This window comes from Lepeophtheirus salmonis, chromosome Z, assembly GCF_016086655.4.
Source record: "Lepeophtheirus salmonis chromosome Z, UVic_Lsal_1.4, whole genome shotgun sequence".
Classification (NCBI taxonomy): Eukaryota; Metazoa; Arthropoda; class Copepoda; order Siphonostomatoida; family Caligidae; genus Lepeophtheirus; species Lepeophtheirus salmonis.
Window position 1 is genome coordinate 8,473,725 of NC_092584.1, and position 60,948 is coordinate 8,534,672.

A 60,948-nucleotide genomic window follows, 5' to 3' on the forward strand; every position below is an offset into this window, starting at 1 on the left:
CAATTGGCAACAAGACTCTGTTCCATCCACACTGCAAAGAAAACGTTGACTTGGTTGTCCTCTAACCTACCCGGACCTCTTCCTCATGTAATTCCGTGTTTAGGGTACAGTAGAGCAACATACTAACAGTTCTCTTGCAACACAAATTTGTACTGATGTGAATTCCGGAATCTACCGAAATAAACTCTCATCCGGACTTGCTCCCGTTTCTGAAGTCGAGTCGGGCCCGTTATTTCCGCCTTACAGCCATTTTATTGAATAATAATATTCTTTTTTTATTCATCTTTCATTTGCTAATGGTTTTTATTCAAATTGAATGATTAGTTTAGGAAAAAATGTATACGATAAATGTATCGTAAAACTTCCTCAAACTATTAAAACTCAAAAAAAAATTACGTCAGGTGTCGTGCTCATCTCGAGAATAAAAGTGTTTCTAGGTTGGTCAGATCAAGTGATGCAAGTCATTACATAGATGAACCTTTTTTGTTAAAAGATTTTGCAACTTCTATTTATATATTACTGCTCTTTTTAAAATGATTAAATTTCGAGAGAAAAAAATTGCCGGCACCCTGTTGAGGGGTAGGCAAAGGCCCTAGTTACAGAAAGGCAATTGAAGAATAATACAATGAAGTTATTGACCTTTTGGATAAATACCTTAGTACTACACTATGTTACTGAGTAAACGATAATCATTCATACAATTGTATATATGTGTTACACGTCCGTAATTGTATCTCACAATCTTTCCTTTAAAAAGTGTTAGAAAAATGTCTGTCATCAGGTAGTAATTAGAAGCGTTGTGTCGCTTGTTATTTAGGAGTGAAGCCTATGGTTCTGTTCAGTTCAGTCCGCCCTATTATCATTATTATTCTCGTTGACTTGACTCAATTTTTTTTATCAGTTCTAATACTAACAGTACAAAAGACCGACGGTCTCAAGGATGGGTTCCAAGGGATGATAGGACTGGTAATAAGACTAGACTGGACCAAATAAATGCATATTGACATAACACTAGTAATTAGTAGTGCTCAGACCGAATTTTTATTCCTTTTCCGATTAATTATTAAGTGATTTGATTACCAGACCGATTTGAAAGAGTGAACCCATTTTTTGGTCTCATTCTACGGACCGATCTTATTCCCTACCCCCATTTAGACTTATGAATAGTGATGAAAATCATTTGGGAATGATACAAAAAAAGGGAATCGAAAATGAATTTCTTCTAGACAAAGATTAACTTGAAGGAAGTTTGTTTTTCAACAAGACAACGACACAAAAGATTCATCCAGGCTCTGCAAAAAATTCTTGAGAATGAAATAAGTCTCTCACATCTTATCTATTCTGCAATGGCCGTTACAATCTTCTGATTTGAACCCAATAGAGCTATTGTGAGAAACCCCAGACAGAAAAAGTTTGGGAAAAGTGACTCAGAAGTAAGTGGAACATTTTGAAGAATGCATGGAATGATATCACGCCTTGAAAACCCAACAGCAAGAAGGACAAAAGTATGTACAGCTATTATTGCGGCAAAGTGAGGATTTTTTTATGAAGCTAAAATTTAAGCAAAAAACCTTTGATTTTTTGGAAATAAATGTTTACTATAATACGCATATTGAACCTTAATTTTTCTTTATTTTAATAGCCTAATTATTGTGTTACCTGATGATAAAGTCAAAAGTGAAATTCCTTTTTTTTCCCCCAATCTTTTTGTTGCCAGTGTATATAAATGAGCCATCTTATTATTTTATTTTCATATAAGAAAGTTTGGCTATCATATAGAAATACAAAGCTACACTTTAATAAAATATTACGACGCAATATCTTAATAGAGTACAGAAGGAAATACCATCTTAGATTTTAATATTAGAAAATCCCTAATTCATTTTAAAAATTGGGAAGAAATAATATAACAATGATAGTTTGGGAATACTTAAAAGATAATAAGCAGTTGGTATGATTGACTTATTTGGCTAATTAATAGATGATTTAGCACCTTTTTTCTGTTTCTTTTTGGAGGAAAGGTTGAGTGATACAATAACTGTAACTATTTTTTTCCCCCTCATCCGTATTATGAATATTCATTGGATTAATTAGAATTATCTATTGTTAAGCAATAAACAGTTTGCAACAATTATAATTAGTTAAATGGAATCACTTGACACACCACCTACCTTTTTTCCACTTTTTTTTTTTCTCCATTTCTTTAAAGTGGAAAGGTTGCGAGGTATAATAAAGTAAAGGACGTGAGTAGGTCGTGATGCATGTGGTTGCCATTCTAATATATTTGAAGAAGTTATAAACATAAAATTATAACTTGTGATTCGCATTTTTATGAGCCTCTCGTCCCATCTCAATACTCATATCTCTCATATCCACAACAAAATTTACCTTAACAAATGAAGTACACGAATAATTTTATAGCTTCTAGTGCAACAGCATACCACAGTCTATATATATATGTTTATGTAGACCAATAAAAAAGGATCCTATTCATATGCTATGTAGATATACATAGCGTATTTAAATGGGATCCTTTATTTTACTCCTTGTGACGTCATAATAATAAATAACAAACATAAACATAAAAACTTGACTTAAATAGTCAATTCACGATGGATGGAGATGAAGTAACCTTTATTGGGGTTTTTTTTAATGCTTTTGTGTCTACCCATCTCATCGTGATAAAAGGATCTATAGATCAATGAGGGATTCACAGATGTTGAAATTGCATTAGTATGTGGTTTGACCATAATTTCTGGACATTCAACAGGGGCGTCCGTATGATTATATATATATATATATTTATTTTTTCAAAAATCTCAAATATTAATTTTTTTCAGAAATCGACAACTAGTTGCAAAAAAAAATTGAATTTTTTTTTCAAAATTCCATAAATATTCTCAAAAATTAAAATTTTTTTGGGGAAAAATTTAAGTTCAAATATTTTTTTTTTTTTAAATCAAAACTCCATAGATCATCTCAAAAAAATTTGGTATCACTCGTCTCGTCAAGGCTCATCCAAAAAGCCATGTTCGCCAATCCATGAGTATTTTCTAGTATGAATAATCCGTCTTGTTCACTGATAATTACTGACGGAGAAGTAATTAGTAATAATTCCTTTCGATTCTTTGTCGTTTTTATCTATTTTTGTTTTCTTGTTATACTAATTTTATTAAATATTTAGTCTCTAATTGGAATTTAATACATAGTAAAATTTTGTTAGTGTATGCAAAGAAATTTTTGGCATCTAATTCCATCCTTTTTCCAATTGAAAACAGTAAGTTCATGTGTTTCATAGTAATACACATGACATATATATCGATAAAAGAAATTCAGAAAAAAAAAATTAACCAAAAATAACGAAATTGATTTATACATGTTATATATATATATTAAGGCTGAATATCCAAGGGGCGTCCGCAGGGGTTTGGCTGGAGGTGTTTTACCCCCTCCCCCGCACTGAAATTAAGATTTTTTTTTATTTTTTGCTAGTCTTTTTTTTCATCATTTCGTCAAATTATGGAGTAGGCAAAAAATTTAATATTTGAAATTTTTTTACAAAAATTTTAATATTTTGGAAATAGCTAAGGATTAAAAAAAAAAAATTCCAGAATCTTAATTTTTTGTGAATAGCTAAGGATTTTCGAATTTTAATTTTCTAAAAATTTTAATATTTCAATTTTTTTTTCTAAAATATATTTATATATAAAGGCAGAATCTCCTGTGGCAAAATAGTTTAAGGCAAAATTACCTAGCGCCCAGATTGACGACGTACATTTATGTTTTATTTTATTTTTGCACACCGGTAGGTCATATTTTATGCATGTCTGCTTCTAGATATTTTAAAATAACATAAATCCCTCATCCCTTCCCGACGTTTTAATTGATTTTATGCAAAAACAAAATATTGTAATATGTATGTTTTGTTCATAGCTATTAGTATTACCATTTGAAATGTGCTCTCGGTGATAGATAATTAAATTGCAAATTACTATTTGGATCTAGCACAGCATTTGCACCTTCTACAGTAAATAATAATAGCTCATATCACGATAAGGATCAGGTCTATAATTACACTCCTTATATATTTGCAACTGTATATATGTTTATATATGTAAATAGACTAATTGTGTGACAATTACATATACGAAAAAATGATCTAGAGACATTCTGAGTGTTGATACATGCTCATTAGGGTAGATGGGGAACGTTTGTAACACTTTTTGTCACTTGCTTTATTCCTTGGATTTGATTTGATAAGAAATATGCACGATTATTTAGATCTAATTAAAGGATTTCTTTCCTTTATAAATATTGTTAAAGATTAATTGACGATGATGTCACTGGACGATATCTTTGTTGACGTCATTTTAGAGATAGGACGTGTCCTGAATCTGGATCCAAAGTACCCAGAACTCTATAAGTAAAGTAGTATTATCTAAAAAGATCCGAGATCATAACCGAGTTTGGGTACTTCAACGTTAACAATCTGAAAAAAGATCCAAAGGATTTCACGGATCTTAAAAAACATCAGAAGGATTTCACTGATCTTACAAAACATCTGAAAAAATTTACTTATCTAAAAGAGCTCATAATATTGCTTAATAAAGATTGGATCCGGAGTCTGAAAAGTGCTTCGGTTACTCGAAATTTTACGTATATTAAAAAAGATCCGAAAGATTATGGGGATCTTAAAAACAGGGGCGTTCGTAAGATTATATATTTATTTTTTTGGGGGAGGGGGTTTTATTTTACATAACTAAGCATTCAATCAGTTATGGATAATTTAGCTGATTGTGCTTCTCTGACACGTGGGTATTGTTAAAAAAATCCTAAACATTGTCGTTTCTTTTTATATATTTTATTTCTAATTGAGATACATAGAGTGAGGGTTCCATTAATGGAAATAGTTGACATAGTTAATAGCTCTTCAATCATTTAATTAATATAAATATTAAAGTAAAAATTAGTTCCTTTGCCTTTATGCTTTTTTTCTTCATATTTAATATCTGCAAAGAGTTTGAAATGTTGAAAATCATTGAGAATCTCGTTAATTTCAATTATTCCATTACAAAAAATATTTAAGAGTCAAATCCACCTCAATAAATTATCCAACCTTGTTGTTTTTTTTAAATTTCTCATCTATTACAAAAAAAATCTTAATGGGAAAAATATGTAGGACTCGAATATTTGCACAGCGTTAGATCATTATAACTGTTGATAGTTTCATTTTTAATAGCCATAACTGGCTTTAAACACAGTCGTCGGACATATATTATGTTGTTACATTATTATTGAATAAAAATGGCTTTTATTTACTTGCTAACCAAATAAAAATGGCGTCTTTATTTGTGAACCAATCACATTTGAATCAACATAAAATATTCTCTACAAAACCTTACATATGGTAAAAGGATTCTTATATTAATCTATGAATAAAAAACGCAAAAATACCCACATTTTATAAACGTTTAGGAGTCATTTAAATTCAAGGATCAAATATTTCACTTTTAAAAAATAAAATAAAAATTCTATTTATCACATTTTTCTCCCCTCAAAGTGAGCTCAGCAGGAGATATTCGCTGGATGTATTTAGAAAAAGTAATATTTATTATGAACATACTAAAAAGAGACAGTGGTAGGTATCTTTGTACCGAGTGTCAAGATCTATCAGAGAACGATGTTTGCAAGAGTCAAATAATAGATATACCGCCTTGTGAAAAAGTTTTTGAGACTCAAATGAAGGATTTTGTGTGTTGAACGAAAAGGTTAAGCTTTTGCAAGAATGAAAAGAGTACAAAATTGCACCATGGCCTCCAACATACGCCTAAAGGGGTCAGCACTCTGTGATGAAGGCATTGGACATGGTTATCAACTGCTGTTCCACGGAGGTCTTAAAGTCATTTAAATTTCGTTGAGGAACATCACAGACTCTCTTTTCGACTACCCCAAAAAATGAATAGTTGAGGGAGGAACAGTTTATAAATATATGTGAACTGTTGACCCATTATCCTCTAAGTAAGTTAACCATTTCTTTGCTCTATAGGTCCAGTTGTCCTTACTTGCTGTTAAATACAGTTGCCGATGTCGTTGTACATAAGAGATCTGCTCGCCACATACTTGGACGTGGGCCCATACAGACAGCCTTACCTTTTCTCCTCCATCTGACAACTCTTGATTTTTGAAATTTTTTTAATTATTGTCTATTAACGAGAATAGTCCCTTCTTTTAATAATACAACATTCTATTTTAAAATATTGACCCCAAAATAATCCATATTGATTGAAAGTCAAGTACATTTTTTTTAAATTGCACACTGTTTCATATAATCTACATTAATAAATCAAAGTTTGTCTGTCTGTCTATTTGTGAGAATGTCTAAAAATGCGTCACCAGGTCCAATGTATATAGTGCTCCATGATGTATATCAAAAACATGAACTTAATGAAATATTACATACGTTTATAGCCTATATTGCATCGGACCTGCATATAGGGTATATAGTTCTCCCCCATGTAAATCATATAAATATTTTTAAAATTGTAAATAATAACGTAATTGTATTAATCAAGATTAATAGAAATACAAGGTTAGACCATCATGTAATCGGCCTTGCTAGAATTTTCAATTTGATGTATTGTACCAACTGCTGGGCGTGACAGGCAGATTTTATTAAAACACGCAACCACTCATAGTCTATGTCGTCACTATTGCTAGAATTTTTCAATTGAATGTATCGTATCGACTGCAGGGCAAGAAAAACAGATTTTGACAAAACACGTAGCCACTCATTTACTATGACGTCAATATTAAAAGCGTGGTGGAAGTCAAACATCAGTTGCACATGCGTTATGGTATAACCTTGTATTTCTATTAACCTTGATACTGATGAAATATTGCATGCGTGTGCATGTATAACGAGAACACTATCTAGGTTTTTTTTTATTATTGTTCTCTTAACAATACCATAATACATGTGCATTTTCAGTATATGTTAAGATTTGAATAAAATATAACGCTGCTATGTTGAAATGAATTTTGTTTGTTTTTGTTAGTGAGCCTTCTAAAGGTTAAAGTACATGCAACCCAACATATTTTCATTTTTTCTCAAACTCTACTCTTATTATGATTATTTCATTCTTGAGGAGGGAACGCTTCCTATGAATTGATAAAAGTATTGAGTAGTTCCTTGTGAGGAGGATTTCTTTGGGAGTTAACTTCTATCTTATTACATTTATTTAATTATAAAATATTTAATATAATATTAACCAGCCTAGACAGTAATAACGACTTCAAAGCGGTGATAGAATTTGCTGAAAGTGCTTTTGATGTAGGCCTCTGACACGGCAGCCCACTTCTCATAGACAAGCCTCTAAAAGGCTTCAACATTTGGATGTTCCAACTGGATACAGGTTGCAATTTATGACTTTTGTTGTTCATGCAACATGAGAATAAACTCTAATGTTTTGAGTTTAATGAAAACAAAAAGAGAAAAATTATCATACTTTTGTAGTAAACGGGGAGTTATTGAGTTTTAAAAATTAGCTGAAAACTTTTGATCAACTTAGTATTTCAAATACTTGGAAATGTTTTTGCCTGTAATTTAGACCTCAATGAACCCACTGACATACCCAATAATAGGTTCCAAACGGAGCTTACATACGATGCAGACCCTTCTCACTATGATTTCTTTCACCTCTTCCCACACTGCCATGACCGTTATGGTTTGGGATGATGTGTGCAGCAGGCCTTACTATCAACATACTCCTAGAAAGAGTAGATCAATGAATTGACAATTGGAAAAAAGTGGTGGCCACATGGTCTTAGTTTTAATGAAGCTTTATTGTAAAATTATCTATTTCATTTAGTAAAAAGATCAACTTTGAGCCTCCAAATTCATGAAATAAGTGAAGATGTTCTATTGAGAAAGAGACATAACCACTTAAAAATTCTCCTAAGTGTTTTATGGATTACCCCTTTTACCGGGTGGTCCATTGAGATCTGAACCCTTACTAATTCAATAATTAATTAAGTTTGAGGGATTGAAATTAATTCATATTTCGATATATTAAATCATAAGCAATTAATTACAAAAACAAAACAAACCTTAGCTCTTTAGCTTACGTACTTGTCGAGAACATATCATTTGAACATGATCGGCGAATTTCCATTCGCACATTCCAAGCAGTTGGTCTTCCCCAGGAAACACCGTCGTTGCCGTCAGTAAGTCCGAAACGTTTGTGTGGAAAGGGGGCTCTTTCAAAAAAAAAAAAATGGACCGGAAGAGTTAAAGAAAACATCCCAGGTAATCCCCTCAAGCCCATGAAGCCCCATGCAAGAGATCTTGGGATTCCACACTAGACTGAACAGTGAGCAACCGAAAAATTGGGTGGAAAAAGCCTTGTGAGGGTTGAGAGGCCACTTTGGACACCAGCAATGAAAAAAAAAACCATCTCCTCTGTTACTAGACTCTTTTAATTGGATCTTTTGAACTCTTTTTTTGTGACAATTTTAATACCAAGCCCTCGACTACAACTTTTGGGTGCATATCGAGTTGGATGCCTGCGGTGTCCGTCATCCAAACACAATGAACCAACCCTTAATCAATCTCTACCTATAATAAGTATTAAAGTATTCAGATAACAAAATACCCCTCAAACTGTTATTCACGCAAATTAGAGAGCCTTAACTTAATTGAATTCACTCATAATATGTTAAAGGATGGCTGTCTAACATTATTTAAAAATTGTTTACGACAAGTGATATTTTATGAAGAAAGACAACAGTTATCTGACACCCGGTACGTGTATACTATAGAATAGGATATGATGCGATGAGTATAATATAAAGTGGAATTAGTTAGCAACAAATATACATGAGTATTCCATGTCTTACACAGGAAAATGCATGCATTACAAGAAGATGCTACTGGGAAGAGAGAAAAAAAATGGTTTGAGTAATTTGATATGCAAATCATAATGATAGGAATACGTAATAAAGGATTTCCTCCCTCCATATCTAAGCCAATTTATCTAAGGGGTTTCTTGGTGTTTTTTTTTTTTTTTTTGCAAATACATACAACAATTGATACACTTATCCCATCATCGGTCAGTTATATGTATGTAATTAAGCCAAACTGTGGCCCAAAGATAATGATGATATGCCTACCTACCTATCTTTATTTATCGTGGGATCATAAGAGGGAAAAGTTAAAATAATTATTAAATAAAGAATGGGGACCCAAAAACTTGCAATAGCCTTTAATTATCCTCGTTATTTTATATTACGTCTTTCATTACACAGCCAAACGACAGCTGCAACAATAATAAACCATTATATCACGTTTCTTAGCACGTCGTTACCTTTATTGTATCACGCAGCCTTTCCTCCAAATAGAAACAGAAAAAAGGCCCGATATCATCTGGTAGTTAGCCAAATAAGTCAATCATACCAACTGCTAATTATCTCATAAGTACTCCACGACCATAGATAACTATCACTCTCACATTATTTCTTCACCATGTTCAAAATAAACTATATATGTATATTTCTAAATATTAAAATCTACATAGTATTATATTCGATACTGTTTTAAAGAATTGCTTGGTAATATTCTAAAGATAGTGTAGCTGTAATTTAGTATTTCTATATGATAGCCAAAATTAATTTATATAAATAATAAAATGACAAATTTATATATTAAATAAACGACGAGGGATCAACGAGAAATTGTATTCATGTCCTTTTAGGGGATCGGAGCATAATTATAGAATGCCTTATTAGTTTGTTCATATATCAAAAAAAAAAATTCTGAAATGGTCATGACGTATCAAGCGAGATGAGCGAATCGACAGCTGATAGGGAGGTAACGCCATGTTAGTTTAAAAATGTTAGAGCAATAAAAATAAGATATTCGAGTGCAATCTCCTCCTCTACTCTGGTTTCAGTGCCGAGAATGCTGCAGCCACCGTTAGAATCTTCATCCAGATTACATTCAACATCAAGAACTTAATCCAAGAAGAGCCAAAACTGCTACACAAACTATATGGCTGACTTTCGGGCCTGCCTTTATGTGGCCCTCCTCTAGCTCTGACATTTGCAGTGTGGGGCGTCTTGGAGAAGAATCTCTGACACACATCTTATCCAAATTTGGATTTGATCCGAGCAGCCATTATGACAGAGTTATACGGCATTTCATCGTCAAAAGGTGTCAATCTGTTCACCAGTTTGTTGAGGCTTAGTTAAGGAGAAAATTTAAACATATCACAAATGGGGTTTGAGTCCTCTTGTCCTAATTCCATGAAAATCCCGTTTTTTTGTATTAAGTCATGGAACAGCAAGTTTTGTGTTCCCACTCTCAAAATTGGTCAAAAAGAGGTTTTGTGGAAAAAAGAGTTAAATAAGAAGGTTCCGTCATACTAAAAAGGCTTTCTCTATCCTTGAAAGACTTCTTATATTTTAAAATGTCCTTTAAGGGCAGTGCTTCTCTAATGGGGTTACGAGTACCCCTTGGTGAAACAGGAGGAGGAACTCCATGGGATACTTAAGATTTTGAAATAATATTTTACAAGTGATACATAACTAAGGTGTCTATAGCCCCCCCCACCCCAAAAAATTAAGGAATTTCTGTTTTTTACTTGAATATTTAATGTTTGATTTTTTTTCAAAAAAATTACCTATTTTAAATTTAATGAATTTTCAGTGAATAAATATAGATTTTTAAATTTTTCAACAAAAAGTTTAATATTTGATTTTTGAATTTTTTGTTAAATTTTGATGAGCAGATGTAAATTTATTTTTCAAAAGAAGTTTGAGAATAAATATCAATTTTTTTAAATTTAATTTTTCGTAAATAGCTTAAAATTTTGGAATTTTTTTACCATAAATTTAATTTTTTTAGAATAGGTATGAGTTTTTGAACTTTTTTTGTCAATAACTGTAGATTTTTGTATTTTTAGTTTCAAAAAACTTAATTTTTTATAATAGATATAGATTTTTGAAAAAAAAAATCAAAAACAAATAATATTTTGTGCATAAGTAAGAATTTTTGAAATTTTTTCCTACAAAAATTAATTTTTTTGAGAATAGATCTGGTTTTTTGATTTTAATTTCTTGAATTTTTTTGAAAATTCTAATTTTTGGTTTTTTCTTTAAAGAAACTAAAAACTAACCCCCTTATAATCTAGCGGACCCCTTGTCACTGAACTTAAAAATGATTTGTGCTGGTAAGGGGTACTTATGTTAAAGAAATATTTTAAAATTTGTACATCACTAAAAAAAGGTTGAGAATCCCTGCTCTGGGGGACGTTATTATCACAAATATTCCAGGGTTCTCTAGTCTTGAGCTCTCGTCCCCAACTATTTCTCACGCCTTGTACTTCATCATCAATCCAAAAGTGCATCATATCTGATTTTGAACTAAAACCTTTCTTATGTAAACCCCCATCTCGCCATAAAGGCCTAAAAAACCACAAGTACCCCTTCATGATGTATCTGAATTCAATAAATAGTTTTGTTTTGGTAAATTTTTTGAAAAAAAAAATCAATATTTATAATTCTTCATTTTTAAGCTTTTAATTAAAAACTTGTTATCTTAGTGGAATGACGTCATACTATTTTGTGTTATTGAGTTAAGGCCTTGAATGATATTTATGGTTTATATATCAATGCAATAGATCGGGTTTTTTTGTTTCTTAGTACTTATAGGACATTTTACTAACAGATTGCATACTAAACGGAAAGTGAGCTCATGTTGGAGGCTTTACGAATGGAAAAAAAAAAAAAAAAAAATTAAAAAATTGTAACAAAGCTATTCTAAAACAATATAACAAATAGATCGTCTCAGATATAGTAAAGAGAATATTTGTATCATGTATTTGGTGGATGTTAAATTTTTTTAAAGCCTGTATTTAAAGGCATTGGTGGATTTCGAAATATATACTAGGGGTAAGAGTTTGTAATTTGTTCAAGGGGGCCAATTTGTATTCACTCACATACTAAATATATAATATGTAGGCGTCAGGAAAAAAGGACACTGAAGAAAATATGAATCCACAGGATATAATTTTATTTATTTTATATGCTTTTAATTTTTGTAACTTTTTTTCTTTAAATACAAAAAATTAATTTTTGAAAAAAATTCAAAAACCAACGGTTTTTCACAAAAAATTAAATAGCTAAATTATAATTTAAAGGAATTTTGTAATTTCTTACACTTAGTCACTTTCCCAATTGTTCCTATAAATCAATATACATATTCATATAATAAATCTTGAGGGGATTTGGCTTCCTGCAAACTCCACCTATGAGTAAAGGTTTATATTCATACATAATGTGGTTATTTATGCGTCTCTAAGTTGGCCCGGGATTAATAAACATACAAGGTTATACCATAACGTGTATACGACTCATGTTTGACTTGTAACACACTTTTAATATTGACGTCATAGTAGATGAGGGGTTGGGTGTTTTGTCAACATCTGTTTCTCTTGTCAAGCAGTAGGTACGATACATCAGATTGAATATTATAGCAAGCCCGATTACATGATGGTCTAACCTTGTAATTCCATTAACCTTGAGTTGGCCAACTTTTGGAATGGTAACGTCATGAGAAAACGTTCTATAGAGCGTTTTCATGTGACGTCAACATTGTTGATGTCGGTCATTTTGATGGCCAAAACAACCAGTTTTATAGGATTGAAATCATTTTTTCATTACTATTAAGGAAAATAGTCTGTTCAGTTTAGATGTCAAAATGGTACCAACAAATAAAAAAAACCTTACTTCCTATGTGCTATGAAAATTGCATCCCTCTATTGCCGAGTTTTATTATATTTTAATCGTTAAAAATATGTTATTACATCGTTATACAATCTTATTTCCGTATTGTCAATAGAAAATGAACTATTGCAATAGATAGACTAATTTATTTGTCTTTAATTATCCTACTTTTCTCGCCCCTAAACGATAAATATATAAGTACAAATCTAGCCATTATATAAGAATTTTCCAAAATATGTATTACTTTGATACAATTTAAATGTCAGTGTTTAAATGTAATAGTTTATTTATTGTATAACAATACAACAACCTATTCTCAATAGATATCATGATCTGATATATAATACCAAGTGGTTCATTAAAATCGCAGCACTTTTAATGTTAAACTTGAACAAAATATAATTTATGAATTAACAATAGAAATTCAACAAAATTAATACTTTAAATAGATGTGGGTCTGAGCTCTCTTCATCATTATTGTAGAGCCCTTATGTGGCAGTCATGGCTTCCAGGTGACGGCAGAAGTCCTGGTACCCGCTGCTGCAGATGTAGTCCTCTGTCATGGCATACCAGTGTCGGCAGACAATGTCTTTAAGGGCCTCTGTGTTGGGTTGAAGGTAACTACAGGCCTTCCCCTCAAAAGGTGTAGTCAAGGGTGTCAGTATCAGGTGGACCAAAAGTCTCAAAAAAGAGTTAAAAAGAACTCAAAAGAGTTTTTCAACGAAGGAGATGATGGGTTTCTTTCATTACTGGTGTCATAAGTGGTTTCTCCACCCTCACAAGGTTCTTTCCATCTACTTTTTTATAGCTCTCTGGACAGTCTGTTGTGAAACCCAAAGATATCTTGGCCGGAGCATCATGGGATTGAAGGGACTGGCCTGGACTGTTTTCTTTAACTCCCCCGGGTCCAGTTTGGCTTCTCCCTCTCCTACGTGTCGGACTTGTTGACGGCTTAGACGGTTGGTGTGCGTGAATGGAAATTCGTTGATCAGGTTCAAGGGTTATTTTTCTCGACTTGTACGTGTGACACATTGTACTGGGAAATTGGAATTTATTAAAAAAAAATTTAGAGACTACAACGTCAACTAACTCAAAGTATTTGATGAAATTTAGTCATAAAAATAAAACCGACTTATGTTTTTTTTCGAGCTTGAAAATCCACTCACCGTTTGAGTCAACTCGACACAAAACTAATTGATAGTAGTATAGAAAATGCTACTCGTTTAAGCAATAAATCCATGAATTGATGACGCCAAACTTGCTAGACGTTTAAACGACTAGGTACTATGAATTTTAATGCCATAGCTTCGTTCGTACTTATATTTACAATGTCCCCTTCCTGTCTTTGATCAATTTTATTTGCAATTTTTATATCTTATGTTATTATTCTCCTTATCGTTAAATGATTTGTGAATTTGATCCCCATAAAAACAAGGCCATAATTAAAGTGTGGTAAAGATTTATAGGAGGAAATTAGGTTCTATATGAGTATCAATTATGAACAATTAATATTATAGATAAAAACATGTTCGATACTTAAATGCAAAAAAAAAAAAAATCACAAGGAAGATTCAATTGCAATAATAACTTAACAAAAATTATGACCCTTTTATCGTAACAATAATTTGAATCGAAAAATTTATAGGATTTACAACAAAAAATTAATTATGGATCCCAAATCCTCTCTATAACCTAAAAACATGTTCAACCTATCTGTACACACATAGAGGATCTCAAATTAATTCACGTAACTAAATAATATATATTAGTAAGAAGAATAAAAACTGCTTTTAAAATACGATAAATTATACTTTCTTTTTTATATAAGAAGATATTTGTAATGATTATATTTATGATTCATAAAAAATATTAATTAAAATTTGTTATTTTGTGTACTATGTAGAACGATTTTTTTTTTTTATCTCTTTTTTATACAGAATTTATAATTAATCAGAATTGTATTTTTTTACTATTTCGAGTTAAGGCGCAAGTCCTTCAAGCTGAGTCGTAAGTTTTTTCACTAGGGGCATACCTCAATAATCGGCTCAATAATGTCAATTCTACCGATGCTCGTGCTTACCTATTTTATTTAAATATATTATTCAGAAAAAAAAACAAATATTACTACTTCAAATAGCTAACCAATAAAAGGAATAATATAGACAAACCTAGGTTTAAAACTGAGGCTCCTACCTGTAGGGGCACAGATAGAAATATTTTTTCTTGAATTTATATTTTAACATATGTGAAGTGCTATAATAATAACCTGCATAACAAAATTCAGGTCCATCCAATTGAAAATAAAGTCTATTGAGTAGTATACAAGAGTTTATTTGGCAACATAGAATAAATTGACTCATGAGTACGGAGAGGAACTCACAATATAAATAATTTCCTACTATGATCATCACTAATTATAATCATAATTATGATAGATATTTATGTCTTTTCTCGTCAAGCTTATTCAAATATGAATCGATTAATTTAAAGTAGCATGTCAAATCATTTGATTGTCGGAGCTGGATCTAGAGGTATAGTAGTTTAGTGAGACTTTTAACTCACTAACATAAAACGGATCCACAGTTAAAAGTGTATCCCTCTAATGGTCAGTTGTATTATACATTATAGACAAATATATATTTTTCAAATATGTTATCTCATCGTTGTACAATCATATTTCTGTATTGTAGACAAGAAATTAATCATTATAATGGAAAAAATATGACATTTTTCTCTAATTATCCTACTTTTAACGTACCTTATCCATCTACAAAAATAATGAAATGCACTAATCTAGCCATTGTTATCGATTTTCATTATATATCCCTTTAATTTATGCAATTCAAATATCACTGTTTAACATGAGTGTCAAGCAGGTATTATCCCTTTTTTATTCTTAAAGGAGTTTGATCAAAATGTTTTGAAAATTGTCCATTTTATCTATTAAAATATAGACTCACAAGATGGCGTTGCCTTCAATTATAGGATGATATAATTTGTGACGTCAGTCACAAAGCTCTTTATCGTATTTTATTAATTAATAATTATGATAATAGTTGCAAACAAACAAATGTTTGTTTGTCGAATCGCTTATTCAAGTTTGAATCTTTAAACTTTGTGTAGCGAGAGATATTTCAATTTGAATTCAATCCGAATCTGAAGTATTCGTAATATGATACCTTCAAAAGTCATTACAAGCAGCTTTATGTTTGACAAATTTTCCTATTATCACTTTCCAATGGAACATTGGACTGCAGATAAAAAAAAGTTTGCAGAAATTTGTCTGGAAATTGGTTTACATATACATTTATTTTTGTACTTTCATTACTAATTTTAGTACGAATTTTCGAGGAATTATAACATCATTAATACCTCCTAATCAAAATTAATGAGTGTGTATTTATCTATATTGCATCAATCAGGTTGTTTGCTTGAGTATATATATATTTTTTTTTTTCTCACAAAATACTTGAATTTGTCACACTTCACGTGATTTTACACAAGTGCATGAATATATTATTATTTAAATAGCACGAGTGGGGGTCGAATCAATTTAGAGTAATGAGAATGTTTATTCTCGGGATTTTCCGTGAAAGTCTTCATAAAATAATATTTACTAACTGTTTAGAAAGCTCATGACTACTATATTTTCATACTATATACATTTAAACAACAACTATATCCTAATGAGTCACTATTAATTGATGAGTAATGATGAGTTATGGCTAATTCATATTGGGATAATAGACGATCAGGCCTGAATGAATTATTTTTGAACATATATATAATTTAAAAAACCTCTGTCATTTTCATTGGTAATGATTCGTGAAACAAAGTCCATGAATATATTATGTAAAATCTACATGGACATATTGTAATGTCTTATCAGTCCTAAACAGAGATGGGAACTTGTACTTTAGACAAGTGACTCAACGTGGATATGAGTACATATTTTGATATCATAATCAAAGACTTACGATTTTTTTTTAAACCTTTATTCCTATCATACATGTAATATTTACAATAATAATAATATATATAATGGATATATACATATATATGTACAAAACATAAAAATTACATAATATAGATTTCTAGGAGGGTAATGATCTCCCTTTTGGACCAGTGGTTCACTTGCACAACCCATGGGCTGGCATTTCTTATAAGATATTAAAAGGATAATGGTCGCTATAGGTTTTGATCCCCCTTAGGGATCACCTGCACAACCTTAAATGACCACTCCATATGAAATACCCGAAAACAATCCCTATTCCACATAATTATAAGACCTAAACATAATTATATAGCTTTTCTCTTTGCTGGTGTCCATTTTTGATGGCCGTTCAAGTAATATTGAGTCAAACAATCACTAAACTGTCTTTAAAAAAAACTTTAAAGTACAAAATTTTATCTCTTTAACGCCATCTACCGTAAATCGATCATACTTATACAATTCGAGATACATATTAACAAAGCCATCTAATGGAAAAATAATAGATTTATTTTTACTACCCCTATAATTACAGGGACGCCGTTTGAGAAGATGAAGATCAGAGAAGATCGTGTCTGTAGATGGCAATTTTATTTGTTAAACTGTATGACTAACATTGCAGCCTCCATTGAATTAACTTAATAAATTGAAAGAAAAACAATTAATTATCCCACCGATCTGTTATGTCAAAAAAATAGCGTTTAAATACTTGTTCTTCCTGTTTAGATTGTTCTCAAGGATGATTTTTTCATGTACGTTATTTGAAGCATTTGAATTTTTTTTTTTAATTCATAATAATACATTTTATATAATATGCAGGCGCTATATTATAATGCGTACCTGGATCAAAGACTTCTAAACATTGTAAATGGGATTTTCCCTTCCTCCTTGGCTCGAGCAACCCCATCTAACCCTTTTCTAGTATATGCATAAAATAGATAACAAAAATTGGACGGTACGTAAACCCACGGCTCTGTATAAACTGCAGTACATCCTTCACGCTACGCGGTTCGGTACGGTATTTTGTAAAATGTTTTTTACAATCAAATGACTCTAGTTTTTCAAGTTTTTTTTCGATATTTTAATCTTTAATCATTTATTTTCTTGATATAAAATATACAGGATTATATAATACTATTCTACATGAATTGATGAATATTTTTTTTTCTTTGTAAAAACGAGCTTGTCTACATATTCCGGTAATAAAGAAAACCGAGGAGCAGTCACAATATTGCCAGCTGTGGAACTAATTATTTAGCTTAATACTGATGTACCTGTAGTTGCCAGGTATTAGAAAATTTATTCAAACTATCCCAACATCATACCGCTGGGATTTTTGTCAACTGGGATGCATTTTTACCAATTTGCAAGTCATTATTTATTTTTTCTATAAAATTATCGACACAATAAAATAAGAATTTGACTTTGGTTATACTGAAATTTGAAAAGTGACTCACCATTTCACCCGATTTGGAAAAATCATCAACTAAAGTCAATTCAAACCGAGTCAATAATTGTTCGAGTTAAGACAAAACTTGTCTTTGAAGAACAGTCAATTTTAACAAATAAATGTAACCTGTATTACCCGTTTTTATTATCATTTTTTAGCCAAAAGCTAAGTCTAAATAATAAATTTTCTAAATCAATGGGAAATTTTTCAATTGAAAGTTTTAATTTTTTTTAAATTTGAACTCAACTACACACAATTATCAAAATGTTTTGTTTAACAAAAAAAAGACACTTCGAAATTTATTCAAAATAAGGGTAACGACACAAGGAGAAAGAAATCAACTGTGGGCGATATTGTCTAGGATTTCAAGGAGTTTGATGAGCCAAGAACACCAGCAAGAAAGAATCATAATCGTGTTGAGAGCAAAAAATGCACTCAAACCCTTCTGGAAGCATTAGAGCTAAGGAAATGTGACATCCTAGCTACTCGGGCCTGAACCTCTTGCACTACTATGGTGCGGGGTATCATAGAGAGAGAGTCCCGCACTTTCGGTTCGGCTCATTATCTGCTTCTACTCTGTTCTTCAGATTTTTTGTTGCTTTAATCCATATATAACAATTACAGCAGCGCCCGGGGGATTATATATCTTATTTTTAATTTGTATCAAATATAATTTTTTTAAATAAATTTCAAAAATCTAAAACTATTCACAAAAAAAAAAAAAAAATTCTTTCAAATATAAAAATTTTTGAAAACATTTTCAAAATAATATTCATATATTAAATTTTTTCCAATTTTTTTACAAAAATCCATAGTTGTTGACAAAAAATTTCAACAATCTATAGTTATTTACAGAAAATGAGATTGTTTAGAAAAAAAAATTTAAAATTTAAATTCTTTGGAAAAAAGCCAAAAATTATTCTATTTGGGTTAGGGGGGTTACAACCCACACCCCTATAGCCGCCTCTTGAGTAACATCATTGATTTAGTTTTGATTTTTTTTTGAACCTATATAATTGATGTTGTTGAACTATAAAAAGACTTAAAAGCATTTACTTAATTAATTAGGAAAAAGTTCATAGAAAAAGAAGCAATTAATTTATGTCGTAATTAAATCATCGATTTTCTTAAACACGAATTATACTTAATTATTATTAATTATAGGTTATTAAATTATAGTACGTATGTATGTACTATTTCCCCAAATTCCGTTTGTTTGAACAAGTGTAGAAAGGTATCAACACGAAGGAGAAACGTTCAAATCGATAATAGTAATTAATAGTGTTGGGTTCTGTCTGAGACCGATATAATTGTTAATAATTGTTAGTGAACCGAACTAATTCGGTCTCAAAAAAAAAAAATATCTCGGTCTAGATGGACCCCAAAGAAAAATTCAGTCTCGATTTGTCTTCATTAAAATTCGTTTTAGAACGATTTTATAGTTTAATGTTCGTTACGTTATATGAAGTTAAATTTACTACATAAATTATATTTGTACAACTCATAACTCCAGATAGGGGAGAAACTCGGTTTATAGATTGAGACCGGAAAAAAAATCAGTCTACACATTGAGACCTGAAAAATGGTTCACGATTTCAGAGTGATTAAATTTTGATCTACAGTCAAAGATCCGAGTATAGACCAAAATATCGGTCCAAATTGGTGCTATTTAAATTATGAAGGCATGATCAACACAAATGCAAATGAAAATAGTAAAGACCGATTCTATAGATGAATTGTTGATGACGTCAACTATATTCAATATAATTAATTATAATAATTATAACCCCGTGAGACCGTTCTAGGATTTTATAACTGAAATCTAAGACTATTACCTCCCTATAATTGATTCAAAACTCAAAGGATAATTATTGAATTAACTTGAATACATTACAGTATCAACATAGAAGCATAATTTGTCAAAATTGATATTTAAGACATCAACACAATAGAGCCTTTTTGAAAAACATATTGGACTATGGTGTGTTCCGGTGTGTCATGCATGCATCATATGGTAATAATAATCAATCAATCATTAATTTGATAAATTAAGTCTTTGTTTTTCTTTCAGGGGTTTATCAAGATACTCGAACCTACCTACTTTTATCATATTTTTCGTTTTTTTAATATATATACTTCACACTATCTAAATGGCTTTGAATAAATTGATACGTTTTTTGAAAGACCGTATCATTTGTTAAGTTTATGTCTATTTATAACATAAATGTGTGTCCCAGTTTTTTAGACTAAGTGTATTAAATTGGAAGGTTCTCTAACCCCTGGGTGGTCCATTGAAATATGAATACTTACTGATTAAATAATCATGAAGGTTAAGGGATTGAAATTAATTTATACTCTCATATATTAAAGCTTAAATTGTTAATTACAAATCAAAACAAACCTGAGCTCTTTAGCTTACGTACAAGTAGAGAAGATGGTACTTGAAAGTGATCCACCAATGTCATTTTGCACTCTCCTTTTGCCCAGCCTTTTGGCCCCCTACAACACTAGGACTCCATGACAGAAGACTACATCTGCAAGGGGTGCCAGCCCTTCTGCCACGACTACCCGGAAGCCATAATTGTTCCTAAGGGAGGCTACATTAATGATTAAGAGAGCTCAGAAACACATCTATGTATAGTATTAATTTTGTTGAAATTCAATTTTAATTAATAAATTAAATCTTATTGAACATTAAAATTCTAAGTGTTCAAATGTTATTGAACACCAGGTCTGACGTTACCATTATATCATTCTTCTCCCCCTATCTACTTGTAAATACTAATAGTAGAGGGAGGAGCCCATTCTTGCAGTAGTATTTAATTATGTTTTTACATCGTTATTTTTAACTACGAGACTTTATTATGCAACCAAACAACAGCTTCAAGAAAGATAAACAAGTTTTGTTTTTATCCCATGTCAAAATGTATACGAAATTAAGAAGTCCATATATCCTGATACAGCCAAGAAGAACCCAAACTTATGGAGCAACAATATAGCTTAATTCTGGTCTACATCCGCGTAGCCTTAATCCAGCCCTGGACTGTTGCACCTCTCATCCAAAAATAGAATCGTTCCGAGCAATTATCATCAAAGCGTGGTACGTCATGGACATAGCCTTCATCTTCAAGGGCTGACAAACTATTAGCCAGCGTTTCTAAGTTGTAATAACTTGTGGACTAGGGCAACTTGAATAAAAAACATAGCTCAATATGTTATTTAAGCATATCACAGATTGGTTTTCAGTTTTTTGATTCCAATAAAAATCACTTTTGTTTTGTAATTTAGTCATGCTCCTGCAAGTTTAGGCTCCCAACTCTGTAGTTAGCTCCGTTTTAAGATCACCCTGCATTTACTGTTGGTGACAATCAAAAAATTGACTTTGGCAAATTTAGTGATCTCTTAGACCATTTTTGGGTGTAATACAGGTTATTTTAATTAGAAAAAAATGGGATTATTAGGTCGAAATTATACATTTTGCAGTCTCTTATACCCTGTTTCTAATATTATGCTATGATTTATGAGTGGAAATATGTTTTTTTATATATATTTTTTCAGTGTTTGTTTGGTCAATAGAAAATATTTCCCATCTCATTTTTAGTGTTTTATGAGACCAACTCAATTATTTGCGGTTTCCCTGCTATATCAAGGGATAAAAATAATTAATTTAGCAAAATTTAACCCTACTGTAGTTGATAGTCAGCCAATTACCATATTTTTTTTCAAATTTGACAAATAAAATTTGTTAAAGAAACAAAATATTTTGATTATTTCAAAACTCAGATAGCTAAAAAAAATAACTGAAAAAAAGAAGTTATTTTAGACCAATTTGACAACAAGATTGGAGTCAGACTTTGTAAAAGTCTGATTTTTTATTGCACCCACCAGCTTTTCTGTAGGAGGGGTGGATAAATCCAAAAAGGGAAAAGTTTTGGTGAAGGGAGTATCAACAGTTGGTCCACATGTGTATTTAATACGGCCCACAAAAACTATTTTAAAACAGTAATGAAGTATAAAAAATAATTTATTGAAGGCTTGACTCGAGAATTGTATCAAAGATTTCAAAAAATTCAACAATTGTGACTGTGTATTTCAACTGGTTATGTACCCATTTTCATGCTTGGACAACGGTGTTTGGAATGGCAGGTTCATCTATTTGTAAGAATGGATAATGTTCCTGACCCGTGACTCGTATTTATTGACCTGCAATCAAATAACGAATTGAAGAACGTATTTAAGTCATCATCCTCTACTGAAGAATTCTATATTGAATTGCCATCAGGACTAAGACTTCTATAATAACAAGGTCTTGCTGTTTGTGGAATGAATGGATCAACATGGCTATGTGAGTCTGTTTTCTCTGAGATGAATGTAGAACAAAAAAAATATCGTACTAAACTCTTTCAAAAACATGTAGAATTGTAACAGCCAGTCTGGATGGGAACTTTAAAAAAATGGATAAGAATTAACAAACAAATTAAGGTTATTAAAGTTATAACATATTAGGTTGGAGAAAAAATAATTTTTTAAGTCAAAGTATAAGGTTGATTTGGATGAATTTGTGTCAATTTAGTTTTTAATATTTATTAAAAAATGTAATAAAATAAGATAGTTAGGTTTCGTTAATATATATTACATTTATATTGCGGAGAAGAAAAATAAATTGTTTATATCTTTTAATTTATCAATTATTTTGAATTTGAAGCATCTATATATATGTTCTAAGCCCCTTACATCTCTTTTCATATTGGTATGCATTATTACTTAAAAACTCATGAAGAGTTCAAACTTTTTCCCCGGAATATTATTGGAAATCTATATTCAACGCAATCTAACCAACTTATTGTATGAAATTCCTTAATAAATATTAAAAACTAAATAGACCAAAAATCAATCCAAATCGACCTTTTTTACATGTTTTTTTTTTTTATTAATTTAAAATGTAATATCTATTCTATAACTTCAACTAGGATATAAAGCACTAAAAGTAAAAATTGAAAAAGATATTTGCTTCTAAGTAAGATATTTTACTCAATTTGTTAGTGGTTAGCTACATTTTTTTATTAATTGTAATCAAGATTAATTAATAAATAATTCATTTTTCAAATGTTGAATGTTTGTATGAATTTATTATTTACATTAATTTTCATCTATATAGGTATTGAATGCCAAAATATGGCACTGAATTGTAGTTATAACCTAAAAACGTGAATTTAAAACAAAAACTTTAAAGGCCAAATCTGTAGAAGTTGAAAGTTTAATGGTCATTTTCCTGCTTTACGGCTTGAATAACAATAATAAATGTAGGATTCAGCTTGTGCGCAAAAATGTAGATTCCCTCTTTGGTGAACAACTTCACAGTTTGAAACTGACAATCAAACAGAGGTAGGCAGTATTGGTGTTTAAGAGACAACAAGAAATCATCAAGGCAACTCCAGGAAGCACACATCTTTTATGACGGTCCAGAAGCTTCGGGAGCTCGAATGGGAAGTTCTTATGCACCTTTCCTACAGTCCGGACCTGGCACCTGATGACTACTCCCTGCTTCTGTATGTGACCAACGCCCTTGGGGCTACAAATTTGCACTCAATAGAGTTCTGTCAATTTGTCTGTCTGAGTTTTTTAGCAATAGGAACAAGGGCATTATGACGTTGAATTCTCGTTGCCAACAAGTTATAAAACAAGACCAGGCATACTTGGCTTAAAACAGAAAAGCATAAGGCATTGAAATATAGCGAAAAATACGAAATTACTTTTTCCCCATCCTATTATCTGAATAAAGATATTCAAACGTCAAGGACTTTTATCATGTTTGCATTATTTTCTGTACAATTAAATTTAATCATTCTACTCTTTATAAGTTCTCATTTATAACTTTTAGGATCAAGGATCGGTGGCACAGGGGATGTGACATTCCCATGGATTATTAGAATCGGAAGAAATGTTACGTGAGTCCAAAAGTTTGGACTCCATATTTTTTTTTGTTTTTTCATATCCAAGTTAAAAAATAAAAGAAATTGGGAAACCTTTTGAGATAAAATAAATAAGGTTGTATAAGAAACAAAGAGTCCTCCAATAAAATATTGAGACAGTTTATTAAAAAGGCTCCATTAAAGGTCATTTAAAATATAGAATAAAAATTATTTTCTAATAATAACACAACATCATTCGATGAATATTACCAAAAATTACGAAAGGCCCTATATTATATTTTAGGAAAAATGATTAGTCCCATATTTTATTTTCCAAAAAAAGTCATTGGATATTAGAGCTGAAAAAATTGGATAACAATTGAGAAATTTGAAAAATATTTTTAAAACCCACCCCAACGCCCGAAAAAAAAAAAAGCACACAGTCCTTTCTTGTATCCGGAATATATAGATTTCTTTGCGTGTATGATATCTTCTGACCATTGTGTCAAATTACCAACTTTGTATTAAATCAGGGATGTCCAACCCGTGGCACCAACAAGCCACATTGTTTTCCGCCTAATGTTTAGAGGCAGCCCACTATTCATTCTCACTTCAAGGAGTAGTATATGGGAAAATTGTCACAATATCATCAAAACGCGTAGAACGCCCATAATACGGGCGTTCATTGAAAAATATCTGACGTCATCTCATATTTTCTGAGACTCTAACAGTGTTAGCAGATTTGCTTTTTTAAGCAGTTCGGCCTTGAAAAATTAGACTTGGCCTTTTGTTATATTTGGCCTAAAGTTGAAATAAATTTGTATTGAATAGTTTTGTTTTATATAACCATTTTTCTTGAAATTTAATTTCACAGGTTCTGCGGCCCATTAAAATATTTCAAGTAGCAATGCGGCACATTATATTAAAAGGTTGGTCATCCCTGTATTTAACAGTCTCATAAGTCATATGTACCTATTTTGTACTTTTACGAGTAGCAACATCTAAAAGAAGATTTGAACATAACAAACAAGTAGGAACTTGAATACTCAAGGAGGGCCTTTGATGAGAGATAATAAACAAAGAGCTGAGATGCGTCCTGCTTCAACATAAAAACAATCTTGAACAAAAATCCAGAAAAAGAGAGATATCCCAATATATTTTTTTTACGTCATACATAAGTCGTGTACGTGTATTGATGTCTATAAGAGTTGAAATTTCGTTGGCTTAAAATGCATTATTTACTAACAACATTGGCCATTCGAATTATTAACTATACATTGATACAATCATTTCATTTTGACCCGTTAAAATTACATGTGTATTATTTATTCATGAAGGATAACTAAACTTCCTCTTCTCTCCGGATATTTCCTCTTTTCTAGACCTAAAAAAGGCGTCTGGCAGGGATTCCAAAAATGCCCCGTATTTTGCCTAGTAGCATAAAAAAATATTAATGATTTTCCCGCCTCGTCACATATTTGTATTTCTGGGTATTTCAAATGGCTTCTTAGTAGATAACCTAAATATGGCGTCCCTTTTCTGCCGTTCTTTTACTAAAATTTTAGGTTTTAAAAAAAATAATTTTATAAAAACAATTTACTTACCTAGATATTTTTTCAAATTAACTTTTACTGGTAATAATAAAAATTATTTCTCCAAAACTGTCTTTTTAACAATAAATTATTCCCATATTTAAGCCCATGACGACTTTTAAGAAAATAGTATTTATTTATTTATTTCAACCAGCGGCGATAAAAAAGCCTATAAAGGTCAACTTATTTTATAAAATATAAAAATTATCGTTCTGAATAATAGTGATGCATTTTTAATACAAATATTAAAATATATAATTTTTGCTCAAAATTCGGTGTAGTGTATCATATCTTTAATTGAGCGGCTATGAGACAAAGTGATGAGGGCAAGTCTTTTGATTTTGCATTCGTAGTTCTCGTTATCTCACAATGAAGGAAAAAACGGACAAAATTTGAACAAAAATGATTTTTCTGAAGAAATGTGGATTTTTCAATTTTTCCACAAAATTTAATTTTTTTCATTGATGAAATTTTTTCCAAAAAATTAATTTATTTGTGAATATCTATTTATTTATGGGATTTTTTCAACAAAAAATTTAATAATTAAATTTGTTTTCAGAATATTTTATATTAAAAATTTAATTTCTTTATTTTTTTCTTAAAATATAATATTTCAAATTTTTTTCAAAATATTTACATAATATTTTATATTTAATTTCTGACTTTTTTTTTCACAAATTTTATATTTGAAATTTTTTCAGGAAAGTGTATTTCATTCCATGAAAAATAGATTTATGAAACTTTTTTCAGAAAAAATGATTTTTCTGAAGCAATATGGATATTTGAATTTTTTCCAAAAATTTAATTTTTTCATTTATAACTATTGATTTTTAAAAGTTTTAGCAAATAATTAATTTATTTCTGAATATCTTTTATTTATAGGAATTTTTCAACAAAAATTTGATGTTTAGATTTTTTTGTCATAATTTTTAAATTAAAAATTTAATTTCTTTATTTTTTTTTCCTAAAAATGTAATATTTCAAATTTTTTTCAAAATATTTTATATTTAATTTCTGATTTTTTTTTTTTTAATTTTCATTCGATAAAAAATAGATTTATGAAACTTTTGAGTTACTTTTAGACATGTAAATTTTTGAATTTTTTGATAATAGCTGTGTAGTTTTGAAATTTTTTTCCAAAAAATTTATTATTTGTGATTATCTATTGATTTATGGGAATTTTTGTACAAAAAATTAATTTGCTTTATTTTTTTAAATATTTTATTTTTATAATTTAACATCTGGGTTTTTTTCAACAAATGTAATATCAGAAATTTTTTCTCAACAGTGGATTTTTGATTTTTTTTTTTTTGAAATCTATTGGAAAAACATTTAACTTTTGAATTATTATAAATTTAAAAAATCCTTTTTATATAGTAAAAGCAAGCCCTCGTCAAAATATAAGCCTGCGAGCGCCCCTGTTCTATGCTTAAAAACACGGTCAATTCCCTGGAGAAACTAATCAAGGAGACCAATTAAAAATGAGTATTTTTAGAGAGGGAAAGCAAAATAATCTGAAATCTACTTATGACATTTTGAAAGTATAAATGCGCAATGAAGAGGCCTTGCTCGATCATTCCTACTTATCTACTCATCAAACAATATCATCTTCCCTCATTACATAGGATGACTAGTAGAGTATTCATTACAATATTTATTCCAATTTTAATGGGTTTAATTGTCGGTAAAGGGATCGATACACTCCTAAAATTAAACTTTCCAATAATAATTCATGTAATTTTTTTTAATTTTTAGAGACAAAAGGGGATAAATATGGTTCAACAAGCATTCAACATATACCAGGCTTCCCGTCACAAATGGGTTACTTTCCAGGTAATATGTAGTAGGGCCTAGGATTTGACTTTGAGGGAGTTAAAAACTTTTTCTAACAATTTGTGATGAATTTATATTTTTTGAAAAAACTTATTTTAAATAAATTTTCCTTAGTTTTGTGTCAGTTCTTATTATATTTGGTCGAGTTCAGTCTTGTAATAGATTCTATGAGTACTTGGGACCGGTCTTTACGACAGTCAGTTCTTGAGACTGTCAGTGCTAGAATTAATTTAAAACAAGTTGAGTGTCGGCATCAAGGACCAAACATTATAAGCTATAGATCTCTGAACTCAATAGAATTTTAATAAAATTAATAGTCTAAATAGATGTGGCTGAGCTTTATTCATCATTATCTCTTAGTGGCAATAGTAAATTTTATATTTGAATTATAATTTTTTAAATTTTATTCCGAAGAATTTAAGTTTTTGTAAATATCTGTTGGATTTTGAAATTTTTTTCCAAAAATGGAATATTTTAAATTCTATTCACAAAAAATTAATTTTTTGTGAATAGAATTTATTTTAAGATAAAATAATTCTAGATTGTTTTTGTCCTAGTGGACCGCTTCTAAAATAGGGTGTATATTTAATTACCAGGTGGTCCATTGAAATCTGAACACTTTCTAATTTAATAATTCCTGAAGGTTGAGTGATTGAAATTAACTCATATTTCTATATTTTAAAGCATAAACAATTAGTTACAAAGAAAAACAAACTAGAGCTCTCTAGCTGACGTATGTGTCGAGTAAATGACACTTGAACGTGATGGACGAATTTCCATTCGTGCACTAAAAGCATTGGTCCTCTCCAAGACTGCCGTCTACGCTATCAGCAAGTCTGAAATGTTGGAGAGGAAGAAGGGTTCTGTCAAAAAGGTCAAACTAGATCCGGAGGAATTAAAGAAAACAGCCGTGGCCAATCCCCAAAAGTCCAAGAGAGTACATGATAAAGATCTCGGGATTCTACACCAGACTGTCCAGATAGGTATCAAAAAAGTTGGTGGAAAATCCTGGTAGATGGCCCACTTTTGACAGCAGCAATGAAAGAACTCCATCTCACCCGTTACAAGACTCTTTTGAATGAGTCTTTTGAGTTCTCATTAACGCTTTTTTGACACTTTTGGCCCCCTAGCAGTACTGATGTCAACCTCCTCGACTAAACATTTCAGGTGCATGTCGAGGGGAAGGCATCCTTCATCAAAACACTGAGATATTCAAAGCAACGGTCAATCAGCACTGGGATGCAGTAGACTATATCTTCAACGCAGCCCCCTGGAAGCCAGCATTGCCGCTAGTAGTAAATGATAAAGAGACCTCAGACACACGTCTATTTAGAGTATTAATTTTGTTCACATTGAATAGTCTTTTAGTCTGTTTAAGACTGTCAATACAGTTTGAAGTCAAAAACGGAAGAAAATCTATCTTGATTTGTCAAAATAATATGCCAAAATTTATGAATAAATTATTATATGTATAAAACAACACTGATTACTTTAAATTATCTATATAAAACTTTATCTTTCTTTAAATACAAATAGCCCAATTTTGATATTTTGGTTGCTCATTTCTAAAAATTTGGAGCTCTATTTTGCTCATTTTGGCAAAAAAATTGCTTCAAAATCCTAAAATTAAGTATCACCCCATTAGAATTGGATACAGCAAGTAATTGATAAATTTAGGATTACTATGATTTTAACCTAACCTCCCCTCCCCCACCGGAGTAACGTAGTGTTAAATAAGAGTTTAATCAGAATAATTAATTATTATATTTTATAAGATTGCAGAGATGAGAAAATTTGGAATGGTATTCGACGAGATCCTAATGATATGGAGCTTAGAAATAATGACAAATATTATTTTCTTTATGTCGTTATGTAACAATAATTAATTAATTATTGACTTGTATGTAATTTATACTTTGATTTTTCACATGCTAATTAGAAAATGCATCAAATAACATTGAATCATTTATATCACATATTCAATTATATAATAAATATATAATCATCATAATTAATTACAGTACAAATATATTAATTACCCTATGTTTACAAATAATATATGAGGTTGTCTTTACTTCCATTTTTGAGTACATTGTATAAGTTTGACTCGACGTCATGCTTTCTCTTTCCTTCTCGAAAATTCGAGACAGCAACAGCGAAAAATTGAAATTCAATTATTGCAACCTTTTAATAATGAGGAAATAAATCTCGAACAGCGAGGTATATGTATATTATTCGAGATCGTATATTTCTTTTTATGTATGTTTATAGTAATTTTCCGTTTGATGAGTTCATGGATTTGATGACATAGAAGTTCCTCTACATAATGTTAAATACGTTCACCCTATAATGGTTCACGGTAGATACAAGGAAAAGTTGTTTTGCTTTACTTTATGAAATGTGATCTCCTCTTGCCTCATACCTCAGTCCACAGGTCGACTCGGATCGTGTAGTCATCACTAGTGATGTGTCAGTACTTATTTAGGACTGAGGACCCCGGTACAGTCCAGTCCTACTTGTCAGTCCTTAAAGAAGGTAAAATTGATCCTTTGTGACGTCAATGAGGGTGTTTTTCCTCCTTTTAATTATTCCCTTATATAATAATAAATTATATAGGCAAGTAACAATATAATATGTTCATATTATATTTTCTTATAATGAAATATGTACTAAAAGCTTAATAAATATTTAAGATATCTTATTTGGCTTAATAAACCATCAATATTTTCATGAAAAATTCCAAGAGCCGGTCCTAAGACTGAACTGGAACGTATAACAAATAAGAACGGACGCAACACTAGTCATTACTATCAGTACCTGGTATTAAATGTATACTCCTTCCAATATACTGGTATTTTTGTCAGTATTCATCCTTTAATATGTATATATTATTCAGTTTTAAATACATAGTCCTCTAGGAAGCTACACATTGCGCAGTCGGTAGGTGGAATTAACTAAATAAGTTATTGAGTAGCTTAGTCAAGGGAAATACAATAGAGTATGAGGAAACTAAAATATATATATATATATTACCCACAATGTGATTTGAAGGTCTGTAGCTTGTTTGTTGTTTTAAAGATGGCACATTTTCTATTTGAGAAACATACTTAATTGTTATTTTTTATTAAATAATATTATCGTTTAGGGGGACTGTACTATTTTGCCACAAGAAGGCGCCACTCTCTGTTGCTTCATTTACAAACAAATATAAGTAAACAACATAAAACCTACATATAGACTGTAAACTCAAACGTACTTTATAAAATATTCCTTGACTCAAATAACGAATAAATTGTTGGCCTCTAAAATATTTCATGTTTTACATATTATTTATGGACTTACATTGCTTTGAATGTATGTCCCTAATAAAATATAAACATAATTAGTATTGTATCAGTCTTTATTTACCTGGACCAGTCTAGTCTTACGACTGGTCCTTTCAGTACTTGGGGCCGATCATTAAGACACTCGGTACTCCGAAATGTCAGTACTAGAATTGATTTTTTTAAACTAGAATGGGCACTCGGTATTGTGCAAACCTCCGCCTATGGTAATTTTTCCTCACTCAAATATCACTTCTTCCCTACCATATGTAAAAAGTCAAAAATCTGACATGTTGAATTTAATTAAATTTAATATTTCAGCTCTCTATTTCAATTTAATATTGATCTTGGATTTATTTGCTATATAAAGCATCTTTAATAAACCCACATAATGACACACATTTGATCTCTGTACCTCAATATGTTCCAAAGTATTTGTCAATTATGATTTTTAACGTTTTGTGTTATCTTGATCTCTCAAAATTTAATGGTCTTTTACTGTGACTATGCCATATATAACTTTGGCCTCTAACTTTAGCCTTAATCCTAGTAAGAAACAGACAAACAATCCGAGAGAAGAATATAACCTCCGTTCAATTTCGTTGGTGGAGGTAATAAAATTCATTAACTGTGATGAAAATCCAATGTATATAGGTATGTTAAAAAAAAAGAAACCCAAGATGAACATGGTAACCCTGACAATTTGGAGAATGTTTTGAAGGAGAAAAATAATAATGTTCATGACGTTTCATTAGATCAGCTACAATCACCTGTGACATGAGAGGAAGGAGAAAAGGACATAAACAAGAACATTTGCTAGAATTACTCCCATGGCGATTCCCAATTTTAGGACTCCCAATTATCCGTCTGTAACAAATCCTCAAGTTTATTCTCCCTCTTTTAAGAGCACGCACGAATGTTCAAACAGGTTTTGAATATAATTCAATTAGTATGTAGAAAAAAAAAGTTCAATACCCAGGAATTAAATAATAATTATAACTGCTAAGGAAAAGAAAATTCATTCTTCTGATGAGCGATTCCAAAAAAAAAACGGGCCTTCTAAAAAAATCAAATGATTTACATGACTAAGAATGAATAGATCCTCGTGGTGTGAACTTCCCCCTTCTGATGTAAGCATTATTCCTATCCCTGGTGCAAATTGTTTTTAAAATGCATAATAAAATAAGATTTCGTATGTTTAATTTTATTCTAAAATATTTCGCCTACACTAATGCTATTTTAAATGTAGAATGTGGAAGGTTCACCTCCTGAATGTAGTAACTCATTTTACCCTTCCCCCCTCATCATATAAAATGCATCTGACATTATCAAGGGCCTTGATCTCGCTCTCTCCTTCTACTTGTGTTCTTTTGAAACAGCGATTATGGTACAGAGGAAGATATTTCTGAGATAAAATATATTTGTTTCATAGTTTTATATTGAATTATACAATACAACTCAAAAAAGAAGATATTATGTATTGATATCGTATGAATATTGAATATATCTATTGATATTGTATCGCAATACCTTAGGCTATCAATATTGTATAATATCCTCTACCTTCAAAATATGTGATTCATCCAATGAGTACTTTGGGTTATTATTCTTCTAAAGCCTATTTCTATGTTTAATTTTTTTGTTAAGTATATTATATAATCATAAATCGGCTTTATTGAAGCACGGTTTTTTTTTTAGGATTTGTCATCAAATAGTGACTACTTGCTTTCTCCAAAGTCCTTAACTATTGTTCCATTATCGATATACTGTAGGCATATATGTGTAGCTCCTACATACGTATAGCTAAAAAACTTGAAGGAATTACTTTAAGTACACTCACTCACTTATCTACATCGCTTTATTGATCCCTTGAATCGTTGGGATAAGAGGATATTCCTGATGTATGAGATTATTGCCGCAATAAGTAACAGAGGAATAGTTGCGATTTATTTAGAAAACAATATTTATTTCTTCAAGAATATTAATGTTGTTTCCTTCAAAGTAAATCAATAGAGATAGGAGGCAATACTATATATGTCCTTGGTAGAGTGAGATATCCGTTTATTCATTTCCTCTTATGGATGCTTACAACTGATATCATGAAGAGGAAAGACGGCTAAGCTGATCCCCTTCTAACATTCTTCTAATTGTCAGGATTACCGTGATCATTTTGAGTTTCTTTTATTTTTTACATTCCGACAAATAATATATTATAGAACTCGACACATACTTCATAGAAATTTCTTATCTTAAACATACATTAATGACGTCTGCAGGATTATATCATTATTATTTTTTTTTTTAAAGGGAGGGGGGAGATTATTTGCAAAAAAAAGATCCAAAAATTACAATTTTTTGGACAAAAAAGTAGAAAATCTAATTTTTTTGAAAAAAAAAAAATTAAAATTTTTGCAAAATGAATTAAAAAATTAAAGTTTTTTGAAAAGAAAATTTTAAAATCCATTGCAACTCTTAAAAAAATAAATTTTTTTGGGGAAAAATGTTAAAAATCCAGAGCTGTTTACAAAAAAAGTTTCAAAAATCAAGAATTGTTCACAAAAAATTTTTAAAATTAAATTTCAAATATTAAACTTTTTGGAAAAAAGTTTCAATAATCTAAAGCTATTCACAAAAAAATAGAAATCAATAGCTATTTTCAAAAAATTTAAAAAGCTAGAGCTGTTTACAAAAAATTTCAAAAATCAAGAATTGTTCACAAAAAATTTCTAAAATTAAATTTCAAATATTAAACTTTTTGGAAAAAAGTTTCAATAATCTAAAGCTATTCACAAAAAAAATAGAAATCAATAGCTATTTAAAAAATTTAAAAAGCTAGAGCTGTTTACAAAAAATTTCAAAAATCAAGAGTTGCTCACCAAAAATTAAATTTTTTGGAAATTTTTTTAAAAAATCTGGAGCTGTTTACAAACAATGCTACAAATCCTCCATCCCTCCATACATCGAACCTCCCTGTACATTCATACTTAGATGTAAAACTGACTGTATCATACCAAATATAATAAAAAAATTCTTGTATCGCTCTTTTCTTTTTTATTTCCTTCGTGATGAGAACATGATGTGATCGTGATCATCTGGTCAAAATAAAAATTTATGCCCAATAAAATCAACGGTTGATGATATCATGTTACATGGTTTTTACTGATGTGGATTGATGCGTTTTATAGCTTATTAAAGTATTGATGGGTCGCGTATTCATTAAATTTGCAGGCTCTTGGAGAATTTGTAATTTCGTTTTTTTTTTTTTTTCGTTGTGAAATTATATGTGTTTTTTTTTATCATGTTATCAAATCCATGAAATATAATGTAGAGCAAATTACTAATTATGAATACTGATTTAAGAGTTTTCAAGCTAGGTCTTTAAAGTTCCCTTAAATGAATTATTATTTCGTTACACAAATAAATGCATAGTATTTATTAGTGAGGGACGATTCCAAAAATTAATCGAAATGCTGATTTTTAATCATTTAAATAATAGTTAAATACAACTTGAATTTTTTTTTTTTTTTCCGAAAAAAATAAAATATTAATTTTTTTGAAAATAATTAAAAAGTTTGATATTTCAAAAATTTCAAAAATCCACAACTGTTTACAAAGAATTTCAAAAATCCATGGCTATTCTCAACAAAATTTAAAAAATCTCAACTTTTCTCAAAAAAAAAAGTAATTTTTTGAAAAGAAAATTTTAAAGTCCTCAGTTGTTCACAAAAAAATTAATTTTTTGGAGAAAAATTTCTAAAATAGATAGTTATTAACTGAAAGAGAAATTTTTTGGAAAAAAAATTAAATTAAATTTCAAATATTAAATTTTCTAGTAAAAAGCAAAAGTTCCTTAATTTTTTTTAGGGGCGGGCTCTTTTTTTTTTTTTTATAAGTTACAAAAAGTAATAAATAGTTAAATACCAGTAGTGATAAATTATAAGAGTAAGGAAACGCAAACTAAAAATTATTTTCCTGATCCCAATTCCAGAAAAAATACCCGATTCCCCGATTTCCAATTCCGTTTAATCATCCCATCACTAGTATTTATCAACTTTTCCTTAAAAAACAATCAAATATCATTTGAGTGCCTTCATTCTTTTAGCAACTTTTTTTTTCTGCCATGGCCATTTACAGCGAGTTTTTTATTCAATAGGGCATGAGCATTGAGCATTTAAAAAAATATATTATTCTCAAAGTGGTGTGACAGTCTGTAGATTGTCGTTTAAACTAGTTTTTACGAAAAAATGCCACATACTGAGAAGAATTTTCGTAGGACCATCTATGTGATTAGTATTTGATACCAACGGTAATAACTGTCATTGCTCGGAGTTATTAGGCTCGTAGAATAAACAAAATTTGTCTAAAAATATACAGAAGATAAATGTCAGAGTAGTGTAATATTCGTATAGAATACATTATCTTATTCCCTAAACGCGATCTCTCTTTTTAATTCTCTCTGCCATTCTGGATTCTTTCAGTAGAGTTTGTGTCAAGTAAACTCGTCAAACAAAACAGCTACTTAAAGAATGCATTTTGCAGGTCCTCCAAAGAGTTAATAAGAATAGTTTGTTCATTAAAATTCATGATGACTTGCCAAAGAATAAAAAAGTAACCCAGACTCATTTTTTTCAAAAATTGAGTCTGGGTTACTTTTGTGTTGTCAATAAGACAATTATAATTATAATAAAATAAGATCATTCATTTTTTACAAATGAATTCAACACCAAAAAGGAATTTATCTTTGAGCGCAGAATCCAAAACGGATCTCAGTTATTCTCTCAGTTATCTGAATTATGAAATATCTGGAATTATAGTAATTCGGGACTAATACCTTTCAGAGTCATTTTTACCCTTAAAACAATGTTCAAATTAAAAGTAGGAAAAATAAAACTTATCTAAAAAGTATTTTTATTGATACTGTATGTTGTTCTGAACTCGATATATTTCCATTTTAAGCTGGAAAAAGATGAAAATGGCACACTTCTTTTCTTTAGACCCTTATAACTTATTCGTAATACATATTATTGAGGAATATCATAGTAGTGATCCGATTGTTTATGGAGGTGTAGAAGTAAATAATCAACATTATCATCATATTTTTTTAAATTTCAATGGCGATTTCATGACGTCATGCTACGTAAAAGAAAGATCGAGGCAATCAAAGGAAGATAGTTTGATCATCCATCTCTAGAGATGTTCGGATTCCGAATTTCAGGAGAATTTATCCGAGGAAAACTGCCAAACTTCATAAGGGAGTAGAATGGACTCCTTCCTTGGGTATGAGATACCGATCCTGGTATAAATAAAAGCAATAAAGCTATCCATTCATGATAAGTAGTAAATTTTAGTATTTCAAAATGGAACAAAAATCCTTGGAAATGCACATATGTTTAAATGTATCTTTTTTTTTAAACTATACATTGAATATTTTTCTATAATTCTACCACAAACACGCTATCTTAAAGATAGCCAATTAAAAAGATTTTATTTATATTTATCCTGTTTATGTTAAAATTCTAAACTAAAACGATCTACTATAAACTATAATTATATAATAAGTAAATTTCTATTTTAAAACCTCCTTGTATACAACCTTTTTTGTTGTTTTCTGTCCATTTGATGTAAATATAATCAAGCCTGTAGCCCCTTTTTATACTTTTTTGTCTCTCTCCTGTATTTTCAAATCAACAATCCATCCCTCAAAAAAAAATTGAGACACAAGGAATCGATCTTGTTTTATGAAAAATATCAACTTATTAGTAATAAATCAAACTTGCCCTCCAGATTCCAGGAATCTGATCTAATCAGAATTAAATATAGCCTTACGTACGTAACTCTAAATTATGAACAACTTTTATTCTATGTCTAAAGTATGGATTTGTCTCCATTTTTAAAATAAATACGTTTTTATCATTGTTTTTCAAAGCTGAACGTACATCACACACAAATAAATTATCTTAATACTATGTAGGATAAGCTACGATATTCCTCATTTTTTATATCCCAGATATTTCAGAATTCAGATGACTGAGAGAAATAGATAAATTCGATTATTGTCTTTAATTTATTTGTACAAATTCACCATCCCCCCCCCCCTAATTGATCCCCAGTGTAATCAAACATTATATTGAAAGGCCACACAAATCTATATAGAAAATTAATTTCATGGACACAAACAAGTTTATATATATATATTTTTTTACAACTATATGTAGAAATCACAAATACATAATTAAATAGAATGTGAGTAGATTTTTATCGCAATTAAAATAAATTACAAAAGTAATCATTATAATCAAAACATAATCTAATTGTCTTATCAATTGAAGAAGACAAGCTGACGAGAGAATTAAAAGTTTGACTTTTTTTTTCAAAAATAAAAATATATGTAACTTTACAAATTAATTAATTAATTATATTGGCACACAATTCATTAAATATATTATTATTCAAAATGGACGGGAAAATGAAAAAGTTAAGCAAAGAATGTGTCTATCTATGTAGAGAAATAAGTCGTATCTGTGTAGATTCGAAAAGAAGCCACTCTTCCATTCGCATTATAATAGGGTAATTTTTTTTTCAAATTTCGATAACGGGTAGGTAGAAAAAAGTTTTGTCATGTGATATGAGGATAACCCATGCAAAAAGGTAATAATTATATAAAGGAAATTTTGAACTTAAACTTTAATCTTCCCTTCCTGAAAATGTAAAAAAAAAACAAAAAGATGCGTGCGGATGATCGAAATTCCCTTAAGTTATACTCTCTTTCTGTCCATATGATTGCTTTCGGGGAGGGACAAAAACTTTATTTATATTTTTTATAGATTACCCAAATATCTATGAAAAGTGTTTTATACGAAATAATGACGAATGCTTTTGATTATTGTATTACCAATTGAAAACTTTACCATACTCCTATTAATAGAAATTCGAAAACCGCCCTAATAAGTACTCTTGAAAGACGTTTGCATATTATTTACAAGGCTCCATCGATAGTTACTAATAATAAGTTGTATTAATGGACCAAAATTAATTTACCAAAAATCGATCCATTAGATGGAGGAACGGGCAAAGTAGAGATATCCCATATTTCCCTATGGACACGTTCCTATTGTTTGTATCGTTTTTCGTGGATTTTGTGGAGTACGATTTCAATGTTTTAATTTGTCTCTTTGTCCAATACTCCAGCAACAAAAATCGACCTAAAGACTCGACGACAGACTATTCCTATAATTGGGAAGATTCTATAGGGCAATGAGACATACTTCTACTTTGCCGTTATTCCACCAAAAATCCGCCTAATATGTAGGTACATCAATTACAAATTATATAATTTTGCTTGAGCTAAGCCGCAATTAATAATAGACTTTCATCAAGCACAAGAAAATAAAGTATAAATGAAAAAATGAAAAAAAAAATGGAAGGCTAGATTGTGTGTCCTATATAAATATTTTTATCTAATGGTAGCTCAAATAAGTGATGTTACATTAAGAGTGAGCGCATTACGTAGGGTTGGGATTCAAAGACGACACTAAGGGCATCATTTATATATTGTTGGCATTTTCTCTCAATGCAGAATAAGACGTTGAGCCATCCACATTTGCTCCATCCTTCCAAAAGAAGACATTTTTTCGCATGAGGTCATGTACAGAGCTAAAAATAAAAAGAGTTTGTACAAATTGTTTTTCTATACCTAGAGCAAGGATATTATATTCATCAATACCTTTTTTGAATAAAAACAGCAATGTTATGTAAAGGCTTGTTTCGAGTCTCCGGAACAAGAAAAGCAATGAACAAAAAAGCGGCAAAGCTAAAAAAAGAATAGGAGAGAAGGACTCCTCCCAGGCTTAATATTTCTGAAATAAATATTTACATGTTGATAAAATCAGAACTTTTTGTGAATAGGTATTTAAACTATACTTGTAGCCTCATAAAACGTTTCATATATTAGGAGTCTACACATCCAATTGATAGACAATATCCAGCCAATAAATTTAAAAGGATTAGCAACGCATTTGCTTAATTCAGAGATCAAGATCCAAGAGACGGTTCCTAAGCTCATCGAGTATGAAAACACATAGAAAACCAGGGAAATGAGGACAATCACCTCAAATTTCTTAGGAGACTCCTCGTTGCACGTCTCTGGGACAGCATCATAGTTAAATGTATAATTATTTCTACAAATGGGTGGCTCCCACTCTCTTCCACTACTCAGCTCTTCAATTGAGAGTAAACCAGTCGAAAGGGTCATGGCCAGAGTTCCAAAAATAAGAATCAATCGTCTACCCATTCGATCCACAAGGAAAAGAGATATTCCCGAAGCGACGATCTGTACGAATGATACAGAGAATGCAGCGGAACTTGCTCTAACTCCATCACAAAATCCAAGTCTTTCAAATATTTCTTTTGCATAATATAATACATTGGGTTCGCCGGAACACTGTTGCAGGATTACAAGTCCTCCTCCCAGGATCCAAGGTAATGATCCACCTTTTTTAAAAGGTATTTGGGTATTCATTGTTGGTAAAGGATCTTGAATTGCAACGAATATGACAACTAAAATGCTGGCGACGACGGGAAGAAACACAAAAGCGTACTTATATCCTCCAGGGGTAGATGAAAATATAATATCCATTAAATGAGCAAATGTCACTCCTATTTATAATAAAAAATGAAAAAAAATATCTTATACATATTAGGATAATAATTTAATTAGTAATATAACTTATGTTCAAGATAGCTTTTTAATCCCATTTAATTAATAGGTATGGGCATTTACCTATTCCAACACCTAATTGAATGGATCCAACAGTTTTTCCTCGATGAATTGGAGTTGATATATTCACCAAATATTCCATGTGTAAAAGGATGAGCCCAGATATCCCTACTCCCGCTAAAAGTTGGCCAAAGAATATACTATACAGGTTAGCGGAACGGATTACCAATAGTCCAGAACTAACGAATAAAATGCCACAGAACAAGAAAAATGGTAATTTGGAAAAATTTTGTAAATGTTTGGGCAACTGGGATCCTAAAAAATATGAAAAAGGTCAAGAATGCACATTCTTTGATTTTATAGCAATCAATTGACAGTTGTGACTCGTCAACATAAAATCAATCTTGAATACTAATCAACAAAAAGGATAAAATTTCAATTTATTATTTTACTTCATATCGAGGGCTGAGAGGCAAATTGTCCTAGCTCAAAAACTACAAACATACGTGTTATTACCTATATGGCATTCTAGAAGTATATTATTCAACGTTATAATTAAAATTAGAGAAATTCAAACTGTTGAAATACATTTCTTAAATCCACGTTGTTGTAAAAAAAATGGAAAACACCATTATTCATAATGAAATACTGGGGGTTTCAAGCTTAATTCCGTAAAGTAAAAATTTGAGTATCGACAAATTGGCACTCATCCCCATGCTATATATATATATATATACAGCCTAATATTTTATAGCCATATTTTGACTTATATGGGCCCAAATATGGTCATTTCGAATAAGATCTATCAATTTCTCACTCTTTTATTCTGATTATCAAATTTGGCTAATTTAAGTGCAATTTGCAGCACCTCTAAAGGGTTGATAAGAATAATTTGTTCATAGAAATTGAGGATCATTCGTCGTTTTGTGTTGACGATCCACATATTGTGGAATATTAATCATATTAAAAGTGGTGGAGAGATGATTATGTATTAACCTAAGACTAGAGGAGTGCCCATAAGAGCAAGAGGGAAGAAAGAGAGTAAATTCTCAAGGGCGAAACAAGAAATCCCTAACTCCGATTGAACAAGTGGCCGGAGTCCAACGAAAACAACGGTTTCAAATCCCAGAAGAAATCCGCAACTCGCTCCAGCTCCCAGTCTTTTTATGAGACTCCATGAACTCTCTTCTTCAAATTGCACTAGGTCGGAATTCTCCTCTTCATCCCCTTCCTGGAGGAGTTCGAAATCCTGCTCCACCATATTTCGAAGGTTTGTTTACGAACCTCAACCAAGGCCCCAAAACGTCACGCCTTCAATGATGTCATCGGGCTACATTTATTATTGACTACTCTAAGTACAAAGTAGTAGGGAGGACTGGAACAGATTCATTGATAAATTTAACCCTTTAGGAACCATAAGGTTTCTGATGAACATTTTATGTTTTTCTTACAATTTTTTAGTAAATTGCACATATAAAAGAGTTTATTTTTATTTTTGTAAACAATTGCATTAATTTAATATAATCCATTTAAATTTAAAAAAACGCGCTTTAGAGCATTTTCACAGACGTCATAAATTGTATCATAATTCATAATTGAAGGAGACGCCATCTTGGTAGCTTAAAGTTGATATTTTTACTATATAAAATGGACAAATTCCTGAAGAATCTTGATGAAACTTCTTCAAATGGATTTATCATTAAAAAAGACTCTACATTAAATACTACTTGATGCAAATGATAAAATAGTTAATTCATTTGAATTAAATCGAAGTACTTATATACTGAAAACCTCTAAAAATGGCTAGATTTGTACCATTTTTTTTTTTTTTTAATGCATTATGTACCAAAAAAGAAGATAACTAGTAAAAAATATCGTGTTCATTATATTGGTATGATAATTTTTATCTAAATCAGATATAAAATGAAACTAAGCAGTATAGGGATACATTTTTGATTGACAGTAAGGTTAAATCATTTAATTTGATGCTCGCATTTTGACATCCAATAATTGCATATTTTCTATAACTTTAATGAAAACAAAAAGATTTTTATTTTTGTAAAAACTTGATTATTTAAGCTCATAATGGCCGACATCAACAATACGAACGTCACATGAAAATGCTTTATTTGATCTTTAAATTTTCACAGAAGATTTTAATAGATAATGAAAAAACTATAACAAAATTATTAGACCTGGCTAAATAGCCTTATAATTTCTGATTTAATTTTGATGTCACTAACTTTCAAAGAAATTACGAAAACCAACATCATTTTAAATCAGTTGCTAATGAAAAAAAATGTTAATGTAACATTAAAAATCAATAATGCAACTATAAATGTTTATTTCAATTCAAAAATGTGCATTTTTGCATGAAAAGAAGAAAAAAAAAGACACCAACGTCCCTATGGGAACGTAAGTGTTAATCACAGCTTTCATAATATCCTACATACCTCATTGAAGTTGTTAATATTTCACGTAAATTATATATGTATTGTTGATACCATGATGGGCGTTGCTAGCTTTCATATTTTTTTACAATTACATATATAAATTGCTTTATTATATACGTTGTGTAATTTAAAATGAAGGATTTACAGTACCTTAGAATGATGAGCTTGCAATAATTCAATATTCCATGGAATATTGAATTATTAATACTCTCATTTTTTTACTATTTTAACACAAATTAGAAAAATATAAGTATTATGGGGTACATTATAAAGTTCAAATGTTCACAGTCATATTAGTCATAAATACATAATATTAAGTATTAACCATGTAATTTAGATCAAAATGAAATGATAGTATCAATGTATAGTTGGTAATTAGAAGGATTTTTACGACAACTTGGAGAAAAAGACAATACAGGACAAGTTACAACTTGGAGAGACATTGCCACTTGTACACAATACATAAATATGACAAAAATTTGGGAACTTAAACTCTCCCCAAAAAAGGGCTAGTTATGTCCCTCGTTGTTAATGTTTGAGAGAGGCAACCAACATTAAAAAATCGTATAAGGCAAAAATATTCTGGGAACATGGAACTTATAGAAAAAGAATGCGACCTATTTTTTTATTAATTGGTATCAAAATACTCTGAAAGGGTACAATCATCCCCCTCGGGCATTGCATATGATTGTTAGAACTTGAAATGTCCATAAAAGATAAACTATCTTGGGTAAACACAAACTATTTAACAAAATTCCAGGAATGAAAAAATGGTATCAAATGTGATGCGTGGATTAGTATTATTTAGAGACTGTGGATCCCCCTTTTTTACGTTCTGTAATCAAACCAGATCCGTAATATTTTTTTTATATTTCCACTTCTTTGGAAGATAATTTATTCAAACATGTATTAAGATATAATTAATAACTAGAGTAGGTCTGCCCGGCGTTACCTGGGAAATTAAGAACTCTTCTGTTTAATGTAAAACAAATAATATGAACCGTAAAATTTGAAGAATTATTCTTATGTTGGTTTTATGTGTATGAGTATACTAATATATACTAGGAGGCATTATATAGGCACTCTTCTTTCATGCGATGAGCAAGAAGTTGCTTTATTCTGGGTAAGACGCCGAACTCCTAGTCTCGCAGCCGGTTTCCAGATCATCAAGGAACCCTCATAATATCCCATAATACGTCTCTTGAGGTGTATAGGTGAAATACGGGCCGAAATACAGTTTATGGGGCCAAAGAACCCTTCTAATATACTATAATACACCTCAGCACCCGAGTTGGGTAGGTTGAACTGCTGCGTCCGAGTCATGAAATTTCTCCACCACCACATCCCTAAGCATCAAGGAACCCTCGGAATATCCCAAAATACATCCGGCTCTCAGGTATTAGAGGTGAAATGCTGGTCTAAAATACAGTTTAAGCTCTATCACCGCCGTATTTCTAGGCACCAAGGAACCCTGCTAATGTTTTATAGTACACCTCCGCCCACGAGTTGTTCAGTTAAACTGTTGGGCCCGAGACAACTTCAATTTTCCCGCTGTTCCTTTCCTGAGCACCAAGAAATCTACTTAATATCCCAAGATACACGCCGGCCGTCCGGTTGTACATGTGAAGTGTTTGGCCAAAATACAATTTAAAATTTACCACTCCCGTGTTTCTAGGCCCAGGGACTCTTATAATATTCTATAATATACCCCAGCCAATGGGTTGAACTGCTGGAATTGAGTTAAGCTAAGAATACTAATATAATGATGTATTTTCTTATCTTTATTCAAGAAATTTCTGTAGATATTTGCTAATTGTGGCCTGCAGATGAATGGTAAAGCCTCAATTGATACTCAAGATAGTTTTATGTATGTTTCTGTGCAAGAAAAGTGAGAGCTAGTGTAATACTAGATTGTGCTGAAATGCTGGGGGGGGATACTTTAGGATAGAATTACCTTAGCTTTCCAATTGTCCCATTTTTATGAAAATTATATAAATTTCATATTTGATTACACAGCTCTACTAGGCTCTTTAAACTATCGTGTTTCAATGTTTTTCCTTCTGTAATTTCATCAAACGGGATATTCATCAACTGTGAGGATGCCTTTCTTCTAAGATAAACTTCATTAAATATTTATGGTTGCTTTGATTATTCGCGTATATTTTTGACAGTTCGGGTTACTTCCGTATTTGATCCTTAACAAAAAAAAATCAACACTTTTGAGTACGCCGATCAAATCATCATGCACAAAACTTGTAGCCTAAAATACTCTGACTGAAAATCAACATTAAGGTTCTTAGCCATTTGCAAAACATAGTGAAGAAATTGTATAATAGGTTTGGATCTACAATCGTATAACGTTTTGTGAATTTCGCTTGCACCGTAATGGCTTAAAACATACATTTTATAAACTGGTTCAAACGTGTATATAATATAAAGCACAAGACTGTAAAGAATTTGTATATACCCTTGAATCAAGTCACATTGTAACTGATCTTTATTGGACTTTATACCATATACGAAAAACCCAGGATTATATTTATTTTCTAAAGTGGAACCCAAGATGATTAGATTTGGGGGAAAGCTTTATCATTGGCAGTCCTGCTCTCGACCAGCTCGTATCTCTATAAAAATTCGTATTTCGGTACAATTTTTTGCTCAGAATCTACCCCGTTTGTTGTGCACTTGTATTTGAGGGTATTACTGTTTTGAGAAAGAATTCCTGTGCTACAATGATTTACTCTGACTTTTACAAACATAGATATATTACTTATTTACCACATAATAAACTTAGAAAATCTTGAAAAGATAACGTACATTATTGCAATATATTATTGACATGATTATCAACAAAGATGTCTTTTCCTTATAAGTAAAGTACATCCATTTTTTAAGCACCTTTACAACTTGAGATACTCTGCAGACTCTAATAAAAGACTCTTTCTTGAGGAGGAAATGGTGGAAAGACGTGCATTCAAAATTATTTTTTCTTGGTAAAGCTTGTCTAACATTTCATTAACATGATTCTCTTCTTGATCAAGAAGGTCAATTTGCTCGTTGAGCTTGACAACAAATAATTTTTGGCGTTCTTTATCCTCATCTAATGTTTCATTGTGATCTTCACCATCGGACAAGTTAATAAATGGAGGCGGTGTTTTAGGTGGGACAGGAACTTCCATTATATCTTCGTCGTTGGCGTCAATAGACTCAGAATTATTCGGTGCAAAACTAAAAATAAATCATTTTAATTAAAATAATCGAAGATGCAATTTGTTCAATATTTATATTAATTATTCTGAGATTTAAGATGGAATTTTTAATCTTTTAACATTGTTTTTCCTCAGGATTAGGGGGGTTCTAAATTGAAATTTAAGTACATAATTATAGGATTTTTATTAAAAAATGAACACACGCAGCCCTTTTGGCCATCAATTACGGTTTTAATGTTTTAACAATGATAAAATTTAAGAATCCCTAAAATATTAGTAAATTCGATTTTCCTCTTTCCTTATTATAAATTTGACGTGGTTTTTAAGTCGTCCAATAGCCAACTTTTGCTCTCAGTAAAGACTTATGTCGTGGATTTAGAATTTTACTGTAATTTGTCTCCTAATTACAAAAAAAAATCGAATGTGTAGTTCAAAATATTATTTTAATTGCAAGAGAGAGAGAGACTATTTTAAAAGATTTAACAACAGGAGTACAAATAGAAAATGAATATGATGTCACCTTTGTGGATTTTCCTGGCTTTGTTTTTGACTAAGGATCAAATTAGTGATATCTGAAATGAAATCATGAGGTAGTTCCTTGAAATCAACTTGACCAAATGGATCCAAGCCATCACTTAATGGATCATTCAAGTCACTCTCAGAAATTCTTTTATCATCATTAAATCGAAGCTGATTCAATTTTTCAGAAATTTGTTTTCGATGATCCTCCACCAATTTCGTCATGAGAACCTTTTTGAGAAACGTAGGTGACTCAATGAGCTCCTTAAGATATTTAGGATCTTTTTTGGCGATTGAAGCTTTGAAGGAATCATAGTTTAAAACAGAACTCGATGACTCTGGAATGGATTCCTCCACTATATCCACGAATGTCTTCCTTCTCTTCCTCCGTCTACTGTTATTAGAAGGAGAAGAATCTGAGGATGTAGTAATGTTGAGCTTCAGAGTTGAAGATACAGTATTTTTGTTTCTTCGTAGTTTATTGCTATCAGAAGATTTTGAATCTTTTTTACGACAACGGGATCCGGATGATTTATTTGATACTTTTTTAGAGGAGTTATTTCTTCGTGGGTTTCTCTTACAGGGGGGTGGGTTGGAATGAGAAGGATTACTATTACTAGTTGAAGTTCGGCAGATTGGAACATTATTTTGATGAGAAGTTGTACAATTAATTAGAGATGGGTCTAGAGGAAGAAGAGGGTTGCTCGTTGGTAATGGGATGGAAGAAGCGCTTAGAGTGTCTGTATTTTCTTTTGGATTGTCATGGTTCTGCTGAGAATCCAAGGGTGCCTTAATAGAAATAAAACAGAAGTAAGATTCATTGTTAAGTCAAATCCATTCGAAGTATATAACTAATAATTATAACTACCGTGGTTAACTTTCTTTGTAATTCCTTGACTTTATCCTTGACTAAATCCTGCCGCTCTTTATCCCGTTCCTCCTGGAATTGTGTCTCATTGCGGATTCGTGTACGGAGGGTATCTTCAGATTCCTTAGAAATGGGGCCTTGCTCCTTTTTATTTGATGATCTTACGCGGTTGGGGCGTTTTTTGGAGTGATTGTTACCATTACGAAAAGAGTAGGGTTCACATTTTCGAGGATATGACTGTGGGTGAAATTGCAGTTGCCGTTGTTCATAATAGTTGTTATAACTCTCCTCCCTCCAGGAATAATAATTATCGCACCAACTCATATCATATTTAGTGAAGGATTGAATATCTTCTCTAGGGTAATGAGGGGCTACATCATTGGATTTTTTTTCACCCTGACTCCTGGTATATGGCCTACATCTTTGCTTCCCCATATTATTAATTGTAATTAAATTGACACCATGCACCGCTTGCTCTTAGCTACCTCTGCTAAATACTTTGTACACACGCTTGATATTCGAGCACAAATACGTTGCCACTTCTTAGTACTAAAGAGAGTTATTAGGAAAGAGTAGCCATCAGACAAGATGGTACAAATAAAAAGTAAACAAAAACTATGTATATAAATTATGTTCAGGATTCACGTAACCTCGATCCAAAAATATAGAATTTAATTCCCATCGTTGATGATTAGTCTTTTGTATTTTTGTTTTAAAATAACTTTTATAATTTTTTTAAGTATAATTATGACTCAAATGCTATGAACTATGGTTTTAATTAATAGTTTATGTCTCTGGTTTATTCTAAAGAAAAATACATAACCCTGTCCGAAACGTTGACTTCTATTAAATTACATTTGATAAATCTTAGTCATAAGACGGGATAACAATGAATTGCGCATGATATGAAAATAGCGCATATACTGAATGTTTGACGTATCAGAATTAGACTTAAGAAAAAACATTCTTGATTTATATACATGACGCCTCTTGGCTCTTTCCCTTAGCTTGTATATAGTTCTCTTTACTTGTTACTACTCACGCACCATCATCTCCTGCTAGCTTCAAAACTTTTCAATCTATTCTAAAGTCTAAACTATTTCAGCATATAATGAACATGATAATCAAACTCGCCGTTTCTCAATCTTTTTTCGTGAGGGCACTTTACAAAAATGTATAAAATCTCAAGACAGTGTAAAATATAATTAAAAATGATACTGCATAGCCTAAATAACTACGTCCTATTAATTTAGACGATACAGTAACGAACAGAGCGTAATTTAATAATATATTTAAGTTTCCACGTAACCATCCATTGATTTGACCACAAAAGGAGAGTGCATGCAACATCCAGAGTACTGATGGACTAAGGTCTATGAGTAATGAAGCCAAAACTGTCGTTGCATGTTGTCTTTAACTTTTTAATTAGCTTTACTAGTATCTACCCTTGCGACCTTTGGTGTAAAATATGGATGTACCACAACCAAAAACTCGTAAATTACTACTCTAGTTTTATCAAGTAAATAAAAAACGACACATAAACTAGGTTCGTAGACATAAAAAATCGAGTGTTACTCAGAACCCGTCAAAACTTGGGATTATCTATTTTTCTTTTTCGAGCCCATTATAACATGTAAACCTTCCTAGACTGACTTCCTTTCTCAGTTAAATTTAGAATTTATATTTTCCCACATTTTCATATATGGGAAACATGTTGACTTTTATACAGTATGTACTCTTAATACCAGTTCGTATGATTTCTTATAGACTAGCGGGAGTAATCGACATTGTTTGGAATTACGCAGTTTATTAAGCACACAGTCAAAAGTCCTCCTCATACCAATAGACATATGCCAAACTAGGCTGCCTTGATAGTAGACATTAACTAAGTCTACTATATTAATGTCATATTTTATTAAAAGCATAGCTATACATTTGTAATTCCGTTCTACCTTAGCTATATTAGAAACAGAATTACAAATGTATAGCTACGCTATGACATAAAATATATTAATTAATGAATATTTCTGAATGCGTGGGGAAGCATATCCCTTGAGATTTTAGATTTAATTCTAAACATAATTCCCATTCCTCTAGCACTTGCAGTGTTTCAGTACTAGAGTACTTTTATTTGGGTAATTATTATTATCTTTTTTGTTTAAATAGTAGTTATATCTTAAAAGTGAATTTATTGGTTAAAATTTTAATATCGTATTCGATAAATAAATTTTCTAAAGACGAAGAATTAATTTCTTGTGTTGAGCCCGTGAATAATGAAAAATCGGTCATTCATAATTTTTATGATGAAGAAAGTATTGGTGACCTATGGACTAACAGTCCTGTCTATCCTTTCGAATCTCTAGTTGGACCTTAAGGTTGTGCAATTGTCCACCCTGCCTCTCTTATACTAGTTATAGCAGGTTTTAACTCAAAATCAGGAAATCATTTTAGAAAATGATAGCAAAATTTGCAATAAAGATCAAAAAGTATCCTTATGCTAAAGAACAGTTCTTTGAAGCTCAAGAAAAGGTCAATCTGAGACTTAACTTGACAAAGTACATGCTGCTTCAGAATGTGCCTACCCCTTGGAATTCTGTATGTCTTATGCTGGAGATATTTTTAATGATCAGGTTAATTCATTTTAATAAACTGTATCTGCTAATTTATTTTTTGTTGATGTATAAACATAATGTTGATAGTCTCGTACTTAATGGCCAGTGTAAAGGGAAAAGAGGAAATTGAATTAATTTTTAATTTAAAATCTACTTAAGGAGTTCGTTTTTTTTTATGCCAACATACCACTTCCAATCCGTAGACCAAAGGATTAAGTGTCGGATTGTCAGATGTTTAATTTAAACTAAGTATAATTATATCTATTAGGTCCGTTATCTGTCTATATGGAACGAATCTCAAGAAGAAATTATAACGATCGATTTCGATGATTGGAATGTTATTGAGTACCTTCTGGAAGCATTAGGAGATATGTATTCTATAGTAGAAGTAAGCTCTGAAAAGAAGGTTCCCAAATCTAAAATTGTCCCACTCTCAAACCTGTTATTAATTCAGTACAGAAACCTGTGTCGATGGCTTTTTTTCAGAGGAATCATCTGTCGAAAAGCTTGTGTTTGATATGCTTATCAGTATGAAAAAAGGGTTTTTTACCACGTAAAGCAGAATTACGATGCTTGATATGAGATTCCGTGATTTTGAAATACTTTTCGTAACATGAATCATGTGGAAACAAACAAAATTTAAATATTTGCTGAATTGAAAAAAAGGATTACATCCGGCACACCCTTAGTTACCACAAAGCAGAAAATCAATTAGATCATCGTTGATAAGGATGAAATGTCTTCTGTTTTTGTATTAACGTTTGAGACTATTTTTTTCATAAAAAACAACCTTCCTCAAAATGAAACAAACCTCAAAATAAATCAGGAGTGGCAAAACTACATCAAAGACCTACATTTCAGAGTCAGTCAACTCTACTTCTTGTACGGCTATTCTTTTAATGAATGAACTAGATGATGTTGTGGCTTACTCTTTGTGAAATTATATATATTTTCGCTGTTTAATAATAAAACATTATGCTACGCACTGTAGTCACGCTGAACCCAGTGGCCTATTGATATGAGACGTTAGTGATTTAATTGTTACTTTAGACATATTTTTACGGTTAATTGTATATATTTGTTTATCTAACATGATTATAAAATTTTATCCATTCGTATATAAAAAAACAGTACGTATTCAAATATATTTACCGTCAGATTTTTTAATTTTTTTAAATTAAAAATAAAATACTTATTTTTTGGGGATGTACCAGTGTGCCGTGACACTCACTTTGAGAAACGCTGATCTAACTCATCAACACCTACTATCTAAATTCCAAAGAATCCCCACTATAGTTTATTTTAAGTTAATTAATTATATAAACTTGCATAGTAGAATATTTTATCGAAAAATTATGCTCCTTTAAATGTGGAAATATGAACAATTACATATTTTTACAGATTTTCTCAGAAAAAATGGATTTTAGAAGGCATGGCAGAAAGATTTAAGGAATTTTATATGGTTATTAAAATGGATGAATGAATAAAGCCTGCGGAAGAGTCGTTTGGTGTTTTCCCTGCTATCAATCAACGTTTTAAAGCAGAATTAGGCAAGTTAATACAACTTAACTTAGATAAGTTAAGTTAATTAACTTAAAACTTAACTAGTTAATTATTTAAACAGCGTTATTTTATATTCAACTTAACTAGTTAATTTTTAATTTATCAAAATTAACTTTTAACTTAACTTGTAAACTTTTTAAACTGCATTTTCTTAATTTTAACTTAACTTAATTAGTTAAAATTAAATTTATTTTGTTATTCTAAGTTGAAATACTAAAAAACTCTTTAAGTAACCGTCAATTCTCCGATGATTTAGTTAAAGACTGTGTCGACACTGTTTGTTTGTTTAAACTTTTCAACGGGGTCATTCGACATCAAATCGATAAAATGGATATTTTCTCAGTGTCGTAGAAAATATTGTTTCATTATTATCTCCGACATTTTTATAATTTTACATATAGTTTAAAATTATATAGAAGCTCAAAAATCTAAAATTTTAGCTGTCTTTGACTTTTATTTTATTAGTAACTTGAATTAGTATTTTTTTCTTGATCGTTCAATTGGAAGTTTAACTTAACCAGTTAAGAAGATAAGTTAACTTGCTCATCACTGATTTTAACTAAGAGCTTTGCATTTTAAAGGACACTAAGATTTTAGAAATCTTTTTAATTAGCGAGTAAAACTTTACATAAAAAGTTTAAGCGAAGATCTTCCCGAAGAAGTGCGAACGAGGTGTTCGCACTTCCTCGGGATGATGATGTTGCTCTTTTACTTATTTTATTGTTACAAGTTACATTGAGTGAAATATATACACTGGAATAGTTGCAAATTGCAATTAAAAAATGAAATTTTAAATAAAGAATTTAGGTACATCTTCCTTAGGGTGACCAACCGTTTCTTTTTTTCCAGGCATTTCTTCCTTATATCATGTCCGTAGCGTCAACCTTCCCCCTAACAAGTCTCTGATCGGGCTTTTTAATGCTAAACAAAATATATACTATGTCTACAAATCAATATTTGAACCTCGTGTATAAAAGTTAATTAATATTTATTGATAGTACAAAATTGAATATAAAATATAATTATTGGCATATTAGTTATAGGATTATAGAAAGGGAAATTTTGTATGTAATTCAGTTACTTTTTTTGGGATCGAAGTCTTTTTCGATGCGTGGTAGGTATTTCTTCATCTACATCCTCCCATATATCAACAGGGAACTCATTTTTCTTAAGTTCAAAAGACGAGGGAGGAATCAAAAGTTTAGCGGCTTGATCATCGCAATTTTTGATTAAAAAGGCATATAAATGTTGATTAGGATACCTTACATCCTTTGGAGTAGGAGGGAAGCATTTGTATTGAATCATAACATTCTTCACATCCTTAAGAGACACCTTTGTTCGACCACCATCGAAAAATGCCTCATCCGATACTCGCTTTAAAATATCAGATATAAGTTCCTCACATATTTTAAAGAATTCCTCTTTTGCTTTTTTTAGTCAATTCAAATGGACAAAATCGACTGAAATATTCAAAACCTTCCTTAAATGACACAATGGACTCGGACATTTTAATCCTTCCGGCACGACTATTTTTTGCAAAAATTGATTTACGATGGTTCTTTCGTCTAGAAGGAGCACCTTCCTCAACCACCTGCATCAGAGTCTCATTCCTGTTATTTCTTTCAGTTCCATATCTCTCTTTAAAAGTAAAAGGGTTGAACTTTGTTAATATTTTACTCTGACTAGTATTATGATTAGTTTCTTCTTCAGAATGAAGGTGGTTGTTGTTTACTAAGGTCTCTGCGTCTTCAGACTCTGATTCCGAAGAATCAAAAAATGGGCGTATAATGCCGAAAGATGGTGTAGTAGGAACATTTGTATCATTTTCATGGGGACTTTCGTTGTTAATAGAAGTATTTGGCCCACAAATCCCAGAGTTAGAGTGTCTCGAAACATCGAGAGCCGTACCTTCGTTTTGATGACTGTCTTTTTCCGTCAATTCTTGGGAAGGACTGTCACATCTGTTATTAGTGCTACTATTATTGGTTGTAATACTAGTATTGCCATCGCTTAGATTAAAGTCGTTTTCGGTAATTGGAACAATTACTTTTTCCGTTTGTGTTAGGCATAAATGAGGGATAAAACCACTTTTAGCCGAACTATCTGAGCTGTTGGAGACATCCATATTTTCTGGATCTTCCATTGCATCATCATTATCATCACTCTCATGTTGAACTTCTGCTATTTGGGGTAAGACAATTAGTTCATCCATAGCAGATGTTTGCGTACCCCCCTCCATCACTTGCTTATTCGTCAACTTTTGATTATATACTGTCTTTGCAGATAGATTGAGATCCTCCTCTGGTTCCTTACGAAAAGACATTTGAGTTCCCCCCTCTATAATTTGATGTGTCCTAAGTTTGACATTATAAAGAGACTTTGTTGACAAATTGAGGGAGGAAGATGATAATTTGGGAGTCGAAACTCTTCGAGGTGTTGTTAAATTAAGAAGCCTTGTACTTTCTACATTGGGGTGAAATGATAAATTATCATCGAAGTCTCTTGTACTCGTTGAAATAGATCTGGGGGTTATTGTGAAGGTGGTTTCATAGGGGAGGTTCGAGCTAGGGATTGCTCGGCGAGTGATAGGTGTATTTTTCTTTTTAGAGGGAGCATTGGCGATGGAGTCGTCTATTGATACACCCGGGATGGACATGTTTATGTTCTCTTGAGAGGATTGTGGTAAATTGATCCTCCGTTTTGAGTAGGAATTTACCTTTTGTGTACTGGAGGGACCTTTTCGTGAGAGGATGAGAGAGGAGTCGTCCTTTTTTTTCGCATCTGATTGCGGGAACAAGTCCCTGAGTAGCGAATCGCTATTGCCTTGTTTTACCTTCAATACACGTCTTTTGAGACTGAAGGATCTTTGGGGAGATTTTAGGACGGTGTCAACAAAGGGGGAGCCCAATTCTTGATCGTCATCTCTGGGCATTAAGTCCTTGATCAAAGATTCGTTATCCGTCACATTACTTTGTTTTTCCTTCAATATCCTTCTTTTGATACGGAAGGATTTTTGTGGGGATTTAAAGACGGAGTCATCATCCATGATATCCATGTTTAATAGTTTTCTTAGTTACTTGTACGGGAGTAGAGTTGATAATTTGAAGATAAACTGGATTCAGGATTTATACAAGTCGAATGTGACGTCAATCCATAGACAAAATAATTTAAACATTTTACTTTTCCCTCCTTTTTATTATGATCTCCTTTTCTTCTTCAGTCCATACAATAATGTTGAGTTTTCAATCATAATAGATATGGAGGAGCAAACTGTATTGGTAAAAAACAACAAATTTGGGAGGATAAATCCCTGTTGGTAAACTCATATGACCTATTAATAGTACAATTATAATTATATTTGTTGGTGTTTAATTTTATATCAACTTCTTATGGTGTTATTTGAAGAAGTTCTTCCATTTAAGAGTAATATTTAAAATCCCTAAAAAATGTTTTTGTGTCAAAAGGGATGTACTCGCAGCATATTTACAACTCGGTGAAGATCGTGAAAACGTCACTGATAGAATACTTTCTAATATAATATTAATATTATTAATCAATTTATCATCATTCATCCCTGTGTAGTGTACGTACATAGATCCCATGTTTGATCTTCTTTTCCTTCTTCTTCCCTTTTTATTATTATTAATATATATATAAAGAACACTTTTATCAGTATAAATATACATCTTTGTATGTATCAGAGTAGTATACATTATGTATTAAGTAAGAATATACATTTGTTTCTAATATTTTTTCCATTGTTTTGGTCAACTAATTTTTGTCTTCAAAAAATTCCCCTCGCTTTTTATCAGCGTCACAACTAGCTTTTTTATTCACTCGCAACCTCGACTGTCAAAATGGAAGGGGAAAATTCGAAAAAACCATAAATAAAAAATATATATAAAATAGAGTATCTAACTATGACATATACTAGCTAGTCTTATATATTTTTCTTGTTTCCAACTGTTGATTACTACTTAGAGAATAGTTATTAATTATTGTATACATTTAATTGATAATTTTATCCAATATGTATCAAAATGCACAGTATATTTTTGTGTTAGCGCGGTAACGTCGTGTCAAATTCAAAAAGCTTATTACCTCCACCAACGAAGTTATATTTGGTCTCTGTTTGTTTTTTTGCAAACTTAAACAATCTATCCCAAAAAACGGAAGTAAAACCTACGTATTATATTATTTGGGCAGATAAGGCAATTAATATATTTGTACTGTAATTAATTATAAGGATAATATATTTATTATACAATTGAATATGTGATATAGATGATTCAATGTTAAGTTATGCATTTTCTAATTAGCATATGCAAAATCAAATTATAATGAACATATAAATAAGTAATTAATTAATTATTGTTACATAATGAGTGGAAGCAAATAATATTTTTCATCATCTCTACGCTCCTTCTCATTAGGATCTCGTCGAATACTATTCCAAATTTTCTCAGCTCTGCAATCTTATAAACTAGATTAATTAATTATTCTTGTAGAACTCTTATTTAACACTCCGTTAATTCCAGGGGGCGGAGGGGGACGGTGTATCCACCCTACAGACTTAAATGTCCTTGTAAAATTGTAATTCTAAATTTATAATATACTTCTTATATCCAATTTTAGTGGGATGGTACTCCATTAAATTCTGAGCTACTGACATATTAACAAATTCTAGAATTAATTAATATCAAAAATTGAAGGATTGTCTCCGTCCGTTTTTATTATTTCTACACCCCAACAACGAATATGAAAAAAAGGTTGGATAGAGGATGCCGTGTTTGAAATTAATTTAGAAATGCTCTTTCTTCACCAATGATACAAAATTTTATATTTCTTTCTCAAACTACTGTTTTAAACTAAGAAATTTTATGAAAAAAAAATCCAAAAATTAAATTTTTTTGGAAAAAAATAATGTTTATGGAAAAAAAGTTCAAAAATTAAAGTAATTTAAAAAGAATTTCAAAATATTGAAGTATTTGAAAAAAAAAATTGAAAAATCATTGACTATTTTCAAAAATTACATTTTTTGGAAAAAAAATTGAAAAATCCACCACTCTTCAAAAAAAAATTACAAAAAAACCATAGTTATTCACAAAAAATTTCAAAAATCCGTAGCTATTATCAAAAAGTTAAATATTAAATTACTTGGGGAAAAAATTCAAATTTCAATTTCAATTATAAATTTAAAAAAGAATGAAATTTTTTTATTAGGGGGGCAGCCTAGAGCCCCTCCGGCCCACGTCCTGCGGACGCCCCTGCATATGTAAAGTAGATCATAAAAATGTTGGTTTTTTAAAATATTCCAAAATACAACCCCTTCCAATTAGCAGATTTGAACAAACCGCAGAATTTAGAATATGTTTAATTATATAAAATATTCTGTTAAATCATTTTTGGGCAATATTTATTTTCCACGGTGAACGTACGCTCCTTAAATCGCAACTTTCACAGAACACTAATTAAAATTTAGTTCCTGAGTTTTTATTGTTGCAAATACTAACTGCTTCAATTTTAATAAAACAAAAAACAATTTTTTCAATTTATTTTCATTATTTGATATTTGAAAAATTATTTGAACGTCAATTACTCCACGTATAATGATGTTAAAGAGTGAAAATTGATGCCATCAGATTTTATGTGATGTAAGAATTCTAAATTAGGTCAGTTTGTTCAAATCGAGTAATTGAAACCATATTTATTTCGGAAAATCCTAAATATTCACAAATAACTACTTATTAGATTACTTATCATTCACAATTATAGTATAGTCTGCCAATTAAGTTATTTATTTTGTTTTATTAAAAATATATATCTTTAAAACCTCTTTATGAAAAGTTATTTAAAGAGATACAAAAAAAAAAAAGAGTCACTGGGTATTCAAATTCCTAAGTTTGGTTTATTTACCTATTTGATATGATTTTCAAAACTCTTTTAAACAAAATATAGTTTTATATGTCTAAAAATATACATTTAAATTTGGGGTGGCTAAACGCTAGGTTGAGTACATCCCAGGGAAGTACTCGCATTAGGAGGTGAAGAGAAGTAACAGAGGGTTAAATAAGATTGATATACATACTATCTTTAAGATTATCCAAATGTCTACCACCATAAACTGAGGAACGATAGGAAATAGTGGATCTCTTTCCAGTTCTTGGAAATGGTATTAGGGTTTGTCGTTTTGCATTTTCTTTTAAATTTTGGGGTTGATTCCTTGGAATAAAAGATACTCGTGGATTATTACTCAACTCAACATGTTGAGAATCCTGGAAATTTGTTCGCTTTCCCGTTCGTGGAAATGGAATTAAAGTTTGTCTTTTTACTCTTTCAACTTAAAAAAGGGGAAGTTTATTTTAAACAAAATAGATCACTACTTACCAGGGCCGTCGCCATGGGAGGATGTCATCCCCTCTGTATATACCAATCATAAATAATGGATGTCAAAGGGTAAATTTTATGTATGAAAGTAAAATTTGCAACAATTTGTGGAAAGTATGTGTGGATCATTATTTACCAAGGGGTCCATTGAAATCTAAACACTTACTAATTGAATAATCAATTAAGGTTGAGTGATTGAAATTAATTCATTTTCCGATATATTAAATCATAAGCAATCAGTTACAAAACAAAATACACCTGAGCTCTATAGCTTACGTACAAGTCGAGAAAATCACACTTGAACGTGATAGACGAATTTCCAATCAAGCATTCCAAAAAGTTTGGCAATTTAAGGACCACCATCTACGCTGTTAGTAAGTCGTAAACGTTGCAGAAGAAGAAGGGCTCTGTCAAAAAGGTCAAACTGGATCTGGAGGAGTTAAAGAAAATAGGCCAGGCCAATCCCTGCTACCACATGATGGTCTATGCAAGAGATCTTGGGGGTTCACACCAGACTGTCTAGAGAGCTATCACAAATGTGAGCTGAAAATCTTTGTTACGGTGGAAAGGCCACTTTTTACATCAAAAAGGAAAGAAGCCCATCTCCTTAGTTACGACACTCTTTTGAGTTATTTTGAACTGTTTTTTTTTACACTTTTGGCCCCCCTATAGGCCTGAGGTAGGCCCCCTGGACTATACCTTTTGGGTGCGCGTCGAGGTGCAGGTCAAAGGCGTCCACAGGGGAAAGGGGCTGTTGCCCCCTCCCCTCCAAATGGAGAGATTTAAAAAGTCACTTATATATTACTTTCTACAAAAAAGGTCATTGAAGTAAAAAAAAAATTTATTTAACATTTTCCTAAAAAAAAGTAATTCCTTGAGGAAAAAAAACAACGCCCCAAAAATAAAATCGTACGGACGCCCCTGTAGGCCTACAGTATCCTTCATCTAAACACCGAGGCCCTCAAAGCCACTATCAGGTAGCACTAGGATACTATGGCAAAGGAATACATCTGTAGAGGATGCTAGGCCTTTCGCCGCCACCTGAAAGCCAGCATATCCACTAAGAGCGGCTACATTAACTCAGACACACATCTATTTAGAGTATTAATTTAGTTGAAATTCTAATTTTAATTAATAAATCTTATTGAAGTTTAAAATTCGAAGTGTTCAGAATTTAGTGGACCACTCGATAGGACAGAAGACTACATTTTAGTCTTGTATAAGAGACATATAACTGATAAAGTTTGGTCCTTGATGTCAACGCTTAACTTTAATTCTTATTTTTTAAATCAATTCTAGTAATGGCAGTCAAAAGAACCGACGGTCTTAAGGGCCGGTACCAAGGAGTAATAGAACCTATTCTAAGACTAGACTAATAGCACTGGTCCTAAGATTGGATTGGACCAAATAAATTAGGGCTGACACTACACTAGGTACAGCGGTGGTATATATTTAAAAAAAATTTTAACCGAAAAAAATGTAATTTATTTTTTAAAAAAGTATCTAAAATATGTTTTTTTTTTTCTCAAAAATACTAATTCTTCACATTTGGTTACTAAAAGTTTTTAACTCCCTCAAAGAATCTTAGGGACGGCCCTGTTACATACTACCTGATAAATCATCCGTTTGTGATGGGAAGCGTAGTATATGTTGGATGTTTGTCGAACCATATCTATCCGCATTCGTTTCTAAAACTTAAAACATTAAATATTATTGTAAGGTTTAACTTAAGGAGTGAATAGATCCCTTTACCGACAATTAAATACATTAATATTGGAATAAATGTTGTAATTAATACTCTACTAGTCATCGTATTTAATGAGGGAAGATGTGTGTGCTTGATGAGTAGAGAAGTAGAAATCCCCGAAGCAAGGTCTTTATATCACGTATTTATACTTTTTATAAGTCATAATTAGATTTCAGATTATTTAGCTTTCACAATATAAAAATACTCATTTTTCATTGGTTTCTTCTAATACTTACCCCTCACGAATTGACCGTATTATAAAGCATAGAACAGAACGTCTGCAGGATTATATATTGAAAAGGTCTTAGTTTTTGGATTAAAAAAAAACAAAAACATACAAATATTAAATTTTTCAAGAAAAAAAATTGAAAAATTCTATTATTTTTTTAAATTTTCGAGTAAAAAGCAAACATTCCTAGAATTTGGGCTGGAGGGGACACCCCTTGCGGAAGCCCCTTTACTATAAACGTTATTAGTGTATTGAATTATGCGTTATTGATGGAGGTGGGAAAAAGTCCTTCTACTGTAAGTCCAGGCCGAGTCTCAAGACTTTGCTCACAATTTCAAGTCGATGAGTTATAATTCATGAATTTAGAGCTACCACGTTTTGTAATGAAAAAACTGATTTCAAAAATTACAAAAGGAAAAACAGTTGTTGCGTGTGCTCTTTTTTCTTTTTTGTTCATTATTTAATAGGTCGTAGTGGAGTTAACTTATCCATCTGAAGTAAGAATTATCGCCTATATTTGGTTTAAAATGTATTATCAGGGGTGTCTGCAGGGGAATTAAGGCATTTTTGCTTTTTTACTAAAAAATTTAAAAAAAAAAAAAATGATAGAATTTCTATTCCCCCCAAAAAAAAAAAAAAATGTAATATATTGAATTTATTTTTCAAAATATTTAATATTTGAAATTTTCTTTTTAGGAAATCTAACTTTTTGTGAACAACTATAGATTTTTTTACAAAAAATTTTGTGAACAGCTGTGGATATTTGAAATTTTTTGATAATAACTATGTATTTTTGAAATTTTTTCAACAAAGTTTTTGTTCATTGTGGTGGATTTTTGAAAAAATTTAATTTATATTCAAAAGAAGTCCAATAATTTAAAATATAAAAAAAAAAAAAAAAATTACAAGCAACTGATATTAACAATGGCCTTAATTCAGTAGTACCATATTCTTCGCTCTTGCTTTCTCTTGCTCTTATTTTTTCTTTGCAAAAATGTCAACTCTAATCATGATATAAGTTATATAACGGTCAGATATTTCTAAATTTCATACTTGATGCACAGATACAGCTCTGGATTAGGGCCCCTCATTTGATAGATTTTAAAAAAATGATTATATACACTAGGTAAAATTGTTAGTGCCATAAAAATTATAAAAAAAGATTGAGCTTTTCCAAAAAAAAAAAAAAAGTCATTTTAAAAATAAATAAAACAGGTTGGCGAAAAAGTAATTTTGTATTTTTAACTTTATTTCAATGCTTTATAAAAAATGTTCCACTCAACCGATTAAAGCCAAGTATGCCCCATTCTGTTTGATAACTTGTTGCTAACGAAAATCCAACTTCTTAATGTCTTTTTCGTAAAACCCCTTCTTCCTATTGCCAAAAAACTTGAACAACTCAAAGGCTTTTATTGAGGCTAAATATGTACTCCAATCACATTGGCCTTAGATAGAAACAGGTGGTAGTTACTTGTCGCAAGGTCCGGACTGTAGGATGGATGGATAAAAACTTCCCATTCGATCTCCTGGAGCTTCTGGTGCGCCATCAAAGATGTATGCGGCCTGGCGTTGTGTGGATGATGTCTTGTTGTCTCCTATTCATCAAATCTGGCCACTTCTGTTCGATCGCCAGCTTCAAATGGCCGAGTTGCCTACTGTAGAAAGCAGAATTGAGCTAGGAAAAAAATATCTCGAACCCCTCTTATGCAACAAGAACCGCAAGAATGTCGGCCTCGTATGTGTCTCAAATTTTCTTGATCGTTT

At 31.0% G+C, this 60,948-nt stretch overlaps 3 protein-coding genes across 5 annotated transcripts; all 3 read right to left on the bottom strand.

Moving 5' to 3' along the window:
* Positions 1-37,057: 37,057 nt before the first annotated feature.
* Positions 37,058-40,944, bottom strand: LOC121130165 (solute carrier family 2, facilitated glucose transporter member 10). Its single transcript, XM_040725918.2, has 5 exons — positions 40,594-40,944; positions 39,661-39,912; positions 38,802-39,536; positions 38,605-38,737; positions 37,058-38,534 (listed from the first exon to the last, which is right to left on the bottom strand). Exons 1-5 carry the CDS (start codon positions 40,856-40,858, stop codon positions 38,426-38,428), a joined length of 1,494 nt encoding a protein of 497 aa, XP_040581852.1. The 5' UTR covers positions 40,859-40,944; the 3' UTR covers positions 37,058-38,425.
* Positions 40,945-44,797: 3,853 nt separating this feature from the next.
* LOC121130202 (uncharacterized) lies at positions 44,798-48,032 on the bottom strand. Of its 2 annotated transcripts, none has more exons than XM_040725961.2 (3): positions 46,647-48,032; positions 45,780-46,567; positions 44,798-45,278 (listed from the first exon to the last, which is right to left on the bottom strand). In XM_040725961.2, the coding sequence occupies exons 1-3, from the start codon at positions 47,079-47,081 to the stop codon at positions 44,951-44,953; spliced, it is 1,551 nt and encodes a 516-aa protein (XP_040581895.1). In that variant the 5' UTR covers positions 47,082-48,032; the 3' UTR covers positions 44,798-44,950. The 2 variants fall into 2 exon arrangements, with proteins under 2 accessions (XP_040581895.1, XP_040581896.1); XM_040725962.2 differs by having other exon boundaries at positions 44,798-45,659; positions 46,647-47,192.
* Positions 48,033-55,021: 6,989 nt separating this feature from the next.
* LOC121130462 (uncharacterized) lies at positions 55,022-59,057 on the bottom strand. Of its 2 annotated transcripts, none has more exons than XM_040726206.2 (4): positions 58,961-59,057; positions 58,819-58,902; positions 56,910-57,161; positions 55,022-55,296 (listed from the first exon to the last, which is right to left on the bottom strand). In XM_040726206.2, the coding sequence occupies exons 1-4, from the start codon at positions 59,016-59,018 to the stop codon at positions 55,196-55,198; spliced, it is 495 nt and encodes a 164-aa protein (XP_040582140.1). In that variant the 5' UTR covers positions 59,019-59,057; the 3' UTR covers positions 55,022-55,195. The 2 variants fall into 2 exon arrangements, with proteins under 2 accessions (XP_040582140.1, XP_071749849.1); XM_071893748.1 differs by having other exon boundaries at positions 58,819-58,896; positions 58,961-59,056.
* Positions 59,058-60,948: the final 1,891 nt, after the last annotated feature.

Bases quoted from the DNA above. Each gene is read 5' to 3' on its own strand.
- LOC121130462 (XM_040726206.2), bottom strand. From the start codon at position 59,018: ATGACTAGTAGAGTATTAATTACAACATTTATTCCAATATTAATGTAT. The intron at 57,162-58,818 runs GTAGTATGTAAC...CCCTTTTTTAAG, and splicing joins ACAAACGGATGATTTATCAG to TTGAAAGAGTAAAAAGACAA. The intron at 55,297-56,909 runs GTATGTATATCA...CTAGTTTATAAG, and splicing joins TTTGGATAATCTTAAAGATA to ATTGCAGAGCTGAGAAAATT.
- LOC121130202 (XM_040725961.2), bottom strand. From the start codon at position 47,081: ATGGGGAAGCAAAGATGTAGGCCATATACCAGGAGTCAGGGTGAAAAA. The intron at 46,568-46,646 runs GTAGTTATAATT...ATTTCTATTAAG, and splicing joins TACAAAGAAAGTTAACCACG to GCACCCTTGGATTCTCAGCA. The intron at 45,279-45,779 runs GTGACATCATAT...ATTTATTTTTAG, and splicing joins AGCCAGGAAAATCCACAAAG to TTTTGCACCGAATAATTCTG.
- LOC121130165 (XM_040725918.2), bottom strand. From the start codon at position 40,858: ATGGTGGAGCAGGATTTCGAACTCCTCCAGGAAGGGGATGAAGAGGAG. The intron at 38,738-38,801 runs GTATAGTTTAAA...TATTTATTTCAG, and splicing joins AACGTTTTATGAGGCTACAA to AAATATTAAGCCTGGGAGGA. The intron at 38,535-38,604 runs GTATTGATGAAT...TTTTATTTTTAG, and splicing joins GCTGTTTTTATTCAAAAAAG to CTCTGTACATGACCTCATGC.